Raw genomic sequence first — 54,207 nt, forward strand, 5'->3', positions numbered from 1 at the left:
TTATTTAGACTGCTCTGAAGTAGTAATGAGAAGAAAAAAATGAAAGAAAATGTTGTTTGACGGGGACTGTGGTAGGGCTTTCTTGACAGATTTGAAATGGCTTGAATTCATTAAAATCTCCAGGTGAGGGGAAGATTGTATCTATTCCTCTCTTTTTAAAGCAAATTTTCCAAGAAGGCTCTAAAATTGCATTTGAGGGTTGGGGTGTGTTTTTTTTCCCTTCTTTCATGTGCAACCTAACAACTCCAGCTTCACAGGCCTATTTATCATTTTATCCATCAAAATCAGTCCTTTGCTTTGTATTTTGGGAACTTGTTCATCTTGGGGAATTTGTCATCTTCTCAGGGCATTGAAGGTCAATCAAATGCTGCAGGTTTCATTCTTCCTTTAATATGGTCTATGTGCTGGGGTTTGACTCTTAAGCAGAGCTAATTGTTTATTTTGCAGCCTAGCAGTTCTACTGTGGGGCTCTGGGCAGGTCAATTCACTTGAGAACGATGGGTAAATCAGCTCCTGGGAAGCTGTGCACTGCCTGGCCCCGATGCTTCAGCATGCTTGAGGTCAGCTTGGCTGTCTCCAACTGTCTAATAATATGCAGAATAATAGAATTAAGTATTCATTTTAATTGCTGATCAATAAGATTTGTTTTCATCTAAATCTGCGTGCCAGTTTCTAAACCACTACAGTCTGTTTCATCAATGACCTTCTTGATTTTAGCTTAAGCTTTCCAGTTTCTGCCGATCTTATTTTCTCGCCTGTCCCTGGAAGAGGAAGGGATGATGGCTGGAGGTTTGGCAGTCAGCGAGGGCCTGACCACCACTACAGTTCTGGACTCTCAGCCTTGGAGATATGATCAGGAATCTGCTCTTAGTTCCCAGTTTTGTATTGCAAAGACTGACCATGCTGCCAGCACTGTGTTTTATGAGTGAATTTTCATTTGTTTGGTCAAACTCCAAAGCAGCCTTAATTTTAAGGTGGAATTCTTTGTGGATGAGGCTGTGAAGAATATGGTGTTTATACTCCCATCCTACCGGCAGTACAGTAGAACAACTCCTAACGGATTTGGTAATAAAGACCTAGTTTTTCTTCATTAAACCTGCCCTAGCAAAATTCATAAGCTGGTGATAGCTATCTCTGGCGTGGAAAATCTTTATTGAGTTTATTGACAATTTAATATATACATTGTCAAGCTTTGTTGTTTAGTTTCTGTTTATCCAGAGACACTTGGGGCTACTTTTGCTTCCTAAGGGATTAAACTAGCAAGCACTTAGAATCAGATATTGGGAAGATGGGTGCAGGAGACCTTGTAATTTACTATGGGAAAACATAATAATGATGAACATTTCAGATGGAAATGATAGTATTTGACATACTATGTGAAATGCTTTTATATGATTTTTTCATTTTTCTTTTATTTTTAATCCTGGATAAATTAAACGAGGCTTTTGGGGAAAGCATGAGCTGGATTTTATATTGAGTTTGATAACCTCTGATTCTGCTCTCGTTTCTCTATCTGCTGGAACTTGTAGCAAACTAGCTATGTCCATGTTTAATTCTGTAATAATTATCTTTCAAATCGAGCCTTTCTCACTTAATGTTGATATATTTGGGAGAGGGAGGGGAATGGAGAAAATAGAGCTACTTTCATGAATACAATTGAAATTTCATATTGCTGATTTGACCCTTCCCAAGATTCAAGTGACCATTGGATCAGGTTGGAACTGAGGGGATGACTCATGACTCTGGCAAAAAAACTACGTTTCATTCCACATATTAGGAGTTTTCTGTTGCCCACAAGAAAGTTCTGAAAAAAAAAAAAAACAAAAGAGAAATGGGTTTCAAATTTCCTCTGCTATTTTCTGGTGACTCTTCTTTCTGGAGATGCCTTAGCAAGTGTAAGACATCTGAAAAACTTGGAACTGCAACTTTATTGTTGAGGCTCTGATGAACATTGCTTCTGTCATCAAGTTCTTGTGTTAATACTTTCAACTTAGCTGAGTAATGTTGGTATCAGCAGACTGATAAAGCCATGCCTTCCTAATTTATAATGCATTCTTAATAAAAAAAAAAAAAATCTGTTTCTTCATGTATTTAATTACCTAGTGAGTATAAGAGGGAATGAAGTTAATACTGCGCAGATTTCAAGCAAAACACGGCTTTCTAATGTGCTTCAGTATAGGCTATGCACAAGTAAATAGACATGATCTTTAAGCTTCAGTTACCTTGAATTACCCTATGCATATTCAAATTCAGATTGATGAATGCTGAACCAAAAGCAGACATCATATAGTTAATTGAAGTTCTTTTCATTCAGAGGCAAACTATTTGCTTTGTTTTGAGGGTGGTTTGTATTTGATGGGGTTTTTTTCTGCTAAGGCAATGGCAAGCATTTATTTATCCAGCTCCCTCCACATTTTCCACCATCGTTATTGCCAGTGACCCCTGCAGTGATAAGTGGTCAATGACCCTCAGCCAGGGTGAGCTGTAGGAGCCTTACAGACGTGCCTGTTCTTTCTCACAGTGGTAGAACAAGTGCAAGAGCACACTGGCATTTTGCTAAAAGCTACTATTTTTCCCAACAGGTTCTTCTACAGGCAGAATCAAATGCTTTCTTCAAGAGCAACCACATCTTTTCTCTGCCTGAAAGGTTGTGTTTGTTTGGGTTTTTTTCTCTTCCCTTAGGTGAGAGATAAAAAATGAAGAGGAAAGCCAGTGGAAATGTCAAAAGTACCAACTGGTAGTAATTTGGTATGAGTGTCTCCATTTACACTTCACACTTGCTCTTTGAGAACTTGGAGCTGTATTTAAAATGGATTTTGCTAGGTGGTCTGCTGCTGATGATCTGCATTTCTTCTTCCATTTCTTTGCTGTGCTTGTTTGCTATTGCTGCTTAATGTCCCCAAAAAGTAAAGTGGTGTGGAAGAGTTGAGGAACCAGCTTCTGAAATTCTAAAGCTGATCTGTAAGTTTTATTCCTATGGGATTTTTAAAAGTAGATATCAAAGTTAACTTTCTTCAGAAAGCAACAAGATTGTCGTCCTTCCACTGATACTCTTTCTATTTAACAGAGGTATTTGATGGTGCTGTAAAGGGGCAAGATGCAGAATGAGTTTGAGAGAAGTCATTGAAACTGGGAGCACAGATAGTTGATTCCTACAAATCAAAAAACGGATGTTTTGTAGGCAAATGAAATCTAATCCTATTTGGAGGGTCAACAGGATAAATAGAAAGAACTAAATACAGATCTATATAGATAAACTCCCCCCAGAAATCTATGAAGCAGGACTGATAGCTGCCATAGCCCAGGCAGCCTGTGGGTCTAATTGCCTGCCTGAATTCAGCCCTTGCCTGGATCCCAGGGGAGACGTCTCTGCATTTCTCTCCCAGCATTCCAGGGATGATCCTGCTCCTTTCATGGTGCCCCAGAGTCCTGCGAGCCCCCCGTCCTGGGGCCATCCTGATGCCTGCCGGGGCCTTTAGGGTCCCCCCTGACGTGCAGACAGGGTTTGACTCCAAGCTTCCTTGGAAGGTGGAGGCAGGTGAATATTGGCCACCTTCTTCTTTCCCGCTGCCCTCCATACTCTTGCAAACCCTGCTGGGGCACTCGGGCTCTCCATTGCAGGCAGTCTGGAGCTGCCATGCAAACCCATCTCTCAAGGAGTCCCCAGGTCTCAGGTGCAACATCAAGACAATGACACAGCAACATGTAGAAAACGTGAACTTTATTCACTTGACTACTTCTAAAATCTACACTACAACGTTACTTGAAGACTATGGGGTAAGAATCTTAAGCCTAAAATACTTCAATACTTCAACTGTTTAGAACTGAACACTAAGGGAAAGGTCAACTTCTTGGGGGAAACGTGGTGGGGAATCCTACAACTAACAATAGGGGTGTGGCTAACTTCTAAGATGGGGAACGTCGCAGTGCCTGCGCTGGGCACTGGTCACACATTCCCCGTAATGTTCTGAAGACAGAGTGCCACACTGGAGGTCAGAGCTGCGGGGAGGTGCGGAGTCTCCTGCCAATGCCCTCTTTTGCCGCCGTCTTGGTTGTTGGTCTCGGCTGAGAGCGAAGGCACAACCGCATCAAGTCACGGTTGTGCCTCAGCAGCTGCATCAACTTCTTTGGACAGCCGTGTCTTCGATGGCGGCGGGGCCCTGCACGGCCTGAAGGGCTCCGGAGATTCCGCTGCAAGGCAAAGCGCAGGGATCCCCATGGAAGAGGCAGAGGGGCAGAGCGGGGCCGGCACCCACAAAGTGGGGCTGCCTTTGGCCTCGGAGACAGAGACTCGGGCTCAGTTGGGCTGGGCTGCCCCGGGGAAGAGGCTGCAGCATGCAGAGCTCTGGCCGCCTCTGCTTGGTGCTGTCCATGGGGCTCAGCCCCTGGGCCGGATTCCCCAGCCAGGAGCTCAGGCCCCTTCTGCCGCAGGGCATTGGACAAAGGGTGCCCAAGAGGCTCTCAAGGTCTGCCCCATCCCGCCTCCCTGACCCCCCAGCCCCGCCTCACCTCTCCCCAGCATCTCTGGAATCTTCTCTCAAGGGCCCATCCCATGGCCATGCCTATGATGAGCACGCCGACCAGCAGGACTGCCCAGGACACCCACAGGATCTGCTCAGGGTCCGTCTCCTCCGGGTAGAAATCCTCCGGAAGCATAGGAGAGGCATCCGTGCTCTGCTCAAGTTTGCTGGAAGGGTCGAGGGGATGGGCCAAGAGCAGCAGCACGTAAAGCTGCAGCAGCGAGGAAGAGCCGTGAGCAGCCATAGAGCTCTGCCGGCAGCACAGAGGCTCTGGGCGTCTCTCTGCAAGCAGGTCTGCCTGGGCTCTGGGGCGCAGCAACAGCTGGCGACAGTTGCCAGGCACCGTGCCGTCACCAGAGGCTGTGATGTCACAGAAGCACAGAACGCCCTGGCCTCAGAGAGCCCTGAGAGAATGTTGAGTCCAACCTGTGAGCCATGGCGGCAAGCATGGCCAGCAGAGCGGGGCCCGAGCGCTGCGGCCTGGCTTGCCTTGCCCACCTGCCACAAGGATGACTCCAGCAGCCCCCTGTCAGGCCATTGCAGGATCTAATGGCCCTTTCTGGGCACAAGTTCTTGCCAACGCCCAGCGTAAACCTCCCTTGGCACAGCTTCAAAGCCTTGTTGGCATCTGCTCTCTCTTGTCCTTGCCCATCTGGCTGGCGCTGCCGTGTTGCTCACTGGCCTGTCTGTGGGAGAAGAGGCTGTGCCAATGAGTGCTGCTCAACTTTGAGGCCATCCAAAGGAGGATTTGATTGTGCCTGCTGTGGGAAGGAAGATGCGTGCACATGGCCACTTCTCATAGGTTTTACCGCAGATTTTCATCAACAGCTGTCCTACTGAAAGTAAAGTCTGTTTTAGTGAGTATTTGAGGGGTTCCAGAACACAATGGCATCTCAGGGAAATTCTGCTGGTTCAGTTCTACTGAAGTTTTGAGATGAGTTGCAAATCCTGAAAATTTTCTCCTTGCCGAGGTGGTAATTTCACAGTTTAGATTGTGGGGATATTGATTGCTCAGTGTTGAGGACCTAATGTAACTTTCAGCAGCAGAAATTTTCAACATCCAGTGATTGTCTTTGAGACAAAAACATTTGAAATCTTTTTTTCTGTGGACAGGAATTGCTTCTGTGATACTTCACATCATCCATTAAAAATTTGATGCCTGGAAAAAGTCCCGAGTGCTGTGTGATTTCCCTGGTCGTGTTCTTTGGAATGGCTTCCCCCCCATTTTCTGAAGCTGGCCACAGAAAGGTAATAGATGGGTGAGAAGTTGTGAAAGGCCAACTGGTGTAGATCTTTGCCTCCTGTTTCGAGGTCTATGGTGAGCTGTGAGTCAAAGAGCTGATTTGTCTCAGCTGGTGAAAACACAATTGAACCTTTTTGCAGCAGGATGGATGGATAGAACCAAAGCACAGCATGGCTGGCACCAGCAAATGAATTAAAATGCATCCCTGGGATATGTCTATTGGATTGTTCTTCTAATATTGTGGTAGTAATTATGATGTCTGAGTACTGAACAAGCAACAAGTACTGAACACCTGATTTGTAGTCAATTTTCTATCTCTAATGTAGCAAAGAAATTTTTAAGAATTGTGTTTTTCTCTCATGGTTGAGGTATGTGTTCTTCACGGGCTGAATCTTAATATCACTTTGTTTTTGTAGAAGAGCAGTTTCAGCAGAAGATGATTTTCCTTGCCCTCCTTTTCATTTTTCTTTTCTGTATTATTGCCTGGCAGGTTAACTTTTGCAAATTGCGTGCTGCAAAATGTTGCTACTAAGGATGGTTGGTGTCAAAAGAGGTTCTTTTCTCGCTTGAATTCATTAAAATCTCCAGGTGAGGGGAAGATTGTATCTATTCCTCTCTTTTTAAAGCAAATTTTCCAAGAGGGATCTAAAATTGCATTTGAGGGTTGGGGTGTGGTTTTTTTCCCTTCTTTCATGTGCAACCTAACAACTCCAGCTTCACAGGCCTATTTAACATTTGAACCATCAAAATCAGTCTTTTGATTTGTGTTTTGGAAACTTGTTCATCTTGGGGAATTTGTCATCTCCTCAGGGTATTGAAGGTCCATCAAATGCTGCAGGTTTCATTCTTCCTTTAATATGGTCTATGTGCTGGAGTTTGACTCTTAAGCAGAACTCATTTTTTATTTTGCAGCCTAGCAGTTCTACTGTGGGGCTCTGGGCAGGTCAATTCACTTGAGAACGATGGGTAAATCAGCTCCTGGGAAGCTGTGCACTGCCTGGCCCCGATGCTTCAGCATGCTTGAGGTCAGCTTGGCTGTCTCCGACTGTCTAATAATATGCAGAATAATAGAATTAAGTATTCATTTTAATTGCTGATCAATAAGATTTGTTTTCATCTAAATCTGCGTGCTAGTTTCTAAACCACTACAGCCTGTTTCATCAATGACCTTCTTGATTTTAGCTTAAGCTTTCTAGATTCTGCCGATCTTATTTTCTCGCCTGTCCCTGGGAGAGGAAGGGATGATGGCTGGAGGTTTGGCAGTCAGCGAGGGCCTGACCACCACTACAGTTCTGGACACTCAGCCTTGGAGATGTGATCAGGAATCTGCTCTTAGTTCCCAGTTTTGTATTGCAAAGACTGACCATGCTGCCAGCACTGTGTTTTATGAGTGAATTTTCATTTGGTCAAACTCCAAAGCAGCCTTAATTTTAAGGTGGAATTCTTTGTGGATGAGGCTGTGAAGAATATGGTGTTTATACTCCCATCCTACCGGCAGTACAGTAGAACAACTCCTAACTGATTTGGTAATAAAGACCTAGTTTTTCTTCACTAAACCTGCCCTAGCAAAATTCATAAGCTGGTGATAGCTATCTCTGGCGTGGAAAATCTTTATTGAGTTTATTGACAATTTAATATATGTTGTCAAGCTTTGTTGTTTAGTTTCTGTTTGTCCAGAGACACTTGGGGCTACTTTTGCTTCCTAAGGGATTAAACTAGCAAGCACTTAGAATCAGATTTTGGGAAGATGGGTGCAGGAGACCTTGTAATTTACTATGGGAAAACATAATAATGATGAACATTTCAGATGGAAATGATAGTATTTGACATACTATGTGAAATGCTTTTATATGATTTTTTCATTTTTCTTTTATTTTTAATCCTGGATAAATTAAACGAGGCTTTTGGGGAAAGCATGAGCTGGATTTTATATTGAGTTTGATAACCTCTGATTCTGCTCTCGTTTCTCTATCTGCTGGAACTTGTAGCAAACTAGCTATGTCCATGTTTAATTCTGTAATAATTATCTTTCAAATCGAGCCTTTCTCACTTGGTGTTGATATATTTGGGAGAGGGAGGGGAATGGAGAAAAAAGAGCTACTTTCATGAATACAATTGAAATTTCATATTGCTGATTTGACCCTTTCCAAGATTCAAGTGACCACTGGATCAGGTTGGAACTGAGGGGATGACTCATGACTCTGGCATAAAAACTACATTTCATTCCATATATTAGGAGTTCTCTGTTGCCCACAAGAAAGTCCTGAAAAAAAAAAAAAAAACCAAAAGAGAAATGGGTTTCAAATTTCCTCTGCTATTTTCAGTCGTCTCCTCTTTCTGGAGATGCCTTAGCAAGTGTAGGACATCTGAAAAACTTGGAACTGCAACTTTATTGTTGAGGCTCTGATGAACATTGCTTCTGTCATCAAGTTCTTGTGTTAATACTTTCAACTTAGCTGAGTAATGTTGGTATTAGCAGACACTGATAAAGCCATGCCTTCCTAATTTATAATGCATTCTTAATAAAAAAAAAAAAAAAAATCTGTTTCTTCATGTATATAATTACCTAGTGAGTATAAGAGGGAATGAAGTTAATACTGCGCAGATTTGAAGCAAAACACGGCTTTTTAATGTGCTTCAGTATAGGCTATGCACAAGTAAATAGACATGATCTTTAAGCTTCAGTTACCTTGAATTACCCTATGCATATTCAAATTCAGATTGATGAATGCTGAACCAAAAGCAGACATCATATAGTTAATTGAAGTTCTTTTCATTCAGAGGCAAACTATTTTCATTGTTTTGAGGGTGGGTTGTTTTTGATGGGGTTTTTTTCTGCTAAGGCAATGGCAAGCATTTATTTATCCAGCTCCCTCCACATTTTCCACCATCGTTATTGCCAGTGACCCCTGCAGTGATAAGTGGTCAATGACCCTCAGCCAGGGTGAGCTGTAGGAGCCTTACAGACATGCCTGTTCTTTCTCACAGTGGTAGAACAAGTGCAAGAGCACACTGGCATTTTGCTAAAAGCTACTATTTTTCCCAACAGGTTCTTCTACAGGCAGAATCAAATGCTTTCTTCAAGAGCAACCACATCTTTTCTCTGCCTGAAAGGTTGTGTTTGTTTGGGTTTTTTTCTCTTCCCTTAGGTGAGAGATAAAAAATGAAGAGGAAAGCCAGTGGAAATGCCAAAAGTACCAACTGGTAGTAATTTGGTATGAGTGTCTCCATTTACACTTCAAACTTGCTCTTTGAGAACTTGGAGCTGTATTTAAAATGGATTTTGCTAGGTGGTCTGCTGCTGATGATCTGCATTTCTTCTTCCATTTCTTTGCTGTGCTTGTTTGCTATTGCTGCTGAATGTCCCCAAAAAGTAAAGTGGTGTGGAAGAGTTGAGGAACCAGCTTCTGAAATTCTAAAGCTGATCTGTAAGTTTTATTCCTATGGGATTTTTAAAAGTAGATATCAAAGTTAACTTTCTTCAGAAAGCAACAAGATTGTCGTCCTTCCACTGATACTCTTTCTATTTAACAGAGGTATTTGATGGTGCTGTAAAGGGGCAAGATGCAGAATGAGTTTGAGAGAAGTCATTGAAACTGGGAGCACAGATAGTTGATTCCTACAAATCAAAAAACGGATGTTTTGTAGGCAAATGAAATCTAATCCTATTTGGAGGGTCAACAGGATAAATAGAAAGAACTAAATACAGATCTATATAGATAAACTCCCCCCAGAAATCTATGAAGCAGGACTGATAGCTGCCATAGCCCAGGCAGCCTGTGGGTCTAATTGCCTGCCTGAATTCAGCCCTTGCCTGGATCCCAGGGGAGACGTCTCTGCATTTCTCTCCCAGCATTCCAGGGATGATCCTGCTCCTTTCATGGTGCCCCAGAGTCCTGCGAGCCCCCCGTCCTGGGGCCATCCTGATGCCTGCCGGGGCCTTTAGGGTCCCCCCTGACGTGCAGACAGGGTTTGACTCCAAGCTTCCTTGGAAGGTGGAGGCAGGTGAATATTGGCCACCTTCTTCTTTCCCGCTGCCCTCCATACTCTTGCAAACCCTGCTGGGGCACTCGGGCTCTCCATTGCAGGCAGTCTGGAGCTGCCATGCAAACCCATCTCTCAAGGAGTCCCCAGGTCTCAGGTGCAACATCAAGACAATGACACAGCAACGTGTAGAAAACGTGAACTTTATTCACTTGACTACTTCTAAAATCTACACTACAACGTTACTTGAAGACTATGGGGTAAGAATCTTAAGCCTAAAATACTTCAATACTTCAACTGTTTAGAACTGAACACTAAGGGAAAGGTCAACTTCTTGGGGGAAACGTGGTGGGGAATCCTACAACTAACAATAGGGGTGTGGCTAACTTCTAAGATGGGGAACGTCGCAGTGCCTGCGCTGGGCACTGGTCACACATTCCCCGTAATGTTCTGAAGACAGAGTGCCACACTGGAGGTCAGAGCTGCGGGGAGGTGCGGAGTCTCCTGCCAATGCCCTCTTTTGCCGCCGTCTTGGTTGTTGGTCTCGGCTGAGAGCGAAGGCACAACCGCATCAAGTCACGGTTGTGCCTCAGCAGCTGCATCAACTTCTTTGGACAGCCGTGTCTTCGATGGCGGCGGGGCCCTGCACGGCCTGAAGGGCTCCGGAGATTCCGCTGCAAGGCAAAGCGCAGGGATCCCCATGGAAGAGGCAGAGGGGCAGAGCGGGGCCGGCACCCACAAAGTGGGGCTGCCTTTGGCCTCGGAGACAGAGACTCGGGCTCAGTTGGGCTGGGCTGCCCCGGGGAAGAGGCTGCAGCATGCAGAGCTCTAGCCGCCTCTGCTTGGTGCTGTCCATGGGGCTCAGCCCCTGGGCCGGATTCCCCAGCCAGGAGCTCAGGCCCCTTCTGCCGCAGGGCATTGGACAAAGGGTGCCCAAGAGGCTCTCAAGGTCTGCCCCATCCCGCCTCCCTGACCCCCCAGCCCCGCCTCACCTCTCCCCAGCATCTCTGGAATCTTCTCTCAAGGGCCCATCCCATGGCCATGCCTATGATGAGCACGCCGACCAGCAGGACTGCCCAGGACACCCACAGGATCTGCTCAGGGTCCGTCTCCTCCGGGTAGAAATCCTCCGGAAGCATAGGAGAGGCATCCGTGCTCTGCTCAAGTTTGCTGGAAGGGTCGAGGGGATGGGCCAAGAGCAGCAGCACGTAAAGCTGCAGCAGCGAGGAAGAGCCGTGAGCAGCCATAGAGCTCTGCCGGCAGCACAGAGGCTCTGGGCGTCTCTCTGCAAGCAGGTCTGCCTGGGCTCTGGGGCGCAGCAACAGCTGGCGACAGTTGCCAGGCACCGTGCCGTCACCAGAGGCTGTGATGTCACAGAAGCACAGAACGCCCTGGCCTCAGAGAGCCCTGAGAGAATGTTGAGTCCAACCTGTGAGCCATGGCGGCAAGCATGGCCAGCAGAGCGGGGCCCGAGCGCTGCGGCCTGGCTTGCCTTGCCCACCTGCCACAAGGATGACTCCAGCAGCCCCCTGTCAGGCCATTGCAGGATCTAATGGCCCTTTCTGGGCACAAGTTCTTGCCAACGCCCAGCGTAAACCTCCCTTGGCACAGCTTCAAAGCCTTGTTGGCATCTGCTCTCTCTTGTCCTTGCCCATCTGGCTGGCGCTGCCGTGTTGCTCACTGGCCTGTCTGTGGGAGAAGAGGCTGTGCCAATGAGTGCTGCTCAACTTTGAGGCCATCCAAAGGAGGATTTGATTGTGCCTGCTGTGGGAAGGAAGATGCGTGCACATGGCCACTTCTCATAGGTTTTACCGCAGATTTTCATCAACAGCTGTCCTACTGAAAGTAAAGTCTGTTTTAGTGAGTATTTGAGGGGTTCCAGAACACAATGGCATCTCAGGGAAATTCTGCTGGTTCAGTTCTACTGAAGTTTTGAGATGAGTTGCAAATCCTGAAAATTTTCTCCTTGCCGAGGTGGTAATTTCACAGTTTAGATTGTGGGGATATTGATTGCTCAGTGTTGAGGACCTAATGTAACTTTCAGCAGCAGAAATTTTCAACATCCAGTGATTGTCTTTGAGACAAAAACATTTGAAATCTTTTTTTCTGTGGACAGGAATTGCTTCTGTGATACTTCACATCATCCATTAAAAATTTGATGCCTGGAAAAAGTCCCGAGTGCTGTGTGATTTCCCTGGTCGTGTTCTTTGGAATGGCTTCCCCCCCATTTTCTGAAGCTGGCCACAGAAAGGTAATAGATGGGTGAGAAGTTGTGAAAGGCCAACTGGTGTAGATCTTTGCCTCCTGTTTCGAGGTCTATGGTGAGCTGTGAGTCAAAGAGCTGATTTGTCTCAGCTGGTGAAAACACAATTGAACCTTTTTGCAGCAGGATGGATGGATAGAACCAAAGCACAGCATGGCTGGCACCAGCAAATGAATTAAAATGCATCCCTGGGATATGTCTATTGGATTGTTCTTCTAATATTGTGGTAGTAATTATGATGTCTGAGTACTGAACAAGCAACAAGTACTGAACACCTGATTTGTAGTCAATTTTCTATCTCTAATGTAGCAAAGAAATTTTTAAGAATTGTGTTTTTCTCTCATGGTTGAGGTATGTGTTCTTCACGGGCTGAATCTTAATATCACTTTGTTTTTGTAGAAGAGCAGTTTCAGCAGAAGATGATTTTCCTTGCCCTCCTTTTCATTTTTCTTTTCTGTATTATTGCCTGGCAGGTTAACTTTTGCAAATTGCGTGCTGCAAAATGTTGCTACTAAGGATGGTTGGTGTCAAAAGAGGTTCTTTTCTCGCTTGAATTCATTAAAATCTCCAGGTGAGGGGAAGATTGTATCTATTCCTCTCTTTTTAAAGCAAATTTTCCAAGAGGGATCTAAAATTGCATTTGAGGGTTGGGGTGTGGTTTTTTTCCCTTCTTTCATGTGCAACCTAACAACTCCAGCTTCACAGGCCTATTTAACATTTGAACCATCAAAATCAGTCTTTTGATTTGTGTTTTGGAAACTTGTTCATCTTGGGGAATTTGTCATCTCCTCAGGGTATTGAAGGTCCATCAAATGCTGCAGGTTTCATTCTTCCTTTAATATGGTCTATGTGCTGGAGTTTGACTCTTAAGCAGAACTCATTTTTTATTTTGCAGCCTAGCAGTTCTACTGTGGGGCTCTGGGCAGGTCAATTCACTTGAGAACGATGGGTAAATCAGCTCCTGGGAAGCTGTGCACTGCCTGGCCCCGATGCTTCAGCATGCTTGAGGTCAGCTTGGCTGTCTCCGACTGTCTAATAATATGCAGAATAATAGAATTAAGTATTCATTTAAATTGCTGATCAATAAGATTTGTTTTCATCTAAATCTGCGTGCTAGTTTCTAAACCACTACAGCCTGTTTCATCAATGACCTTCTTGATTTTAGCTTAAGCTTTCTAGATTCTGCCGATCTTATTTTCTCGCCTGTCCCTGGGAGAGGAAGGGATGATGGCTGGAGGTTTGGCAGTCAGCGAGGGCCTGACCACCACTACAGTTCTGGACACTCAGCCTTGGAGATGTGATCAGGAATCTGCTCTTAGTTCCCAGTTTTGTATTGCAAAGACTGACCATGCTGCCAGCACTGTGTTTTATGAGTGAATTTTCATTTGGTCAAACTCCAAAGCAGCCTTAATTTTAAGGTGGAATTCTTTGTGGATGAGGCTGTGAAGAATATGGTGTTTATACTCCCATCCTACCGGCAGTACAGTAGAACAACTCCTAACTGATTTGGTAATAAAGACCTAGTTTTTCTTCACTAAACCTGCCCTAGCAAAATTCATAAGCTGGTGATAGCTATCTCTGGCGTGGAAAATCTTTATTGAGTTTATTGACAATTTAATATATGTTGTCAAGCTTTGTTGTTTAGTTTCTGTTTGTCCAGAGACACTTGGGGCTACTTTTGCTTCCTAAGGGATTAAACTAGCAAGCATTTAGAATCAGATTTTGGGAAGATGGGTGCAGGAGACCTTGTAATTTACTATGGGAAAACATAATAATGATGAACATTTCAGATGGAAATGATAGTATTTGACATACTATGTGAAATGCTTTTATATGATTTTTTCATTTTTCTTTTATTTTTAATCCTGGATAAATTAAACGAGGCTTTTGGGGAAAGCATGAGCTGGATTTTATATTGAGTTTGATAACCTCTGATTCTGCTCTCGTTTCTCTATCTGCTGGAACTTGTAGCAAACTAGCTATGTCCATGTTTAATTCTGTAATAATTATCTTTCAAATCGAGCCTTTCTCACTTGGTGTTGATATATTTGGGAGAGGGAGGTGAATGGAGAAAAAAGAGCTACTTTCATGAATACAATTGAAATTTCATATTGCTGATTTGACCCTTTCCAAGATTCAAGTGACCACTGGATCAGGTTGGAACTGAGGGGATGACTCATGACTCTGGCATAAAAACTACATTTCATTCCATATATTAGGAGTTCTCTGTTGCCCACAAGAAAGTCCTGAAAAAAAAAAAAAAAACCAAAAGAGAAATGGGTTTCAAATTTCCTCTGCTATTTTCAGTCGTCTCCTCTTTCTGGAGATGCCTTAGCAAGTGTAGGACATCTGAAAAACTTGGAACTGCAACTTTATTGTTGAGGCTCTGATGAACATTGCTTCTGTCATCAAGTTCTTGTGTTAATACTTTCAACTTAGCTGAGTAATGTTGGTATTAGCAGACACTGATAAAGCCATGCCTTCCTAATTTATAATGCATTCTTAATAAAAAAAAAAAAAAAATATCTGTTTCTTCATGTATTTAATTACCTAGTGAGTATAAGAGGGAATGAAGTTAATACTGCGCAGATTTGAAGCAAAACACGGCTTTTTAATGTGCTTCAGTATAGGCTATGCACAAGTAAATAGACATGATCTTTAAGCTTCAGTTACCTTGAATTACCCTATGCATATTCAAATTCAGATTGATGAATGCTGAACCAAAAGCAGACATCATATGGTTAATTGAAGTTCTTTTCATTCAGAGGCAAACTATTTTCATTGCTTTGTTTTGAGGGTGGGTTGTTTTTGATGGGGTTTTTTTCTGCTAAGGCAATGGCAAGCATTTATTTATCCAGCTCCCTCCACATTTTCCACCATCGTTATTGCCAGTGACCCCTGCAGTGATAAGTGGTCAATGACCCTCAGCCAGGGTGAGCTGTAGGAGCCTTACAGACATGCCTGTTCTTTCTCACAGTGGTAGAACAAGTGCAAGAGCACACTGGCATTTTGCTAAAAGCTACTATTTTTCCCAACAGGTTCTTCTACAGGCAGAATCAAATGCTTTCTTCAAGAGCAACCACATCTTTTCTCTGCCTGAAAGGTTGTGTTTGTTTGGGTTTTTTTCTCTTCCCTTAGGTGAGAGATAAAAAATGAAGAGGAAAGCCAGTGGAAATGCCAAAAGTACCAACTGGTAGTAATTTGGTATGAGTGTCTCCATTTACACTTCAAACTTGCTCTTTGAGAACTTGGAGCTGTATTTAAAATGGATTTTGCTAGGTGGTCTGCTGCTGATGATCTGCATTTCTTCTTCCATTTCTTTGCTGTGCTTGTTTGCTATTGCTGCTGAATGTCCCCAAAAAGTAAAGTGGTGTGGAAGAGTTGAGTTTCTGAACCAGCTTCTGAAATTCTAAAGCTGATCTGTAAGTTTTATTCCTATGGGATTTTTAAAAGTAGATATGTCATCAAAGTTAACTTTCTTCAGAAAGCAACAAGATTGTCGTCCTTCCACTGATACTCTTTTTATTTAACAGAGGTATTTGATGGTGCTGTAAAGGGGCAAGATGCAGAATGAGTTTGAGAGAAGTCATTGAAACTGGGAGCACAGATAGTTGATTCCTACAAATCAAAAAACGGATGTTTTGTAGGCAAATGAAATCTAATCCTATTTGGAGGGTCAACAGGATAAATAGAAAGAACTAAATACAGATCTATATAGATAAACTCCCCCCAGAAATCTATGAAGCAGGACTGATAGCTGCCATAGCCCAGGCAGCCTGTGGGTCTAATTGCCTGCCTGAATTCAGCCCTTGCCTGGATCCCAGGGGAGACGTCTCTGCATTTCTCTCCCAGAATTCCAGGGATGATCCTGCTCCTTTCATGGTGCCCCAGAGTCCTGCGAGCCCCCCGTCCTGGGGCCATCCTGATGCCTGCCGGGGCCTTTAGGGTCCCCCCTGACGTGCAGACAGGGTTTGACTCCAAGCTTCCTTGGAAGGTGGAGGCAGGTGAATATTGGCCACCTTCTTCTTTCCCGCTGCCCTCCATACTCTTGCAAACCCTGCTGGGGCACTCGGGCTCTCCATTGCAGGCAGTCTGGAGCTGCCATGCAAACCCATCTCTCAAGGAGTCCCCAGGTCTCAGGTGCAACATCAAGACAATGACACAGCAACGTGTAGAAAACGTGAACTTTATTCACTTGACTACTTCTAAAATCTACACTACAACGTTACTTGAAGACTATGGGGTAAGAATCTTAAGCCTAAAATACTTCAATACTTCAACTGTTTAGAATTGAACACTAAGGGAAAGGTCAACTTCTTGGGGGAAACGTGGTGGGGAATCCTACAACTAACAATAGGGGTGTGGCTAACTTCTAAGATGGGGAACGTCGCAGTGCCTGGGCTGGGCACTGGTCACACATTCCCCGTAATGTTCTGAATTCGGAGTGCCGCACTGGAGGTCAGAGCTGCGGGGAGGTGCGGAGTCTCCTGCCAATGCCCTCTTTTGCCGCCGTCTTGGTTGTTGGTCTCGGCTGAGAGCGAAGGCACAACCGCATCAAGTCACGGTTGTGCCTCAGCAGCTGCATCAACTTCTTTGGACAGCCGTGTCTTCGATGGCGGCGGGGCCCTGCACGGCCTGAAGGGCTCCGGAGATTCCGCTGCAAGGCAAAGCGCAGGGATCCCCATGGAAGAAGCAGAGGGGCAGAGCGGGGCCGGCACCCACAAAGTGGGGCTGCCTTTGGCCTCGGAGACAGAGACTCGGGCTCAGTTGGGCTGGGCTGCCCCGGGGAAGAGGCTGCAGCATGCAGAGCTCTGGCCGCCTCTGCTTGGTGCTGTCCATGGGGCTCAGCCCCTGGGCCGGATTCCCCAGCCAGGAGCTCAGGCCCCTTCTGCCGCAGGGCATTGGACAAAGGGTGCCCAAGAGGCCCTCAAGGTCTGCCCCATCCCGCCTCCCTGACCCCCCAGCCCCGCCTCACCTCTCCCCAGCATCTCTGAAATCTTCTCTCAAGGGCCCATCCCATGGCCATGCCTATGATGAGCACGCCGACCAGCAGGACTGCCCAGGACACCCACAGGATCTGCTCAGGGTCCGTCTCCTCCGGGTAGAAATCCTCCGGAAGGATAGGAGAGGCATCCGTGCTCTGCTCGAGTTTGCTGGAAGGGTCGAGGGGATGGGCCAAGAGCAGCAGCACGTAAAGCTGCAGCAGCGAGGAAGAGCCGTGAGCAGCCATAGAGCTCTGCTGGCAGCACAGAGGCTCTGGGCGTCTCTCTGCAAGCAGGTCTGCCTGGGCTCTGGGGCGCAGCAACAGCTGGCGACAGTTGCCAGGCACCGTGCCGTCGCCAGAGGCTGTGATGTCACAGAAGCACAGAACGCCCTGGCCTCAGAGAGCCCTGAGAGAATGTTGAGTCCAACCTGTGAGCCATGGCGGCAAGCATGGCCAGCAGAGCGGGGCCCGAGCGCTGCGGCCTGGCTTGCCTTGCCCACCTGCCACAAGGATGACTCCAGCAGCCCCCTGTCAGGCCATTGCAGGATCTAATGGCCCTTTCTGGGCACAAGTTCTTGCCAACGCCCAGCGTAAACCTCCCTTGGCACAGCTTCAAAGCCTTGTTGGCATCTGCTCTCTCTTGTCCTTGCCCATCTGGCTGGCGCTGCCGTGTTGCTCACTGGCCTGTCTGTGGGAGAAGAGGCTGTGCCAATGAGTGCTGCTCAACTTTGAGGCCATCCAAAGGAGGATTTGATTGTGCCTGCTGTGGGAAGGAAGATGCGTGCACATGGCCACTTCTCATAGGTTTTACCGCAGATTTTCATCAACAGCTGTCCTACTGAAAGTAAAGTCTGTTTTAGTGAGTATTTGAGGGGTTCCAGAACACAATGGCATCTCAGGGAAATTCTGCTGGTTCAGTTCTACTGAAGTTTTGAGATGAGTTGCAAATCCTGAAAATTTTCTCCTTGCCGAGGTGGTAATTTCACAGTTTAGATTGTGGGGATATTGATTGCTCAGTGTTGAGGACCTAATGTAACTTTCAGCAGCAGAAATTTTCAACATCCAGTGATTGCCTTTGAGACAAAACCATTTGAAATCTTTTTTTCTGTGGACAGGAATTGCTTCTGTGTTACTTCACATCATCCATTAAAAATTTGATGTCTGGAAAAAGTCCCGAGTGCTGTGTGATTTCCCTGGTCGTGTTCTTTGGAATGGCTTCCCCCCCATTTTCTGAAGCTAGCCACAGAAAGGTAATAGATGGGTGAGAAGTTGTGAAAGGCCAACTGGTGTAGATCTTTGCCTCCTGTTTCGAGGTCTGTGGTGAGCTGTGAGTCAAAGAGCTGATTTGACGCTCTGGAGGTCAGAACTGAGGGGAGATGCGGAGTCTCCTCCCAATGCCCACTTTTGCCGCTGACTTGGTTCTTGGCCTCGGCTGAGAGCAGTAACGAAGGTGCAGCTGCATCAGGTCACGGTTCTGCCTCAGCAGCTGCATCAACTTCTTTGGACAGCCCTGTCCTCGGTGACGGCGGGGCAATATAAATACAATATAAATTCCAGCTCATGCTTTCCCCAAAAGCCTCATTTAATTTATCCAGGATTAAAAATTAAAGAAAAACTAAAAAATAACTTGAAAGCATTTCACATATTATGTCAAATACTATCATTTCCTTCTGAAGTGTTCATCATTATTATATTTTTCTGAAGTGAATTACAAGGTCTCCTGCACCCATCTTCCCAAAATCTGATTCTAAGTGCTTGCTAGTTTAATCCCTTAGGAAGCAAAGGTAGCCCCAGGTGTCTCTGGATAAACAGAAACTTAGCAGCAAAGCTTGACAAAGTATATTAAATTGTCAATAAACTCAATAAAGATTTTCTACTCCAGAGATAGCTATCACCAGCTTATGAATTTTGCTAGGGCAGGTTTAGTTAAGAAAAACTAGGTCTTTATTACCAAATCCGTTAGGAGTTGTTTTACTGTACTGCCGGTAGGATGGGAGTATAAACACCATATTCTTCACAGCCTCATCCACAAAGAATTCCACCTTAAAATTAAGGCTGCTTTGGAGTTTGACCAAATGAAAATTCACTCATAAAACACAGTGCTGGCAGCATGGTCAGTCTTTGCAATACAAAACTGGGAACTAACAGCCGATTCCTGATCACATCTCCAAGGCTGAGAGTCCAGAACTGTAGTGGTGGCCAGGCCCTCGCTGACTGCCAAACCTCCAGCAATCATCCCTTCCTCTTCCAGGGACAGGCGAGAAAATAAGATCGGCAGAAACTAGAAAGCAAAAATCTGGAAGGTCATTGATGAAACAGACTGTAGTGGTTTAGAAACTAGCACGCAGATTTAGATGAAAACAAATCTTAGTGATCAGCAATTAAAATGAATACTTAATTCTATTATTCTGCATTATTATTAGACAGTCGGAGACAGCCAAGCTGACCTCAAGCATGCTGAAGCATCGGGGCCAGGCAGTGCACATCTTCCCAGGAGCTGATTTACCCATCATTCTCAAGTGAATTGACCTGCCCAGAGCCCCACAGTAGAACTGCTAGGCTACAAAATAAAAAATGAGCTCTGCTTAAGAGTCAAACCCCAGCACACAGACCATATTAAAGAAAGAATGAAACCTGCAGCATTTGATTGACCTTCAATGCCCTGAGGAGATGACAAATTCCCCAAGATGAACAAGTTTCCAAAATACAAAGCAAAGGACTGATTTTGATGGATAAAATGTTAAATAGGCCTGTGAAATTGGAGTTTTGATGGATTTTTCTGAGATTGTGTGGAAAGTTGTCAAGATTTTGTGGGATGTTTCTGGAATTTGGTAGGGTTTGGAGAAGATTTCTGTAATTTTGTGGGACGTTTCTGGAATTTTGTGTGATTTTCTAGAATTTTGTGGGATATTGAGGGGACTTGAAGAATTTTGATGGATTTTTCCGATATTGTGTGGAAAGTTGTCAAGATTTTGTGGGATGTTTCTGGAATTTGGTAGGGTTTTGAGAAGATTCCAAGAATTTTCTTTGAGGTTTCTGGATTTTTGTGGGATATTGAATTTACTTGAAGAATTTTGATGGATTTTTCCGAGATTGTGGGTAAACTTGACACAATTTTGTTGCATATTCCTGGAATTTGGTAGGGTTTTGAGAAGATTTCAGGAATTTTGTCGGATTTTTCTGCAATTTTGTGGAATTTTTGTTTAATTTTGAAGAGACATGAAGAATTTTGAGTGATTTTTCCTAGATTGTGTTGAAAAGTTTTCTCGTTTCTGTAGGAAGCTTCTGGAATTTGGTAGGGTTTTGAGAAGATTTCGGGGATTTTGTGGGATGTTTCTGGAATTATTTGGGAATTTTGAGGAGACCTGAAGAATTTTGATGGATTTTTCTGAGATTGTGTGGAAAGTTTTCAAGATTTTGTGGGATATTTCTACAATTTGGTAGGGTTTTGAGAAGATTTTGGGAATTTTTGAGGGATTTTTCCAGAATTCCTTTGGGTTTTTTTAGAATTTTGAGGGATTTTTGAGGACACATGAAGAGTTTTGACGGATTTTTCGTAGATTGTGTGGAACTTTGTCAAGATTTTGTGTGATGTTACTGAAATTTCGAAGAGTTTTGAGAAGATTTCGCTAATTTTGTGGGATGTTTCAGGAATTTTGCGGGAATTTTGTGGAATATTTTTTGGGGATATTGAAGAGATATGAAGAATTTTGAGGGATTTTTCCTAAATTGTGTGGAAAGGTGTCCAAATTTTGTGGAATGTTTTTGGAATTTGGTAGGGTTCTGAGAAGATTTTAGGAATTTTGTGGGACGTTTCAAGAGTTTTGTGGGAATTTTTGGGAATTTTGAGGGATATTGAGGACACGTGAAGAATTTTGAGGGATATTTCCAAGAGAGTGTGAAAAGTTCTGAAGATTTTGTGGGATGTTTCTGGAATTTGGTAGGGTTTAGAGAAGATTTTGGGAATTTTGAGGGATGTTTCTGTAATTTGGCAGGGTTTTCAGAAGATTTCAGGGATTTTGTGGGATGTTTCTGGAATTTTTTGAGATATTGAGGAGACATGAAGAATTTTGAGGGATTTTTCCGAGATTGTGTGGACAGTTGTTAAGATTTTGTGGGATGTTACTAGAATTTCGAAGGGTTTTGAGAAGAGTTTTGGAATTTTGTTGGATGTTGCTGAAGTTTGGTACGGTTTTGAGAAGATTTTGGGAATTTTGTGTGATTTTTGTGGAATTTGGCGGTATTTGAGGAGACAAGAAGAATTTTGATGGATTTTTCCTAGATTGTGTGGAAAGTTCTCAAGATTTTGTGGGCTATTACGAGAATTTCGAAGAGTTTTGAGAAGATTTAGAGAATTTTGTGGGTTGTTTCTAAAATTTGGTAGGGTTTTGAGAAGATTTATGGAATTTTGTGGGATGATTCTGGAATTTGGTAGGGGTTTGAGAAGATTTCGAGGATTTTATGGGGTGTTTTTGGAATTTTTTTAGGTATTGTGGAGACATGAAGAATTTTGATAGATTTTTACAAGATTGTGTGGAAAGTTGTCAAGATTTTGTGGGATGTTTCTGGAAGCTGGTAGGGTTTTGAGAAGATTTTGGGAATTTTTTGGGAATTTTCTAAAATTTTGAAGGATATTGACTAGACATGAAGAATTTAGATGGATTTTTCCTAGACTGTGTGGAAAGTTGTCAAGGTTTTGCGGGATGTTACTGGAATTTCGAAGGGTTTTGAGAAAATTTTGGGAATTTTGTGGGATGTTTTGGGAATTTTGTGGGATCTTTGTGGAATTTTGAGGGATTTTGAGGAGACATGAAGAATTTTGATGGATTTTTCCTAGACTGTTTGGAAAATTGTCAAGATTTTGTGGGATGTTTCTTGAATTTGGTATCGTTTTGAGAAAATTTCGATAATTTTGTGTAATCTTTCTCGAATTTCATGTAATTTTGTGGAATTTTGAGGGATTTTGAGGCAACCTGAAGAATTTTGAGGGATTTTTCAGAGATTATGTGGAAAGTTCTCAAGATTTTGTGGGATGTTTCTGGAAGCTGGTAGGGTTTTGAGAAGATTTTGTGGGATGTTTCTGGAATTTTGTGGGAATTTTTTGTGGAATTTTTTTGGATTTTTAGGAGATATGAAGAATTTTGATGGATTTTTCCTAGACTGTGTCGAAAATTGTCAAGATTTTGTGCGATGTTTCTGGAATTTTGTGGGACTTTTTTGGAATTTTAAGGCATCTTGATGGATTTTTCCTAGATTGTGTGGAAAGTTGTCAAGATTTTGTGGGATGTTTCTGGAAGCTGGTAGGGTTTTGAGAAGATTTTGGGAATTTTTTGGGAATTTTTTGGGAATTTTGTAAAATTTTGGGGGATATTGACTAGACATGAAGAATTTTGATGGATTTTCCCTAGTTTGTGTGGAAAGTTGTCAAGATTTTGTGGGATGTCTCTCGAATTTGGTAGGGTTTTGAGAAGATTTTGAGAATTTAGGGGGATGTTTTAGGAATTTTGTGGGATATTGAGGAGACATGAAGAATTTTGACGGATTTTTACTAGATTGTGTGGAAAGTTGTCGAGATTTTTGTGGGATGTTTCTGGAATTTGTTAGGGTTTCGAGAGGATTTTGTGAATTGTGTGGGATGTTTCGGGAATTTTGTGGAATTTTTTTGGATATGGAGTAGACATAATGAATTTTGTGAGATATTTCCTAGATTGTGTGGAAAGTTCGCAAGATTTTGTGGGATGTTTCTAGAATATGGTAGGGTTTTGAGAAGATTTTGGGAATTTTGTGGGATGTTTCTGGAATTTTGTGGGAATTTTGTGGAGTTTTGAGGGATAATGATGAGACATGAAGAATTTTGATTGATTTTTCCGAGACTGTGTGGAAAGTTTTCAAGGTTTAGCAGGATGTTACTGGAATTTCGAAGGGTTTTGAGAAAATTTTGGGAATTTTGTGGGATGCTTCGGGAATTTTGTGGAATTTTTTTGGATATGGAGTAGACATAAGGAATTTTGTGAGATTTTTCCTAGATTGTGTGGAAAGTTCGCAAGATTTTGTGGGATGTTTCTAGAATATGGTAGGGTTTTGAGAAGATTTTGGGAATTTTGTGGGATGTTTCTGGAATTTTGTGGGATCTTTGTGGAATTTTGAGGGATTTTGAGGAGACATGAAGAATTTTGATGGATTTTTCCTAGACTGTGTGGAAAGTTGTCAAGGTTTTGCGGGATGTTACTGGAATTTCGAAGGGTTTTGAGAAAATTTTGGGAATTTTGTGGGATGTTTCGGGAATTTTGTGGAATTTTTTTGGATATGGAGTAGACATAAGGAATTTTGTGAGATTTTTCCTAGATTGTGTGGAAAGTTGTCAAGATTTTGTGGGAGGTTTATTTAATATGGTAGGGTTTTGAGACGATGCATAGAATTTTGTGGGATGTTTCTGGATTTTTGTGGGATCTTTGTGGAATTTTGAGGGATTTTGAGGAAACATGAAGAATTTTGAGGGATTTTTCCGAGATTGTGAGGACAGTTATAGAGATTTTTTGGGATGTTACTAGAATTTCGAAGGGTTTTGAGAAGAGTTTTGGAATTTTGTTGGATGTTGCTGAAGTTTGGTACGGTTTTGAGAAGATTTTGGGAATTTTGTGTGATTTTTGTGGAATTTGGCGGTATTTGAGGAGACAAGAAGAATTTTGATGGATTTTTCCTAGATTGTGTGGAAAGTTCTCAAGATTTTGTGGGCTATTACGAGAATTTCGAAAAGTTTTGAGAAGATTTAGAGAATTTTGTGGGTTGTTTCTAAAATTTGGTAGGGTTTTGAGAAGATTTATGGAATTTTGTGGGATGAGTCTGGAATTTGGTAGGGCTTTGAGAAGATTTCGGGGATTTTATGGGGTGTTTTTGGAATTTTTTTAGGTATTGTGGAGACATGAAGAATTTTGATAGATTTTTACAAGATTGTGTGGAAAGTTGTCAAGATTTTGTGGGATGTTTCTGGAAGCTGGTAGGGTTTTGAGAAGATTTTGGGAATTTTTTGGGAATTTTTTGGGAATTTTGTAAAATTTTGGGGGATATTGACTAGACATGAAGAATTTTGATGGATTTTCCCTAGTTTGTGTGGAAAGTTGTCAAGATTTTGTGGGATGTCTCTCGAATTTGGTAGGGTTTTGAGAAGATTTTGAGAATTTAGGGGGATGTTTTAGGAATTTTGTGGGATATTGAGGAGACATGAAGAATTTTGACGGATTTTTACTAGATTGTGTGGAAAGTTGTCGAGATTTTTGTGGGATGTTTCTGGAATTTGTTAGGGTTTCGAGAGGATTTTGTGAATTGTGTGGGATGTTTCGGGAATTTTGTGGAATTTTTTTGGATATGGAGTAGACATAATGAATTTTGTGAGATATTTCCTAGATTGTGTGGAAAGTTCGCAAGATTTTGTGGGATGTTTCTAGAATATGGTAGGGTTTTGAGAAGATTTTGGGAATTTTGTGGGATGTTTCTGGAATTTTGTGGGAATTTTGTGGAGTTTTGAGGGATAATGATGAGACATGAAGAATTTTGATTGATTTTTCCGAGACTGTGTGGAAAGTTTTCAAGGTTTAGCAGGATGTTACTGGAATTTCGAAGGGTTTTGAGAAAATTTTGGGAATTTTGTGGGATGCTTCGGGAATTTTGTGGAATTTTTTTGGATATGGAGTAGACATAAGGAATTTTGTGAGATTTTTCCTAGATTGTGTGGAAAGTTCGCAAGATTTTGTGGGATGTTTCTAGAATATGGTAGGGTTTTGAGAAGATTTTGGGAATTTTGTGGGATGTTTCTGGAATTTTGTGGGATCTTTGTGGAATTTTGAGGGATTTTGAGGAGACATGAAGAATTTTGATGGATTTTTCCTAGACTGTGTGGAAAGTTGTCAAGGTTTTGCGGGATGTTACTGGAATTTCGAAGGGTTTTGAGAAAATTTTGGGAATTTTGTGGGATGTTTCGGGAATTTTGTGGAATTTTTTTGGATATGGAGTAGACATAAGGAATTTTGTGAGATTTTTCCTAGATTGTGTGGAAAGTTGTCAAGATTTTGTGGGAGGTTTATTTAATATGGTAGGGTTTTGAGACGATGCATAGAATTTTGTGGGATGTTTCTGGATTTTTGTGGGATCTTTGTGGAATTTTGAGGGATTTTGAGGAAACATGAAGAATTTTGAGGGATTTTTCCGAGATTGTGAGGACAGTTATAGAGATTTTTTGGGATGTTACTAGAATTTCGAAGGGTTTTGAGAAGAGTTTTGGAATTTTGTTGGATGTTGCTGAAGTTTGGTACGGTTTTGAGAAGATTTTGGGAATTTTGTGTGATTTTTGTGGAATTTGGCGGTATTTGAGGAGACAAGAAGAATTTTGATGGATTTTTCCTAGATTGTGTGGAAAGTTCTCAAGATTTTGTGGGCTATTACGAGAATTTCGAAAAGTTTTGAGAAGATTTAGAGAATTTTGTGGGTTGTTTCTAAAATTTGGTAGGGTTTTGAGAAGATTTATGGAATTTTGTGGGATGATTCTGGAATTTGGTAGGGCTTTGAGAAGATTTCGGGGATTTTATGGGGTGTTTTTGGAATTTTTTTAGGTATTGTGGAGACATGAAGAATTTTGATAGATTTTTACAAGATTGTGTGGAAAGTTGTCAAGATTTTGTGGGATGTTTCTGGAAGCTGGTAGGGTTTTGAGAAGATTTTGGGAATTTTTTGGGAATTTTCTAAAATTTTGAAGGATATTGACTAGACATGAAGAATTTTGATGGATTTTCCCTAGATTGTGTGGAAAGTTGTTGAGATTTTGTGGGATGTTTCTCGAATTTGGTAGGGTTTTGAGAAGATTTTGAGAATTTAGGGAGATGTTTTAGGAATTTTGTGGGATATTGAGGAGACATGAAGAATTTTGATGGATTTTTCCGAGACTGTGTGGAAAGTTGTCGAGATTTTGTGGAATGTTTCTGGAGTTTGATAGGGTTTCGAGAGGATTTTGTGAATTGTGTGGGATGTTTCGGGAATTTTGTGGAATTTTTTTGGATATGGAGTAGACATAAGGAATTTTGTGAGATTTTTCCTAGATTGTGTGGAAAATTGTCGAGATTTTGTGGGATGTTTCTAGAATTTGGTAGGGTTTTGAGAAGATTCATAGAATTTTGTGGGATGTTTCTGGAATTTTGTGGGAACTCTGTGGAATTTTGAGGGATTTTGAGGAGACATGAAGAATTTTGATGGATTTTTCCGAGACTGTGTGGGAAGTTTTCAAGATTTTGTGGAATGTTTCGGGAATTTTGTGTTATTTTTGTGGGATTTTAAGGCATTTTGATGGATTTTTCCGAGATTGTGTGGAAAGTTGTTGAGATTTTGTGGGATGTTTCTGGAATTTCGAAGAGTTTTGAGAAGATTTTGGGAATTTTGTGGGATGTTTCTGGAATTTTGTTGCGTTTTCACAAGGTTTACCACAATTTGTGGGATGTTTGAGAAATTTTGTGGGATTTTCGTGGGTATTTGAAAAAAATTTAATTATTTTGCAAGATTTACCTGGAATTTAGTGGCATTTCTTTGCAATGTTCTGGGATACTGAGGAGACTTGAACAATTTTGAGGGATTTTTCTTTTTTTGTGTCAATTTGTGGAGATTTTGTGGGATGTTTCTGGAATTCTGTGTGATTTCTGTAGAATTTTGTGAAATATTGACATGACTTGATGAATTTTGATGCATTTTTCCTAATTTGTGGGGGAAGTTGTCAAGATTTTGTGGGATGTATCTGGAATTTTGAGGGATTTTTGTGGAATTTTGAGGAATTTTGAGGCGACCTGAAGAATTTTGAGGGATTTTTCCGAGATTATGTGGAAAGTTCGCAAGATTTTGTGGGATGTTTCTAGAATATGATAGGGTTTTGAGAAGATTTTGGGAATTTTGTGGGATGTTTCGGGAATTTTGTGGGAATTTTGTGGAGTTTTGAGGGATAATGATGAGAAATGAAGAATTTTGATTGATTTTTCCGAGACTGTGTGGAAAGTTGTCAAGGTTTTGCGGGATGTTACTGGAATTTCGAAGGGTTTTGAGAAAATTTTGGGAATTTTGTGGGATGCTTCGGGAATTTTGTGGAATATTTTTGGATATGGAGTAGACATAAGGAATTTTGTGAGATTTTTCCTAGATTGTGTGGAAAGTTGTCGAGATTTTGTGGGATGTTTATTTAATACGGTAGGGTTTTGAGACGATTCATAGAATTTTGTGGGATGTTTCTGGAATTTTGTGGGATCTTTGTGGAATTTTGAGGGATTTTGAGGAGACATGAAGAATTTAGATGGCGTTTTCCTAGATTGTGTGGAAAATTGTCAAGATTTTGTGGGATGTTTCTTGAATTTGGTAGCGTTTTGAGAAAATTTCGAGAATTTTGTGGGATCTTTCTGGAATTTCATGTAATTTTGAGGAATTTTGAGGGATTTTGAGGCAACCTGAAGAATTTTGAGGGATTTTTCAGAGATTATGTGGAAAGATCTCAAGATTTTGTGGGATGTTTCTGGAATTTTGTGGGAATTTTTTGTGGAATTTTTTTTGATTTTTAGGAGATATGAAGAATTTTGATGGATTTTTCCTAGACTGTGTCGAAAATTGTCAAGATTTTGTGCGATGTTTCTGGAATTTTGTGGGACTTTTTTGCAAGTTTAAGGCATCTTGATGGATTTTTCCTAGATTGTGTGGAAAGTTGTCAAGATTTTGTGGGATGTTTCTGGAAGCTGGTAGGGTTTTGAGAAGATTTAGGGAATTTTTTGGGAATTTTTTGGGAATTTTGTAAAATTTTGGGGGATATTGACTAGACATGAAGAATTTTGATGGATTTTCCCTAGTTTCTGTGGAAAGTTGTCAAGATTTTGTGGGATGTTTCTCGAATTTGGTAGGGTTTCGAGAGGATTTTGTGAATTGTGTGGGATGTTTCGGGAATTTTGTGGAATTTTTTTGGATATGGAGTAGACATAATGAATTTTGTGAGATTTTTCCTAGATTGTGTGGAAAGTTGTTGAGATTTTGTGGGATGTTTCTAGAATTTGGTAGGGTTTTGAGAAGATTCATAGAATTTTGTGGGATGTTTCTGGAGTTTTGTGGGAATTTAGTGGACTTTTGAGGGATAATGATGAGACATGAAAAATTTTGATTGATTTTTCCTAGACTGTGTGGAAAGTTGTCAAGGTTTTGCGGGATGTTACTGGAATCTCGAAGGGTTTTGAGAAAATTTTGGGAATTTTGTGGGATGTTTCGGGAATTTTGTGTAATTTTTTTGGATATGGAGTAGACATAAGGAATTTTGTGAGATTTTTCCTAGATTGTGTGGAAAGTTGTCGAGATTTTGTGGGATGTTTATTTAATACGGTAGGGTTTTGAGACGATTCATAGAATTTTGTGGGATGTTTCTGGAATTTTGTGGGATCTTTGTGGAATTTTGAGGGATTTTGATGAGACATGAAGAATTTAGATGGATTTTTCCGAGACTGTGTGGAAAGTTGTCAATGTTTTGCGGGATGTTACTGGAATTTCGAAGGGTTTTGAGAAAATTTTGGGAATTTTGTGGGATGTTTCGGGAATTTTGTGGAATTTTTTTGGATATGGAGTAGACATAAGGAATTTTGTGAGATTTTTCCTAGATTGTGTGGAAAGTTGTCAAGATTTTGTGGGAGGTTTATTTAATATGGTAGGGTTTTGAGACGATGCATAGAATTTTGTGGGATGTTTCTGGATTTTTGTGGGATCTTTGTGGAATTTTGAGGGATTTTGAGGAAACATGAAGAATTTAGATGGATTTTTCCGAGACTGTGTGGAAAGTTGTCAATGTTTTGCGGGATGTTACTGGAATTTCGAAGGGTTTTGAGAAAATTTTGGGAATTTTGTGGGATGTTTCGGGAATTTTGTGGAATTTTTTTGGATATGGAGTAGACATAAGGAATTTTGTGAGATTTTTCCTAGATTGTGTGGAAAGTTGTCAAGATTTTGTGGGAGGTTTATTTAATATGGTAGGGTTTTGAGACGATGCATAGAATTTTGTGGGATGTTTCTGGATTTTTGTGGGATCTTTGTGGAATTTTGAGGGATTTTGAGGAAACATGAAGAATTTTGAGGGATTTTTCCGAGATTGTGAGGACAGTTATAGAGATTTTTTGGGATGTTACTAGAATTTCGAAGGGTTTTGAGAAGAGTTTTGGAATTTTGTTGGATGTTGCTGAAGTTTGGTACGGTTTTGAGAAGATTTTGGGAATTTTGTGTGATTTTTGTGGAATTTGGCGGTATTTGAGGAGACAAGAAGAATTTTGATGGATTTTTCCTAGATTGTGTGGAAAGTTCTCAAGATTTTGTGGGCTATTACGAGAATTTCGAAAAGTTTTGAGAAGATTTAGAGAATTTTGTGGGTTGTTTCTAAAATTTGGTAGGGTTTTGAGAAGATTTATGGAATTTTGTGGGATGATTCTGGAATTTGGTAGGGCTTTGAGAAGATTTCGGGGATTTTATGGGGTGTTTTTGGAATTTTTTTAGGTATTGTGGAGACATGAAGAATTTTGATAGATTTTTACAAGATTGTGTGGAAAGTTGTCAAGATTTTGTGGGATGTTTCTGGAAGCTGGTAGGGTTTTGAGAAGATTTTGGGAATTTTTTGGGAATTTTCTAAAATTTTGAAGGATATTGACTAGACATGAAGAATTTTGATGGATTTTCCCTAGATTGTGTGGAAAGTTGTTGAGATTTTGTGGGATGTTTCTCGAATTTGGTAGGGTTTTGAGAAGATATTGAGAATTTAGGGAGATGTTTTAGGAATTTTGTGGGATATTGAGGAGACATGAAGAATTTTGATGGATTTTTCCGAGACTGTGTGGAAAGTTGTCGAGATTTTGTGGAATGTTTCTGGAGTTTGATAGGGTTTCGAGAGGATTTTGTGAATTGTGTGGGATGTTTCGGGAATTTTGTGGAATTTTTTTGGATATGGAGTAGACATAAGGAATTTTGTGAGATTTTTCCTAGATTGTGTGGAAAATTGTCGAGATTTTGTGGGATGTTTCTAGAATTTGGTAGGGTTTTGAGAAGATTCATAGAATTTTGTGGGATGTTTCTGGAATTTTGTGGGAACTCTGTGGAATTTTGAGGGATTTTGAGGAGACATGAAGAATTTTGATGGATTTTTCCGAGACTGTGTGGGAAGTTTTCAAGATTTTGTGGAATGTTTCGGGAATTTTGTGTTATTTTTGTGGGATTTTAAGGCATTTTGATGGATTTTTCCGAGATTGTGTGGAAAGTTGTTGAGATTTTGTGGGATGTTTCTGGAATTTCGAAGAGTTTTGAGAAGATTTTGGGAATTTTGTGGGATGTTTCTGGAATTTTGTTGCGTTTTCACAAGGTTTACCACAATTTGTGGGATGTTTGAGAAATTTTGTGGGATTTTCGTGGGTATTTGAAAAAAATTTAATTATTTTGCAAGATTTACCTGGAATTTAGTGGCATTTCTTTGCAATGTTCTGGGATACTGAGGAGACTTGAACAATTTTGAGGGATTTTTCTTTTTTTGTGTCAATTTGTGGAGATTTTGTGGGATGTTTCTGGAATTCTGTGGGATTTCTGTAGAATTTTGTGAAATATTGACATGACTTGATGAATTTTGATGCATTTTTCCTAATTTGTGGGGGAAGTTGTCAAGATTTTGTGGGATGTATCTGGAATTTTGAGGGATTTTTGTGGAATTTTGAGGAATTTTGAGGCGACCTGAAGAATTTTGAGGGATTTTTCCGAGATTATGTGGAAAGTTCGCAAGATTTTGTGGGATGTTTCTAGAATATGATAGGGTTTTGAGAAGATTTTGGGAATTTTGTGGGATGTTTCGGGAATTTTGTGGGAATTTTGTGGAGTTTTGAGGGATAATGATGAGAAATGAAGAATTTTGATTGATTTTTCCGAGACTGTGTGGAAAGTTGTCAAGGTTTTGCGGGATGTTACTGGAATTTCGAAGGGTTTTGAGAAAATTTTGGGAATTTTGTGGGATGCTTCGGGAATTTTGTGGAATATTTTTGGATATGGAGTAGACATAAGGAATTTTGTGAGATTTTTCCTAGATTGTGTGGAAAGTTGTCGAGATTTTGTGGGATGTTTATTTAATATGGTAGGGTTTTGAAAAGATTTTGGGAATTTTGTGGGATGTTTCTGGAATTTTGTGGGATCTTTGTGGAATTTTGAGGGATTTTGAGGAGACATGAAGAATTTAGATGGCGTTTTCCTAGATTGTGTGGAAAATTGTCAAGATTTTGTGGGATGTTTCTTGAATTTGGTAGCGTTTTGAGAAAATTTCGAGAATTTTGTGGGATCTTTCTGGAATTTCATGTAATTTTGAGGAATTTTGAGGGATTTTGAGGCAACCTGAAGAATTTTGAGGGATTTTTCAGAGATTATGTGGAAAGATCTCAAGATTTTGTGGGATGTTTCTGGAATTTTGTGGGAATTTTTTGTGGAATTTTTTTTGATTTTTAGGAGATATGAAGAATTTTGATGGATTTTTCCTAGACTGTGTCGAAAATTGTCAAGATTTTGTGCGATGTTTCTGGAATTTTGTGGGACTTTTTTGCAAGTTTAAGGCATCTTGATGGATTTTTCCTAGATTGTGTGGAAAGTTGTCAAGATTTTGTGGGATGTTTCTGGAAGCTGGTAGGGTTTTGAGAAGATTTAGGGAATTTTTTGGGAATTTTTTGGGAATTTTGTAAAATTTTGGGGGATATTGACTAGACATGAAGAATTTTGATGGATTTTCCCTAGTTTCTGTGGAAAGTTGTCAAGATTTTGTGGGATGTTTCTCGAATTTGGTAGGGTTTCGAGAGGATTTTGTGAATTGTGTGGGATGTTTCGGGAATTTTGTGGAATTTTTTTGGATATGGAGTAGACATAATGAATTTTGTGAGATTTTTCCTAGATTGTGTGGAAAGTTGTTGAGATTTTGTGGGATGTTTCTAGAATTTGGTAGGGTTTTGAGAAGATTCATAGAATTTTGTGGGATGTTTCTGGAGTTTTGTGGGAATTTAGTGGACTTTTGAGGGATAATGATGAGACATGAAAAATTTTGATTGATTTTTCCTAGACTGTGTGGAAAGTTGTCAAGGTTTTGCGGGATGTTACTGGAATCTCGAAGGGTTTTGAGAAAATTTTGGGAATTTTGTGGGATGTTTCGGGAATTTTGTGTAATTTTTTTGGATATGGAGTAGACATAAGGAATTTTGTGAGATTTTTCCTAGATTGTGTGGAAAGTTGTCGAGATTTTGTGGGATGTTTATTTAATACGGTAGGGTTTTGAGACGATTCATAGAATTTTGTGGGATGTTTCTGGAATTTTGTGGGATCTTTGTGGAATTTTGAGGGATTTTGATGAGACATGAAGAATTTAGATGGATTTTTCCGAGACTGTGTGGAAAGTTGTCAATGTTTTGCGGGATGTTACTGGAATTTCGAAGGGTTTTGAGAAAATTTTGGGAATTTTGTGGGATGTTTCGGGAATTTTGTGGAATTTTTTTGGATATGGAGTAGACATAAGGAATTTTGTGAGATTTTTCCTAGATTGTGTGGAAAGTTGTCAAGATTTTGTGGGAGGTTTATTTAATATGGTAGGGTTTTGAGACGATGCATAGAATTTTGTGGGATGTTTCTGGATTTTTGTGGGATCTTTGTGGAATTTTGAGGGATTTTGAGGAAACATGAAGAATTTTGAGGGATTTTTCCGAGATTGTGAGGACAGTTATAGAGATTTTTTGGGATGTTACTAGAATTTCGAAGGGTTTTGAGAAGAGTTTTGGAATTTTGTTGGATGTTGCTGAAGTTTGGTACGGTTTTGAGAAGATTTTGGGAATTTTGTGTGATTTTTGTGGAATTTGGCGGTATTTGAGGAGACAAGAAGAATTTTGATGGATTTTTCCTAGATTGTGTGGAAAGTTCTCAAGATTTTGTGGGCTATTACGAGAATTTCGAAAAGTTTTGAGAAGATTTAGAGAATTTTGTGGGTTGTTTCTAAAATTTGGTAGGGTTTTGAGAAGATTTATGGAATTTTGTGGGATGATTCTGGAATTTGGTAGGGCTTTGAGAAGATTTCGGGGATTTTATGGGGTGTTTTTGGAATTTTTTTAGGTATTGTGGAGACATGAAGAATTTTGATAGATTTTTACAAGATTGTGTGGAAAGTTGTCAAGATTTTGTGGGATGTTTCTGGAAGCTGGTAGGGTTTTGAGAAGATTTAGGGAATTTTTTGGGAATTTTTTGGGAATTTTGTAAAATTTTGGGGGATATTGACTAGACATGAAGAATTTTGATGGATTTTCCCTAGTTTCTGTGGAAAGTTGTCAAGATTTTGTGGGATGTTTCTCGAATTTGGTAGGGTTTCGAGAGGATTTTGTGAATTGTGTGGGATGTTTCGGGAATTTTGTGGAATTTTTTTGGATATGGAGTAGACATAATGAATTTTGTGAGATTTTTCCTAGATTGTGTGGAAAGTTGTTGAGATTTTGTGGGATGTTTCTAGAATTTGGTAGGGTTTTGAGAAGATTCATAGAATTTTGTGGGATGTTTCTGGAGTTTTGTGGGAATTTAGTGGACTTTTGAGGGATAATGATGAGACATGAAAAATTTTGATTGATTTTTCCTAGACTGTGTGGAAAGTTGTCAAGGTTTTGCGGGATGTTACTGGAATCTCGAAGGGTTTTGAGAAAATTTTGGGAATTTTGTGGGATGTTTCGGGAATTTTGTGTAATTTTTTTGGATATGGAGTAGACATAAGGAATTTTGTGAGATTTTTCCTAGATTGTGTGGAAAGTTGTCGAGATTTTGTGGGATGTTTATTTAATACGGTAGGGTTTTGAGACGATTCATAGAATTTTGTGGGATGTTTCTGGAATTTTGTGGGATCTTTGTGGAATTTTGAGGGATTTTGATGAGACATGAAGAATTTAGATGGATTTTTCCGAGACTGTGTGGAAAGTTGTCAATGTTTTGCGGGATGTTACTGGAATTTCGAAGGGTTTTGAGAAAATTTTGGGAATTTTGTGGGATGTTTCGGGAATTTTGTGGAATTTTTTTGGATATGGAGTAGACATAAGGAATTTTGTGAGATTTTTCCTAGATTGTGTGGAAAGTTGTCAAGATTTTGTGGGAGGTTTATTTAATATGGTAGGGTTTTGAGACGATGCATAGAATTTTGTGGGATGTTTCTGGATTTTTGTGGGATCTTTGTGGAATTTTGAGGGATTTTGAGGAAACATGAAGAATTTTGAGGGATTTTTCCGAGATTGTGAGGACAGTTATAGAGATTTTTTGGGATGTTACTAGAATTTCGAAGGGTTTTGAGAAGAGTTTTGGAATTTTGTTGGATGTTGCTGAAGTTTGGTACGGTTTTGAGAAGATTTTGGGAATTTTGTGTGATTTTTGTGGAATTTGGCGGTATTTGAGGAGACAAGAAGAATTTTGATGGATTTTTCCTAGATTGTGTGGAAAGTTCTCAAGATTTTGTGGGCTATTACGAGAATTTCGAAAAGTTTTGAGAAGATTTAGAGAATTTTGTGGGTTGTTTCTAAAATTTGGTAGGGTTTTGAGAAGATTTATGGAATTTTGTGGGATGATTCTGGAATTTGGTAGGGCTTTGAGAAGATTTCGGGGATTTTATGGGGTGTTTTTGGAATTTTTTTAGGTATTGTGGAGACATGAAGAATTTTGATAGATTTTTACAAGATTGTGTGGAAAGTTGTCAAGATTTTGTGGGATGTTTCTGGAAGCTGGTAGGGTTTTGAGAAGATTTTGGGAATTTTTTGGGAATTTTCTAAAATTTTGAAGGATATTGACTAGACATGAAGAATTTTGATGGATTTTCCCTAGATTGTGTGGAAAGTTGTTGAGATTTTGTGGGATGTTTCTCGAATTTGGTAGGGTTTTGAGAAGATTTTGAGAATTTAGGGAGATGTTTTAGGAATTTTGTGGGATATTGAGGAGACATGAAGAATTTTGATGGATTTTTCCGAGACTGTGTGGAAAGTTGTCGAGATTTTGTGGAATGTTTCTGGAGTTTGATAGGGTTTCGAGAGGATTTTGTGAATTGTGTGGGATGTTTCGGGAATTTTGTGGAATTTTTTTGGATATGGAGTAGACATAAGGAATTTTGTGAGATTTTTCCTAGATTGTGTGGAAAATTGTCGAGATTTTGTGGGATGTTTCTAGAATTTGGTAGGGTTTTGAGAAGATTCATAGAATTTTGTGGGATGTTTCTGGAATTTTGTGGGAACTCTGTGGAATTTTGAGGGATTTTGAGGAGACATGAAGAATTTTGATGGATTTTTCCGAGACTGTGTGGGAAGTTTTCAAGATTTTGTGGAATGTTTCGGGAATTTTGTGTTATTTTTGTGGGATTTTAAGGCATTTTGATGGATTTTTCCGAGATTGTGTGGAAAGTTGTTGAGATTTTGTGGGATGTTTCTGGAATTTCGAAGAGTTTTGAGAAGATTTTGGGAATTTTGTGGGATGTTTCTGGAATTTTGTTGCGTTTTCACAAGGTTTACCACAATTTGTGGGATGTTTGAGAAATTTTGTGGGATTTTCGTGGGTATTTGAAAAAAATTTAATTATTTTGCAAGATTTACCTGGAATTTAGTGGCATTTCTTTGCAATGTTCTGGGATACTGAGGAGACTTGAACAATTTTGAGGGATTTTTCTTTTTTTGTGTCAATTTGTGGAGATTTTGTGGGATGTTTCTGGAATTCTGTGTGATTTCTGTAGAATTTTGTGAAATATTGACATGACTTGATGAATTTTGATGCATTTTTCCTAATTTGTGGGGGAAGTTGTCAAGATTTTGTGGGATGTATCTGGAATTTTGAGGGATTTTTGTGGAATTTTGAGGAATTTTGAGGCGACCTGAAGAATTTTGAGGGATTTTTCCGAGATTATGTGGAAAGTTCGCAAGATTTTGTGGGATGTTTCTAGAATATGATAGGGTTTTGAGAAGATTTTGGGAATTTTGTGGGATGTTTCGGGAATTTTGTGGGAATTTTGTGGAGTTTTGAGGGATAATGATGAGAAATGAAGAATTTTGATTGATTTTTCCGAGACTGTGTGGAAAGTTGTCAAGGTTTTGCGGGATGTTACTGGAATTTCGAAGGGTTTTGAGAAAATTTTGGGAATTTTGTGGGATGCTTCGGGAATTTTGTGGAATATTTTTGGATATGGAGTAGACATAAGGAATTTTGTGAGATTTTTCCTAGATTGTGTGGAAAGTTGTCGAGATTTTGTGGGATGTTTATTTAATATGGTAGGGTTTTGAAAAGATTTTGGGAATTTTGTGGGATGTTTCTGGAATTTTGTGGGATCTTTGTGGAATTTTGAGGGATTTTGAGGAGACATGAAGAATTTAGATGGCGTTTTCCTAGATTGTGTGGAAAATTGTCAAGATTTTGTGGGATGTTTCTTGAATTTGGTAGCGTTTTGAGAAAATTTCGAGAATTTTGTGGGATCTTTCTGGAATTTCATGTAATTTTGAGGAATTTTGAGGGATTTTGAGGCAACCTGAAGAATTTTGAGGGATTTTTCAGAGATTATGTGGAAAGATCTCAAGATTTTGTGGGATGTTTCTGGAATTTTGTGGGAATTTTTTGTGGAATTTTTTTTGATTTTTAGGAGATATGAAGAATTTTGATGGATTTTTCCTAGACTGTGTCGAAAATTGTCAAGATTTTGTGCGATGTTTCTGGAATTTTGTGGGACTTTTTTGGAATTTTAAGGCATCTTGATGGATTTTTCCTAGATTGTGTGGAAAGTTGTCAAGATTTTGTGGGATGTTTCTGGAAGCTGGTAGGGTTTTGAGAAGATTTAGGGAATTTTTTGGGAATTTTTTGGGAATTTTGTAAAATTTTGGGGGATATTGACTAGACATGAAGAATTTTGATGGATTTTCCCTAGTTTCTGTGGAAAGTTGTCAAGATTTTGTGGGATGTTTCTCGAATTTGGTAGGGTTTCGAGAGGATTTTGTGAATTGTGTGGGATGTTTCGGGAATTTTGTGGAATTTTTTTGGATATGGAGTAGACATAATGAATTTTGTGAGATTTTTCCTAGATTGTGTGGAAAGTTGTTGAGATTTTGTGGGATGTTTCTAGAATTTGGTAGGGTTTTGAGAAGATTCATAGAATTTTGTGGGATGTTTCTGGAGTTTTGTGGGAATTTAGTGGACTTTTGAGGGATAATGATGAGACATGAAAAATTTTGATTGATTTTTCCTAGACTGTGTGGAAAGTTGTCAAGGTTTTGCGGGATGTTACTGGAATCTCGAAGGGTTTTGAGAAAATTTTGGGAATTTTGTGGGATGTTTCGGGAATTTTGTGTAATTTTTTTGGATATGGAGTAGACATAAGGAATTTTGTGAGATTTTTCCTAGATTGTGTGGAAAGTTGTCGAGATTTTGTGGGATGTTTATTTAATACGGTAGGGTTTTGAGACGATTCATAGAATTTTGTGGGATGTTTCTGGAATTTTGTGGGATCTTTGTGGAATTTTGAGGGATTTTGATGAGACATGAAGAATTTAGATGGATTTTTCCGAGACTGTGTGGAAAGTTGTCAATGTTTTGCGGGATGTTACTGGAATTTCGAAGGGTTTTGAGAAAATTTTGGGAATTTTGTGGGATGTTTCGGGAATTTTGTGGAATTTTTTTGGATATGGAGTAGACATAAGGAATTTTGTGAGATTTTTCCTAGATTGTGTGGAAAGTTGTCAAGATTTTGTGGGAGGTTTATTTAATATGGTAGGGTTTTGAGACGATGCATAGAATTTTGTGGGATGTTTCTGGATTTTTGTGGGATCTTTGTGGAATTTTGAGGGATTTTGAGGAAACATGAAGAATTTTGAGGGATTTTTCCGAGATTGTGAGGACAGTTATAGAGATTTTTTGGGATGTTACTAGAATTTCGAAGGGTTTTGAGAAGAGTTTTGGAATTTTGTTGGATGTTGCTGAAGTTTGGTACGGTTTTGAGAAGATTTTGGGAATTTTGTGTGATTTTTGTGGAATTTGGCGGTATTTGAGGAGACAAGAAGAATTTTGATGGATTTTTCCTAGACTGTGTGGAAAGTTCTCAAGATTTTGTGGGCTATTACGAGAATTTCGAAAAGTTTTGAGAAGATTTAGAGAATTTTGTGGGTTGTTTCTAAAATTTGGTAGGGTTTTGAGAAGATTTATGGAATTTTGTGGGATGATTCTGGAATTTGGTAGGGCTTTGAGAAGATTTCGGGGATTTTATGGGGTGTTTTTGGAATTTTTTTAGGTATTGTGGAGACATGAAGAATTTTGATAGATTTTTACAAGATTGTGTGGAAAGTTGTCAAGATTTTGTGGGATGTTTCTGGAAGCTGGTAGGGTTTTGAGAAGATTTTGGGAATTTTTTGGGAATTTTCTAAAATTTTGAAGGATATTGACTAGACATGAAGAATTTTGATGGATTTTCCCTAGATTGTGTGGAAAGTTGTTGAGATTTTGTGGGATGTTTCTCGAATTTGGTAGGGTTTTGAGAAGATTTTGAGAATTTAGGGAGATGTTTTAGGAATTTTGTGGGATATTGAGGAGACATGAAGAATTTTGATGGATTTTTCCGAGACTGTGTGGAAAGTTGTCGAGATTTTGTGGGATGTTTATTTAATACGGTAGGGTTTTGAGACGATTCATAGAATTTTGTGGGATGTTTCTGGAATTTTGTGGGATCTTTGTGGAATTTTGAGGGATTTTGATGAGACATGAAGAATTTAGATGGAGTTTTCCGAGACTGTGTGGAAAGTTGTCAATGTTTTGCGGGATGTTACTGGAATTTCGAAGGGTTTTGAGAAAATTTTGGGAATTTTGTGGGATGTTTCGGGAATTTTGTGGAATTTTTTTGGATATGGAGTAGACATAAGGAATTTTGTGAGATTTTTCCTAGATTGTGTGGAAAGTTGTCAAGATTTTGTGGGAGGTTTATTTAATATGGTAGGGTTTTGAGACGATGCATAGAATTTTGTGGGATGTTTCTGGATTTTTGTGGGATCTTTGTGGAATTTTGAGGGATTTTGAGGAAACATGAAGAATTTAGATGGATTTTTCCGAGACTGTGTGGAAAGTTGTCAATGTTTTGCGGGATGTTACTGGAATTTCGAAGGGTTTTGAGAAAATTTTGGGAATTTTGTGGGATGTTTCGGGAATTTTGTGGAATTTTTTTGGATATGGAGTAGACATAAGGAATTTTGTGAGATTTTTCCTAGATTGTGTGGAAAGTTGTCAAGATTTTGTGGGAGGTTTATTTAATATGGTAGGGTTTTGAGACGATGCATAGAATTTTGTGGGATGTTTCTGGATTTTTGTGGGATCTTTGTGGAATTTTGAGGGATTTTGAGGAAACATGAAGAATTTTGAGGGATTTTTCCGAGATTGTGAGGACAGTTATAGAGATTTTTTGGGATGTTACTAGAATTTCGAAGGGTTTTGAGAAGAGTTTTGGAATTTTGTTGGATGTTGCTGAAGTTTGGTACGGTTTTGAGAAGATTTTGGGAATTTTGTGTGATTTTTGTGGAATTTGGCGGTATTTGAGGAGACAAGAAGAATTTTGATGGATTTTTCCTAGATTGTGTGGAAAGTTCTCAAGATTTTGTGGGCTATTACGAGAATTTCGAAAAGTTTTGAGAAGATTTAGAGAATTTTGTGGGTTGTTTCTAAAATTTGGTAGGGTTTTGAGAAGATTTATGGAATTTTGTGGGATGATTCTGGAATTTGGTAGGGCTTTGAGAAGATTTCGGGGATTTTATGGGGTGTTTTTGGAATTTTTTTAGGTATTGTGGAGACATGAAGAATTTTGATAGATTTTTACAAGATTGTGTGGAAAGTTGTCAAGATTTTGTGGGATGTTTCTGGAAGCTGGTAGGGTTTTGAGAAGATTTTGGGAATTTTTTGGGAATTTTCTAAAATTTTGAAGGATATTGACTAGACATGAAGAATTTTGATGGATTTTCCCTAGATTGTGTGGAAAGTTGTTGAGATTTTGTGGGATGTTTCTCGAATTTGGTAGGGTTTTGAGAAGATTTTGAGAATTTAGGGAGATGTTTTAGGAATTTTGTGGGATATTGAGGAGACATGAAGAATTTTGATGGATTTTTCCGAGACTGTGTGGAAAGTTGTCGAGATTTTGTGGAATGTTTCTGGAGTTTGATAGGGTTTCGAGAGGATTTTGTGAATTGTGTGGGATGTTTCGGGAATTTTGTGGAATTTTTTTGGATATGGAGTAGACATAAGGAATTTTGTGAGATTTTTCCTAGATTGTGTGGAAAATTGTCGAGATTTTGTGGGATGTTTCTAGAATTTGGTAGGGTTTTGAGAAGATTCATAGAATTTTGTGGGATGTTTCTGGAATTTTGTGGGAACTCTGTGGAATTTTGAGGGATTTTGAGGAGACATGAAGAATTTTGATGGATTTTTCCGAGACTGTGTGGGAAGTTTTCAAGATTTTGTGGAATGTTTCGGGAATTTTGTGTTATTTTTGTGGGATTTTAAGGCATTTTGATGGATTTTTCCGAGATTGTGTGGAAAGTTGTTGAGATTTTGTGGGATGTTTCTGGAATTTCGAAGAGTTTTGAGAAGATTTTGGGAATTTTGTGGGATGTTTCTGGAATTTTGTTGCGTTTTCACAAGGTTTACCACAATTTGTGGGATGTTTGAGAAATTTTGTGGGATTTTCGTGGGTATTTGAAAAAAATTTAATTATTTTGCAAGATTTACCTGGAATTTAGTGGCATTTCTTTGCAATGTTCTGGGATACTGAGGAGACTTGAACAATTTTGAGGGATTTTTCTTTTTTTGTGTCAATTTGTGGAGATTTTGTGGGATGTTTCTGGAATTCTGTGTGATTTCTGTAGAATTTTGTGAAATATTGACATGACTTGATGAATTTTGATGCATTTTTCCTAATTTGTGGGGGAAGTTGTCAAGATTTTGTGGGATGTATCTGGAATTTTGAGGGATTTTTGTGGAATTTTGAGGAATTTTGAGGCGACCTGAAGAATTTTGAGGGATTTTTCCGAGATTATGTGGAAAGTTCGCAAGATTTTGTGGGATGTTTCTAGAATATGATAGGGTTTTGAGAAGATTTTGGGAATTTTGTGGGATGTTTCGGGAATTTTGTGGGAATTTTGTGGAGTTTTGAGGGATAATGATGAGAAATGAAGAATTTTGATTGATTTTTCCGAGACTGTGTGGAAAGTTGTCAAGGTTTTGCGGGATGTTACTGGAATTTCGAAGGGTTTTGAGAAAATTTTGGGAATTTTGTGGGATGCTTCGGGAATTTTGTGGAATATTTTTGGATATGGAGTAGACATAAGGAATTTTGTGAGATTTTTCCTAGATTGTGTGGAAAGTTGTTGAGATTTTGTGGGATGTTTATTTAATATGGTAGGGTTTTGAGAAGATTTTGGGAATTTTGTGGGATGTTTCGGGAATTTTGTGGGATCTTTGTGGAATTTTGAGGGATTTTGAGGAGACATGAAGAATTTAGATGGCGTTTTCCTAGATTGTGTGGAAAATTGTCAAGATTTTGTGGGATGTTTCTTGAATTTGGTAGCGTTTTGAGAAAATTTCGAGAATTTTGTGGGATCTTTCTGGAATTTCATGTAATTTTGAGGAATTTTGAGGGATTTTGAGGCAACCTGAAGAATTTTGAGGGATTTTTCCGAGATAATATGGAAAGTTCTCAAGATTTTGTGGGATGTTTCTGGAATTTTGTGGGAATTTTTTGTGGAATTTTTTTGGATTTTTAGGAGATATGAAGAATTTTGATGGATTTTTCCTAGACTGTGTCGAAAATTGTCAAGATTTTGTGCGATGTTTCTGGAATTTTGTGGGACTTTTTTGGAATTTTAAGGCATCTTGATGGATTTTTCCTAGATTGTGTGGAAAGTTGTCAAGATTTTGTGGGATGTTTCTGGAAGCTGGTAGGGTTTTGAGAAGATTTTGGGAATTTTTTGGGAATTTTGTAAAATTTTTGGGGATATTGACTAGACATGAAGAATTTTGATGGATTTTCCCTAGTTTGTGTGGAAAGTTGTCAAGATTTTGTGGGATGTTTCTCGAATTTGGTAGGGTTTTGAGAAGATTTTGAGAATTTAGGGGGATGTTTTAGGAATTTTGTGGGATATTGAGGAGACATGAAGAATTTTGACGGATTTTTACTAGATTGTGTGGAAAGTTGTCGAGATTTTGTGGGATGTTTCTAGAATTTGGTACGGTTTTGAGAAGATTCATAGAATTTTGTGGGATGTTTCTGGAATTTTGTGGGATCTTTGTGGAATTTTGAGGGATTTTGATGAGACATGAAGAATTTAGATGGATTTTTCCGAGATTGTGTGGAAAGTTCTCAAGGTTTTGCGGGATGTTTCTGGAATTTCGAAGGGTTTTGAGAAAATTTTGGGAATTTTGTGGGATGTTTCGGGAATTTTGTGGGATCTTTGTGGAATTTTGAGGGATTTTGAGGAGACATGAAGAATTTAGATGGATTTTTCCTAGACTGTGTGGAAAGTTGTCAAGGTTTTGCGGGATGTTACTGGAATTTCAAAGGGTTTTGAGAAAATTTTGGGAATTTTGTGGGATGCTTCGGGAATTTTGTGGAATTTTTTTGGATATGGAGTAGACATAATGAATTTTGTGAGATTTTTCCTAGATTGTGTGGAAAGTTCGCAAGATTTTGTGGGATGTTTCTAGAATATGGTAGGGTTTTGAGAAGATTTTGGGAATTTTGTGGGATGTTTCTGGAATTTTGTGGGATTTTTGTGGAATTTTGAGGGATTTTGATGAGACATGAAGAATTTAGATGGATTTTTCCGAGTCTGTGTGGAAAGTTGTCAAGGTTTTGCGGGATGTTACTGGAATTTCGAAGGGTTTTGAGAAAATTTTGGGAATTTTGTGGGATGCTTCGGGAATTTTGTGGAATTTTTTTGGATATGGAGTAGACATAAGGAATTTTGTGAGATTTTTCCTAGATTGTGTGGAAAGTTGTCGAGATTTTGTGGGATGTTTATTTAATATCGTAGGGTTTTGAGAAGATTTTGGGAATTTTGTGGGATGTTTCTGGAATTTTATGGGAACTCTGTGGAATTTTGAGGGATTTTGAGGAGACATGAAGAATTTTGATGGATTTTTCCTAGACTGTGTGGAAAGTTTTCAAGATTTTGTGGGATGTTTCGGGAATTTTGTGTTATTTTTGTGGGATTTTAAGGCATTTTGATGGATTTTTCCGAGATTGTGTGGAAAGTTGTTGAGATTTTGTGGGATGTTTCTGGAATTTCGAAGAGTTTTGAGAAGATTTTGGGAATTTTGTGTGATGTTTCTGGAATTTTGTTGCATTTTCACAAGGTTTATCACAATTTGTGGGATGTTTGAGAAATTTTGTGGGATTTTCGTGGGTATTTGAAAAAAATTTAATTATTTTGCAAGATTTACCTGGAATTTAGTGGCATTTGTTTGCAATGTTCTGGGATACTGAGGAGACTTGAACAATTTTGAGAGATTTTTCTTAGTTTGTGTCAATTTGTGGAGATTTTGTGGGATGTTTCTGGAACATGACTTGATGAATTTTGATGCATTTTTCCTAATTTGTGGGGGAAGTTGTCAAGATTTTGTGGGATGTATCTGGAATTTTGAGGGATTTTTGTGGAATTTTGAGGAATTTTGAGGCGACCTGAAGAATTTTGAGGGATTTTTCCGAGATTATGTGGAAAGTTCGCAAGATTTTGTGGGATGTTTCTAGAATATGATAGGGTTTTGAGAAGATTTTGGGAATTTTGTGGGATGTTTCGGGAATTTTGTGGGAATTTTGTGGAGTTTTGAGGGATAATGATGAGACATGAAGAATTTTGATTGATTTTTCCTAGATTGTGTGGAAAGTTGTCAAGGTTTTGCAGGATGTTACTGGAATTTCGAAGGGTTTTGAGAAAATTTTGGGAATTTTGTGGGATGCTTCGGGAATTTTGTGGAATATTTTTGGATATGGAGTAGACATAAGGAATTTTGTGAGATTTTTCCTAGATTGTGTGGAAAGTTCGCAAGATTTTGTGGGATGTTTATTTAATATGGTAGGGTTTTGAGAAGATTTTGGGAATTTTGTGGGATGTTTCGGGAATTTTGTGGGATCTTTGTGGAATTTTGAGGGATTTTGAGGAGACATGAAGAATTTAGATGGCGTTTTCCTAGATTGTGTGGAAAATTGTTGTACTAGTTTGAAATCAAACCAGTGAGAGATCGCAAGTCAGAATTATAATTTAATAGGAAAATGATAAAAAGAATAAATGCAATAATATCAAAAACACTGACAGAGTCAGAATACAGCCTGGAACCCTGTTAGGGTGATGGTAGTCGTCCAGATGAGGTGGTCTTGTTGAAGCGTGATCCTCTGGAAGAAAGGGGGTCTGGTCTTCAGCTGAAAGTCCAGCAGTAGCTCCTGTCCTCTGGAAGTCCCGTAGGTAAGGGCTGCTGTGGTGTTCGAATTCTCAGCTTATATCCAGTGTGGAATGCTTGGCTCCTCCCTCGGGGAGGAGCATCTCACAATGGGATGGTGAGTCATGAGATAAGGCCTTGATGAGCCATTAACAGAAAACAGTCCAGGAGGAAGTTATCTCTGAGTCATGCAGCAAGGCAGTGGTGGGCCCATTAACAGGGGACAATACAGGGGGAAGTTATCTATGAGTCATGGGGCAGGGCATTGATGGGCCTATTAACAGAAGGTAGCCCGGGGGGGGGGGGGGAGGCAGGGAGCACTGCCTCACCTGGTTTCAACAGTACATGAGGATGGTGATAGAATATACTGCAACCCAGGACATAATCCACCCCTTATTCTATTACCATCTACATAATTCCAAATCAGTACCTTCCTTAAACTCCACACACACACACACACATATATATATATATATACAATGGAACCTTACACACAGTTCTCACTTAAAATGAGGTCTCCTTGTGGCACACATCGGGTTTCCCCATCTTTCCGCATTACCCACCAAGTGCAACCAGGTCCTTGAGCGAAGACAATCCCACGGATAGGTTTGCTCTTGCCTGAGGTGGGATTAATCCAAACAGTCTTTCCTAACATACCTCTCATGTGTACCACAGGGACTTTATCTCCATCCACCGTGTGCAAGGGTTCAGACTGGGCAGGACCAGCTCGATTGATGGATCCTCTGGTGTTAACCATCCAGGTGGCCTTTGCTAAGTTCACTTCCCAATTTTTGAAGGTTCCTCCACCAAGTGCTTTTAGGGTAGTCTTGAGTAGTCCATTGCACCGTTCAACTTTCCCAGCAGCTGGTGCATGATAAGGGATATGATAGATCCATTCAATTCCATGTTCTCTGGCCCAAGTACTTACGAGGCTGTTCTTGAAATGCGTCCCGTTGTCTGACTCGATTCTCTCAGGGGTGCCATGTCTCCAAAGGACTTGCTTTTCCAGGCCCAAGATGGTGTTCCGGGCAGTAGCATGAGGCACAGGGTATGTCTCCAGCCATCCAGTGGTTGCTTCCACCATGGTCAACACGTAGCGCTTGCCTTGGCGGGTTTGGGGAAGGGTGATGTAGTCAATTTGCCAGGCTTCCCCATACCTGTACTTGGACCATCTTCCACCGTACCACAGAGGCTTCATCCGCTTGGCCTGTTTGATTGCAGCGCAGGTCTCGCAGTTGTGGATAACCTGTGAGATGCTGTCCATAATAAGGTCCACCCCTCGCTCACGAGCCCATCGGTACGTTGCATCTCGTCCCTGATGACCAGAGGCATCATGGGCCCAACGAGCTAAAAATAATTCTCCCTTGTGCTGCCAGTCCAGATCCACCTGTGATATTTTCACCTTGGCAGCTCGATCCACCTGCTCATTGTTACGGTGCTCTTCATTAGCCCGACTTTTGGGTACATGAGCATCCACGTGTCGAACCTTCACGATCAGCTTCTCCACCCGAGCGGCGATGTCCTGCCAAATCTCAGCGGCCCAGATGGGTTTCCCTCTGCGCTGCCAGTTGGCTTTTCTCCAGCGATCCAGCCATCCCCACAGAGCATTAGCTACCATCCAGGAGTCAGTGTAGAGATAGAGCCTCGGCCACTTCTCTCTTTCAGCAATATCTAAAGCCAGCTGGACAGCTTTAAGTTCTGCGACCTGACTCGATCCACCCTCTCCCTCGGTAGCTTGTGCAACTCGTCGTGTGGGGCTCCATACAGCAGCTTTCCATTTCCGGTTAGTGCTTACAATTCGGCAGGAACCATCGGTGAAGAGGGCATATCGTCTTTCACTCTCCGGTAGCTCATTATATGGTGGGGCTTCCTCAGCACGTGTCACTTGCTCCTCTTCTTCAGAAGATAATCCAAAAGTCTCACCTTCAGGCCAGTTTGTTATAATTTCCAGAATCCCAGGGCGGTTCAGGTTTCCAATACGGGCACGCTGTGTAATGAGGGCAATCCATTTGCTCCAAGTAGCATCGGTGGCATGATGCGTGGAAGGAATCTTTCCCTTGAACATCCACCCCAGCACCGGCAGTCGGGGTGCCAGAAGCAGCTGCGCTTCAGTACCAATGACCTCTGAGGCAGCTTGGACTCCTTCATAGGCGGCCAAAATTTCCTTCTCTGTTGGGGTGTAGTTGGCCTCGGATCCTCTGTAGCTTCGGCTCCAGAATCCCAGTGGTCGACCCCGAGTCTCACCAGGCACCTTCTGCCAAAGGCTCCAGGACAGACCATTGTTCCCGGCTGCAGAGTAGAGCACGTTTTTCACTTCTGGCCCCGTTCTGACTGGACCAAGGGCTACCGCATGAGCGATTTCCTGCTTGATCTGGGCGAAAGCTTGTTGCTGTTCAGGGCCCCAATGGAAATTGTTCTTCTTGCGGGTAACCAGGTAGAGAGGGCTCACAATCTGGCTATATTCAGGAATGTGCATTCTCCAAAAGCCTATGGCACCTAGGAAAGCTTGTGTTTCCTTCTTGTTGGTCGGTGGAGACATCGCAGTGATCTTATTGATGACTTCAGTGGGAATCTGACGCCGTCCATCTTGCCACTTTACCCCCAGGAACTGGATCTCCCGGGCAGGTCCCTTGACTTTGCTCCTCTTGATGGCAAAACCAGCCTTCAGGAGAATCTGGATGATCTTCTGTCCCTTCTCAAATACTTCTGCTGCCGTGTTCCCCCACACAATGATGTCATCAATGTACTGCAGGTGTTCTGGAGCCTCACCCTTTTCTAGCACAGTCTGGATCAGTCCATGGCAGATAGTAGGACTGTGCTTCCACCCCTGGGGCAATCGGTTCCAGGTATACTGCACACCCCTCCAGGTGAAGGCAAACTGAGGCCTGCACTCTGCTGCCAGAGGAATGGAGAAAAACGCATTTGCAATATCAATGGTCGCGTACCACTTTGCTGCCTTGGATTCCAGCTCATACTGAAGCTCCAGCATGTCTGGTACGGCTGCACTCAGTGGTGGTGTGACTTCATTCAGTCCACGGTAATCCACCGTCAGTCTCCATTCTCCACTGGACTTACGCACTGGCCATATGGGGCTGTTAAAGGGTGAACGAGCCTTGCTGACCACCCCTTGGCTCTCCAGCTCACAAATCATCGTATGGATGGGGACCACAGAGTCTCTGTCGGTGCGGTATTGCCGACGGTGCACTGTTGCTCTGGCAATTGGTACCTGTTGTTCTTCAACTCTCAGTAGTCCCACAGCAGAAGGGTTGTCTGAGAGACCAGGCAAGGTACTCAGTTGTCTGATGCCTTCTGTCTCTAGAGCAGCTATCCCAAAAGCCCAGCGATAACCTTTTGGGTCTTTGAAGTACCCGTTCCTGAGGTAATCTATGCCGAGGATGCATGGGGCCTCTGGACCAGTCACGATGGGGTGTTTCTGCCACTCATTCCCAGTTAAACTCACTTCAGCTTCCAGTACCGTGAGCTCCTGGGATCCCCCTGTCACCCCAGAAATAGAAATGGGTTCCGCTCCCACATACCTTGATGGCATTAGAGTGCATTGAGCGCCGGTATCAACCAAAGCCGTATATCTTTGTGGGTCAGATGTGCCAGGCCATCGGATCCACACTGTCCAATAGATCCGGTTGTCCCTCTCCTCTACCTGGCTAGAGGCAGGGACCCTCTAATCCTGGTCATGGTGCACGTTGCTCTCCTCCGGTGAATATGCTCTTGATGTCCCTTCAAGAGGATCACTCATATCATCATTTCTATACCTTCTGATGTTCTGGCCACGAGAGACCGGAGCGGCGCTGGCTCTAGATGAGCTCCTTGTGGTAGTTGTCCCTCTTTTTAGTTCACGTACCCGGGCTGCTAAGGAGGAGGTGGGTTTTCCATCCCACTTCCTCATGTCTTCTCCATGCTCCTGGAGAAAAAACCAGAGGTTACCTCGTGGAGTGTATCCTTTCTCCCTGGCTGGGGAATGCCTACTCCTAATAGCAGAGACTCTTGTTGGTTCTGGGGAGACGTGGTAAATTTCTTCCTTAAGTTCCTTTTTTAGTTTCTGATGGCCCTCTTCAATCAAGCTCCGGACTTGCTCAGCCAGCCTTGTTTCCACAGATGAGACATGGGTGCGAAACGGGGCAGTGACAGTGTCCTCGTAGATTCTTAGTTTATTGGCCAGGACACCCACCCTGTCCTCACCTTCCCTCCATTGCAGTGTTGCCAGGTAACAGGAGTACATCTCTGGTCCAAGCCGTGCAAATCTCAGCCACATCTGTGACGTGCACTGGACACCATCTGGGCTCTTGGGAAATCTCTCATCTTCTGCAAAAATGATCTCCAGCACAGCCAACTCCCTCAGGCATCGGATACCCTGTTCCATTGTGCTCCATTTTCCCTGGTGCACCTGGAGGTCTTCTTTGCAGAGGTATCTGTCCCTTACACTTGTCAGCAGTCGCCTCCAGAGGCTGAGAGTTTCTTGGGTTTTCCCAATCCCCTGGTCAATGACCACATCCCGGGACAGCGATCCCAGTTGCCTGGCCTCACTTCCATCCAGGATGGTGTCGTTTGCTGCAGCGTCCCAGATGCGGAGCAGCCAGGTTAGGATGGACTCGTTCGTCTGGCGGGTGAATTCCCTCCGCAGGTCACGCAGCTCACCTAGGGATAGAGAGCGAGTGATAATCTCTGGTTCTGTCTCCTCCGCTGCGTGTGAAGGTCCTGCCTCACCCTCATCAGTCACTATGCGGACTGATTTGCTTTTTGATTTCTTTTTCTGAATGGGGGCAACTTCTACCGGTTTAGGCTGCTCTGGTTCGGTGACTGTTTGTGTGGAGGTGCTCATGGCCCTTTTGGTTCCTTTCTCCTCTGTGGTAGTCTGCGTAGACATGGACGCTGTTGTTTTGCTCTTGGTTCCTTTCTCCTCTGTGGCAGTCTGAGTGGACACGGATGCTGTTGCTTTGCTCTTGGTTTCTTTCTCCTCTGTGGCAGTCTGCGTAGACACGGACGCTGTGGCTTTGCTCTTGGTTCCTTTCTCCTCTGTGGCAGTCTGTGTGGTCATGGATGCTGTTGCTCTGCTCTTGGTTCTTTTCTCTTCTTCCTCAAGAAGACGCTGTACCACACCAAACAGTGCTTTGTTTCTAAGCATGGTGTACATGGTGCAGGCCATGCAGAGAAAACAAAACAGCAAGACTAGGCTGTCCTTGGCATCCAGAGAGAACTCAATATTTTTAAAAACTGCTGTGCCTGACCTGAAAGGCTGGAAGAAACCACTCTCCACTCTTCCCACCAAGGGCAGGGTGCGATTGTTGAGAAGGTCCCAGATGTAGCAGCCCAGACTAGGACAAGCAAACAAAATTGAGTATATATTCCGAATGGTATTCATTGCCTCACAGGTTATCATGCCATAAGCATAATAAACTAATAAAGCAATTCTCATACCATTCCCTGGTCTCAACAGGAGCAATACAACAGGCAAGTAGTTCCCCATGTGAGGGAAAATATAGAGAGCAAGATACAGTACCCATATAGACAAGCCAACCACCATGGTGGATAGGTTTCTGTTAATATGAAATTGCAATTCTGACTTTCTCTCAGGTTAATGCCCCACGTTGGGCGCCAAAATATGTACTAGTTTGAAATCAAACCAGTGAGAGATCGCAAGTCAGAATTATAATTTAATAGGAAAATGATAAAAAGAATAAATGCAATAATATCAAAAACACTGACAGAGTCAGAATACAGCCTGGAACCCTGTTAGGGTGATGGTAGTCGTCTAGATGAGGTGGTCTTGTTGAAGCGTGATCCTCTGGAAGAAAGGGGGTCTGGTCTTCAGCTGAAAGTCCAGCAGTAGCTCCTGTCCTCTGGAAGTCCCGTAGGTAAGGGCTGCTGTGGTGTTCGAATTCTCAGCTTATATCCAGTATGGAATGCTTGGCTCCTCCCTCGGGGAGGAGCATCTCACAATGGGATGGTGAGTCATGAGATAAGGCCTTGATGAGCCATTAACAGAAAACAGTCCAGGAGGAAGTTATCTCTGAGTCATGCAGCAAGGCAGTGGTGGGCCCATTAACAGGGGACAATACAGGGGGAAGTTATCTATGAGTCATGGGGCAGGGCATTGATGGGCCCATTAACAGAAGGTAGCCCGGGGGGGGGGGGGGGAGGCAGGGAGCACTGCCTCACCTGGTTTCAACAGTACATGAGGATGGTGATAGAATATACTGCAACCCAGGACAACCACCCAGCATTCTAGGTGTCCCAATTCACCTAGGGCCTTGGCTGCAGCCACCCAAAGAAGGAAAATGGATGCAGCAATTCTTTTTGATTTGGACCAATGAAAAATCTCCGAATCACAATTCTCATCTAAATTTGTAGCACTTCTCTTCTGAATTTTCCTCGTCAAATTATTTTTATTGGTCCATTCGCCAATTAATGTTTGATTGGGTGCTAACAGTGATAGACGTCCTCTGGTACACAGCCCTCCGAGGAGACAGGGTGGAATTCCTGCCCATGCGCTATCCCCACAAATGAGGAACAGTCCTTTGGGGAGGCTTTTGGGATGTGTATGAGCTGAGGAGTGCACTTTTGATGTAGCTTAGGACATGACACCACCTTTTTGCTGTGAATTCTTCTCAATATTGTACTATATTGTGGAAGGTTTCTTTATTTATTGGAAGACTGACCCTAAAGTGTACACAGTGTAATGCTGGAGAGGAACCCAGTAGCTCTAACTCCTGGGGTTCCTGGCTTGCCTTAGGAAAATGTGGCAGCCACTCTTTGACGGGGTTTTTAAACTCTGCTTCTATTTGAGTGCTGTGGAAATTCATTACCTGCTTCAGGAGTCAGTGTATTAAAGCGATGTGTAAATTCATCATGCTGCAATGGAATTCCTACCAGGCAGGTAGACATAGGATTTTTCGCTGCTCAAGTAGATAGACATATGTTTTCTTGATGAAGTGTTTGTGCCAGGGTCACCCAGATGTTCTGGCGTGGCTGTGTGACGATCCAGGCCGCTGTCAGGCTGCTCAGTGCGAGCAGGATGACAGCAGGGTTAAGGCTCATCATGGATTTGAGTGAGAGGTAGGTTATTTCTAAAAACAAGGAAACAGACATTTTTGGAAACTTATTTACTGCCAAAGCATGCAGGTCAGAGGCTAGAAAGGTTTCTTCTTGCTCTCTTTGGTGGCGTCTTCTCTTGGAAGCAACAGCCACTTGCTTCTCATCTCTTATTGCTGGGGCTGGATTCTTTGGAACAAAAGGTTTTACCCGTTTCTGAGGAATCCATCAGGGGCCTGCAGGGGTGGAGACACACGTGTAACCACGCCCCCAGGTGACAAGTTCATAGGGGCCCTTGGTTTGCCAAGTTTCAGGGTCCCTGATTAAAACTGGTGGACGCTGTGACAATTAAAACTGATCATCACTGTTAAAATGCCGAGTCACAGGAGGCTTCATGTTTTCAAATGAGCAGTTTAGGAAATTAATGGCAAACAGAGTTTTACAGGGTTTTTGTTGTGGAGACATCCACACTGCCTCGCTACCTTACCTGGCTAGGACTTGTTTGAGCGTCTGGTGTGCACACTCAATCACAGCTTGACCTGTGGAGGAGTGAGGGATGCCAGTTTTATGTTCCACTCCCCACTGCTGGACAAATTCCAGGAACTCCTTGGATTGATACGCTGGGCCATTATCTGTTTAAATTTCTTTAGGGATTCCCAATACAGAAAAGGCCTGTACTAAGTGTTGTTTGGCATGTACAGATTTTTCTCCTGCATGAGCAGAGGCATACACTGCTCCTGAGTATGTATCAATGCTCACGTGTACATACTTAAGGTGACCAAAACTGGGGATGTCAGTGATATCTGTTGGCCACACTTCACAGCTTTCAATTCCTCAGGGATTAACCCCCAGGCCTAATGATGGCACTGCCTGGAGCTGACAACTGGGACAGGTAGCCACGATGGCTTTAGCCTGACCCCGTGTCAGCTGGAGCTGATGAATCAGTCCTGGCACATTTTGATGGTATCGCTGGTGACTTATCTTTGCCTGTTGGAACACATCTGGGAGACGTGCCTTTTCAGCTGGGGCAGCAAGGGAATCAGCCTCCCGGTTTCCCTCAGCGATTTCACCTGGCAATGGGGTATGCAACTTTATAAGCATCAGATAGAAAGGTTGCTCTCGATTTGAAACCAAATAAATCAGTTTTGAAAGCAATCTAAAGAGATGTTCGTTCTCAATGTCCTTGAGAACTGCCTGCTCCGCTCTGGACACCACTCCTGCTACGTAGGCTGAGTCAGTAACCAAATTAATCGGTTCTGAAAACTTCTCAAAGGCTCTTATGGCCGCAGCCAGTTCAGCTATCTGGGGTGACCCCTCTACAAACTCAACATCAGCTTCCCAAAGCTAAGTCTGTGGATTTCTCCAAGTCATCACCGACTTGTGAGATGTCCCAGATGCATCAGTGAACACTGTGAGAGCTTTGAGTGGCCTTTGGCTCCTTTTCTCACAAGGAATGAGGTGGAATTCCTCATGAAACAATTTGTGTGCTGGCGCATGAACTGAAATTTGCCCACTAGAGCTGTCCAGAGCAAACTGGAGGGTAGCATTGCTCTGCAGCAGATGCTCAAACATCTCTTTGGTCAGTCTCTCAGGGGGGTTTTTGCCTTCTCCAGAGAGCCTGACTGGGAGGTAAATACACATAAAGTCACAACCTGCCAGTTCATGCAGCCTTACCCTGGCCAACTGAATCAGCTGAGCCAGCAGCTCTTGTGGCTTGGTGATAGTTTTGGGTCATTGATGGGAGAGGAAAACCCATTCTGTTATTAAGAGTGGATCTCTCTGCCCCTCGGCCCACTGGAATATTAACCCAGGTAGGTGTGGCAATTTCCCCAGGACAATAAATTTGAAAGGCAGCTCAGGTTTGAAGCGATGTGCCTCTCTTTCTGTCATGGCCTTTTGTGCCTTTTCAATCACAATTTTTGCTTCTGGAGTCAGCTCCCTGGGAGACAGCAGCTCTCTCTCCCCTTTCAATAAATTGAGCAGGGGGCCCAGGTCCTCATTGGTGAGACCTAGCCAGGGTCTGACCCAGTTTAGTGACCCGCATAGGGAATGGAGATCTGCTAGAGTTTTAGGATTACCAATAATTTCCAATTTTTGTGCAGCAACCATCCTTGCGGTAATTTCCAGGCCCAGGTATTTCCAAGGTGGCATCCTTTGAACTTTGTCTTCCTGCAATTGGAATCCAGCAGAGGTTAAAACTTTAACCACTAGGTCAAGGGTGTCTTACAGCATGTTGTGTTTGGGACAGCATACCAAAACATCGTCCATGTAATGCAAAATGATGGCATCTCTCTTTTCAGCATGCACTGAGGACGGCAAAGACCCCACATACCACTGGCAGATGAAGGGGCTTGCTTTCATCCCCTGAGGTAATAACTGTCCAGTGGTACCCTTTCATTGGGGCTTCTCGGTTAATTGTGGGAATGGAAAAGGCAAACCTTGGCGCATCAGCTGGGCCCAGGGGAATTTGAAAAAACCAGTCTTTAATATCCAGTACTGCTAGGAGCCAATTTTGTGGTAACATAGTTGGGGATGGCATACCTGGTTAAAGAGACCCCATGTCCTCTATTTTTTTGTTTCTTTCTCTCAAATCCTGAAGGAGGTGCCATTTATCCTTCCCTGGCTTTTTTATTACAAACACCGGGGAATTCCAAGGGCTGGTTGT

General features: G+C 41.4%; 2 long non-coding RNA genes across 2 annotated transcripts; both read right to left on the bottom strand.

Moving 5' to 3' along the window:
• Window positions 1-3,704: 3,704 nt before the first annotated feature.
• On the bottom strand, window positions 3,705-4,924 carry LOC147645692 (uncharacterized). The gene is made up of 2 exons (XR_015282206.1): window positions 4,510-4,924; window positions 3,705-4,191 (listed from the first exon to the last, which is right to left on the bottom strand). It is a non-coding gene; the product is annotated as an uncharacterized LOC147645692 (long non-coding RNA).
• An 11,256-nt stretch (window positions 4,925-16,180) lies between these two features.
• Window positions 16,181-17,299, bottom strand: LOC147645693 (uncharacterized). The gene is made up of 2 exons (XR_015282208.1): window positions 16,986-17,299; window positions 16,181-16,667 (listed from the first exon to the last, which is right to left on the bottom strand). It is a non-coding gene; the product is annotated as an uncharacterized LOC147645693 (long non-coding RNA).
• Window positions 17,300-54,207: the final 36,908 nt, after the last annotated feature.

Source organism: Cyanistes caeruleus, unplaced genomic scaffold, assembly GCF_971803275.1.
Source record: "Cyanistes caeruleus unplaced genomic scaffold, bCyaCae1.hap1.1 HAP1_SCAFFOLD_191, whole genome shotgun sequence".
Classification (NCBI taxonomy): Eukaryota; Metazoa; Chordata; class Aves; order Passeriformes; family Paridae; genus Cyanistes; species Cyanistes caeruleus.